General features: G+C 42.2%; 1 protein-coding gene across 4 annotated transcripts; it reads right to left on the bottom strand.

The window, feature by feature from the left end:
- Positions 1–6,676: 6,676 nt before the first annotated feature.
- LOC149315617 (phosphoenolpyruvate carboxykinase, cytosolic [GTP]) lies at positions 6,677–38,318 on the bottom strand. 4 transcript variants are annotated; one of them, XM_089513753.1, is made up of 12 exons: positions 38,248–38,318; positions 37,914–38,128; positions 37,710–37,833; positions 35,885–36,170; positions 33,649–33,830; positions 29,385–29,588; positions 28,304–28,491; positions 22,182–22,344; positions 14,660–14,884; positions 14,445–14,576; positions 10,639–10,734; positions 6,677–9,274 (listed from the first exon to the last, which is right to left on the bottom strand). In XM_089513753.1, exons 4-12 carry the CDS (start codon positions 36,106–36,108, stop codon positions 8,820–8,822), a joined length of 1,869 nt encoding a protein of 622 aa, XP_089369879.1. In that variant the 5' UTR covers positions 36,109–36,170; positions 37,710–37,833; positions 37,914–38,128; positions 38,248–38,318; the 3' UTR covers positions 6,677–8,819. The 4 variants fall into 4 exon arrangements, with proteins under 4 accessions (XP_089369879.1, XP_089369878.1, XP_089369880.1 ...); XM_089513752.1 differs by lacking the exon at positions 38,248–38,318 and having other exon boundaries at positions 37,914–38,204; XM_089513754.1 differs by lacking the exons at positions 37,710–37,833; positions 38,248–38,318 and having other exon boundaries at positions 37,914–38,204.
- Positions 38,319–72,089: the final 33,771 nt, after the last annotated feature.

Here is a 72,089-nt window from a genome sequence, read left to right on the forward strand (position 1 = left end):
CTTGGCATGTTTTGTTCAGGAGGGGCTTGCCTTTGTCTTCCTCTGAGGCTGAGTGTGACTTAACCAAGGTCACGAAGTGGGTTTCTATAAATGATCAGAGATTCAAACCTGGTCTCCAGTCCATTACTGAAACCACTATGCCACCAGATGCAAAATGGTTAAATCATCTACTGGAGGACTTCAGTGGAAGATGCAGTTGTTTTGCATCTGGCTACAGGTTTGCAGATATTGCTCCAATATCTACATTTCCAGATATTGTTCCAATCTTCCATCACTCTCACCCAGCAGGGAATGGCCATGGGGAGGGGGGATTGCAGCAATTTGATGGTAGGTTTTTAGGATTTAGTGAATGGCCAGCTGCAGTTAATTCTGCATGTGGAAGGAACTACTATTTTATGTTGGACCATACAGAATTGTGGCTGTGTTCTGGAAAACCAACTCTCTTTGTAAACATACCCAGGTTTTGTGATCTTCAGGGAAAGGCTCTCTGTGTGCCACCCTTCTGCAAGACAGATTTGATGATGGCAGGGGCTGAGGACCTTTGTTTTTCTGACTTTTGCCAGGCTGTGAAACAGGCGGCTAGCTTGGGCTCTCCTTCCACTGGCAAGTAAAGACATTTGTAGCTAGACAAGCTTTTAAACATTAATAGTTTGTTGCAGAAGGGTCTTTGACTGCACACTTCTCATATATATGAAGAGAAAAAAACATCTAAGATGTTTCAGTACTGTTTTTAATATGATTCTGATTTAATTGTTTGTCTAATTGTTCTGAATCATGATTGATGTTCTGTTTTAATCTATGTTGTAAAAGCCACCATGGGTCCTGCAAGGGAGAAAAGCATGATATAAAATAATAAAATCGAATATCATGCTTACTTTTTAACATCTCCATCAGGCTTGGTCTTTTCTTAAAGTTCTTGCAGAGCTGTCAACAGTAGATATTGCTGGTTTAAACAGAACAATAATCTAATTAAATTTGATGGGTAGAGATGTATGTATAGAATCTCCTAGCCTATAGAGGAGGAGTAAGCAACTATTTATTCTCCAGATTTTAAGATTACAACTCCCATAAGCCTTTGTGATCATGATCAGTGGTCAAGTATTATGGAAGCCATATTACAAGTCATCTTGAGGGCACTAATTCCCTATTGCTGCTATTTAGTATGTATGAAAGAAAGGTGTTGGGTCCAGACTGGATCCCAGCCTCTGTCTCCTCCTGGCCAGTCCTACAGCTGTGCTAAGCGGAGCTGCCTAAAGTTGTCTATCACAGGTTGACTGACAGAGTTGACCAACAGCTGGAGAGGAAAAATGCTGTTCTTTCCTGCACAGATGCAGTAACTTTATAGTCTTACCTCCATCCTAAACATTGCTCCCCATGTCTTACCAAGATTTATGTGGTGGCTGGTTGGCTCCCAAATTAATCCTCTCAAGGTCACAAATATGTCTTGATACTGTGAAGAAGGTGGGCTGTTTGTCTCTGAATCAGGCCAATGGAAGGAGGTGATGGGATCAGTCTCATTCCCAAAGTTCTCAAACAGATTTGGTTTGTTGCGAGAGTGGACTGCTGAACAAGAACTGGGCCATCTGGCCAAAATAGTTGCAGATTGCCTGCTTCCCCCATGAATCTTTTTTGATCATTGAGTTCTTGGCAAATCCAAAAACAAGAGGGAGGAACAATATAACAAAAAGGAGCACTAAAAAAAATTTCATTCATATATAAACTTAAGTTTTGAAAGAAACCTTCTTCACAGGTAGGATGCAAAATAACACAAAAAAGGAGATGGGATAAGAGTGCTACAATAAAGATCTATAATACTTTATTCTTTGTAATTGTATAGTCTTCCTTCATGCCAGTGTAATATTGTAGACTATGAGCTATTTAACTGAAGTGATGAGTCTAAAAGTTTGTAATTTGGGGGGTGGGGGGTGGGAGAGAGAACAAGTATTTGAAGGGATGTCATGTTGAGGAGGGAGCAAGCTTGTTTTCTGATGCTCCAGAGACTAGAACACAGAACAATGGATGCAAGCTCCAGGAGGAGATTCCACCTCAACATTAGGAGGAACTTCCTGACAGTGAGGGCTGTTCAACAGTGGAACAAACTCCCTTGGAGTGTAGTGGGGTTTCCTTCTTTAGAGGTCTTTAAACAGAGCCTGGATGGCCATCTGTCGGGGATGTTTTGATTGTGATTTCCTGCATGGCAGGGGGTTGGACTGGATGGCCCTTGTGGTCTCTTCCAACTCTACGATTCTATGATTCTAAGTAAATTAGGTCTCTGTACAAAGTTAATCAGATAAAAAGAAGGGGGGGGGCATTATGTATATATGGATGTATTTTAACCTGTTGTATGCTGCTTTGATTGCTTGGCAAAAAGCGGGATAGAAATAAAAAATGCATTATTATTGATTTAAATAGTTGTATTATTTTGGGAACTCTTTTCAAGGGTAATACAAAAGGGAAGACTCTAAACTTGATTACAGAAGCCCCTAATGCTGACTTCCATGCTTAAACCTTGTTGGTCTCTTCAAATGCATAAATAAAGTCACTTATGAACAACGTATGAAATATTTCATCTCTTCCACTTCTCCTGAATATTGCACAGATCCACTCCAATCCCAAACTTTTAGTTTCAGTTTTTAACTTGTATGTTTTTCCCCCCTAAATTCTGCATTGGATTTAATACTTTTTTAAGGAGGGGAGGGTATCAGGGATTTTATATGTTCTGTATTTTTAACTTTGTTAGCCGCCCCGATTGTTCTCAGAGGGGTGGGATACAAATAAATTATTATTATTATTATTATTATTATTATTAACCTCCATAAGCAAAATGCCAATATATTTTTCTAAAATGGTCTTGGGTTGGCAGTGGGCCTTAAACATGATTTTGTAATTAATAAAGTGTACCCCATTCTCTAGGAATACCCCCATTCTCTCCAACATGTCAAAGGAATCGGATTGGGGCTCTGTGTGTGCAGACTTCTGGCTGTTTTGCTGCTACTGCATCTGAAATCTAATAGGTTACTTCATTTTCAAGCCAGCATCATTTGTCAACTTGGATGCTCCTGGTCCAGCTGTAAAAACCTTTGTGAGGATCTTGAAGAAGCATCACTGGTTGAATCTACAGCCTCATGTGCTAGTAAAACATTTCAATTATAGAAAGACTATAAATATGGATTCTAATTTTTCACTCAAAAAAAGAGGGTGTCATAATTTTGCTGCAGGTTCATGAATCAGGCTGTTTCTCAGTCCTTTGAGCAGTTTCAAGAACATGATGATGGGAGGGAAAGAGATGTGCTAGAGAGAGACAATTATGCTGAAGCAAACTGAAAAACTAGCATGGTGAGGGGATCATTGCTTTAAAAAAAATAATGGGAACAATAGGAACAATATACTGTGTGAAGATATAGGAGAGGGTCTTCTCAGCTGTAGCACCCTGAATGTGGAATGTTGTTGTCCTTGGAGGCCCAATTGGTTGGCTTCATTCAGGATGAACTTCATTCAAATTAAAATCTGACTTTTTATAAAAGCCTTTGGGGACTAATGACTTCAATGTGTATATATTGTTAATTGCCATCAAGTCATCGTAGACTTATGCAACCCTATGAATGATGCTGACTTTTACAATTGCAAGATCGGCAGGTTGGCACTTTGAGGCCCAGGCATCGCTTGATGGACTAAGCTCCCATACTAGTCTCAGCTTCTGTCAAGCTAGCAGTTTGAAAGCATGTAAAAGTGCAAGTAGATATATGGGTACAGTACCACTTCTGTGGGAAGGTAAAAGTGTTATGTGTAGTCCTGCTGGCCACATGATCACAGATTTGTCTTTTATAAATGAGAGATCTCCAAGTCACCCTGTTATCAACAGCTTTGCTCAAGACTTGCAAATCCAGAACTTTGGCTTCCTTTGGTTTTATATTGCTTTAACTTTTATAATTATTGAAGTGTTTATTATATTTTAGAACATTTTATATTTTACTAGATTGGCTTTTAAATTGTTTAAACTGATTTTACTGTTAACCACACAGAGGACTTAGCAAGATAGAAAAGTTTTAAATAAATAAAATAATTTGTAATAAAACAAATCAGATGAAAGAAAGTATGCACAACATACTTGCTGCCATCTAAGGCTCTTTGTGAGGGTACATATGCAATGGGGCAAGGCAGAAATCTCTCAGACAGCATTGTCAGAGTTAGAACCATATGTAAATATATATTCAGATGATGTGCTGTTTGGCAGCTCTCCTTCCTTTCTACAGGTTGAGTCTCCCTTATCCAAAATGATTGGGACCAGAGGTGTTTGGGATTTTGGAATACCTGTACACTCGTCCTTCCACATTTGCTGTGGTTATAGAATCATAGAATCATAGAAACACAGAGTTGGAAGAGACCGCAAGGCCCATCCAGTCCAACCCCCTGCCATGCAGGAAATCTAAACCAAAGCATTCTCAACAGATGGCTATCCAGCCTCTATTTAAAAACCTCTAAGGAAGGAGACTCACTACACTCTGAGGGAGTATGTTCCACTGTCAAACAGCCCTTACTGTCACAAATTTCCTCCTATATTGAGGTGGAATCTCTTTTCCTGGAGCTTGCATCCATTGCTCCAGGTCCTAGTCTCTGGAGCAGCAGAAAACAAGCTTGCTCCCTCCTCAATATGACATCCCTTCAAGTATTTAAATAGGGCTATCATATCACCTCTTAACCTTCTCTTCTCCAGGATAACATCCCCAGCTCCCTAAGTCGTTCTTCATAGGACATGGTTTCCAGACTCTTCACCATTTTTGTCACCCTCCTTTGGACACACTCCAGTTTGTGAGTATCCTTTTTAAATTGTAGTGCCCAGAACAGGACACAATATTCCAGCTGGGGCGTGACCAGAGCATGATAGAGTGGAACTATTACTTCCCTTGATCTAAACACTATACTTCTATTGATGTAGCCTAAAATCGCATCGGTCTTGTTAGCTGCCGCATCATACTGTTGACTCATTTTCAATTTGTGGTCTACTTGGACTCCCAGATCCTTTTCACATGTAGTTTCACTCAGCCAGGTGTCAGCCATCCTATATCTGTGCATTTCATTTTTCTGCCCTAAGTGCACTACCTTACATTTCTCCATGATGAAATTCATTTTGTTAGCCTTTGCCCAACTTTCCAATCTATCAAGGTCATTTTGAATCTTGATCCTGTCCTCTGGGGTATTAGCTACTCCTCCTAGTTTGGTGTCATCTGCAAATTTGATAAGTATGCCCCCAATTCTGTCATCCAAGTCATTGATAAAGATGTTGAATAGCACTGGGCCCAGGACAGAGCCCTGTGGGACCCCACTGGTCATTTCTCTCCAGGATGAAAAAGAGCCATTGTTGAGTACCCTTTGGTTTCGGCCGGTCAACCAACAGGAACCTCAATGAATGTGGGAAAAGCGCAAATAACAAAAACACTACGTTTTTACCTGAGAGAACACCTCTCTAGGAACCTCTAGGTTCTCCATTACAACTCTGTGATCAACATCTGCCAGACGTTGACCATAGAATTGCTCTGGAGGTCTTACAATTGCCTAGTGGAGTGTTCTCTCTAGAAATCTCTAGGTCCTTCAGTGCAACTTTTGGTTAAAGCTGACCATAGAGTTGCACTGGAGGACCTAAATCCCAAGAGAGAACATATTAATAAAAACCATGAATAGCCAAATCCACAAAAGTCAAAGTCACAAATGTGGAGAGAAGAGTGTATTTGCATATACATAGATAACAAAATATCTTGGTGATGGGATTCAAGTCTAAGCACAAAATTAAGTTATGATTCATATAAACCTTATACCTATAGCCTGGTCAGTTTTAGACATATTTTTATACTCTGATATCAGCAGGAGTGACTTCTTAAGCCAGTGTGGTGTAGCCAGTGGTTTGAGCATTGTACTATGACTCTGGAGAACAAGGTTCAAATCCCCACTTGGCCATGGAAACTCACCTTGGGCAAGGCATACTCTCTTAGCCTCAGAGGCAAGAAACCGTTTAGACAAATCTTGCCAAGAAAACATGGTGACAGACTTACTGTAGGGTCATCACAATAACTTGAAAGTAAACAACAACTGTGCATACAAAGCCATTGCCTTTGTTCTTCCTGTACCTCTTGGCATCCCTCTGATGACATGTTGCATGGGGGAAGATGGGGAGGGAAGGGAAAACTACTCACCTTACCATTCACCATAACTCCAACAGGACCTGAAATCCAAGTATATTTATGACTTCGCTAAATGCAGAGGCAGGAACAATTGCTACAAGGTGTGTCACCCAGGAACATAATATTCTGCCATTTACTAGGATTTGGGGCATCCTTGGTGTTTAGTCTTCTACCTTTGAAACAGCAGATACCATCAAACAGAAAGTCCTTAAAATATACCATTCAGATTACGTGACCTCTCCTAACATGTTCTGAAGGCCAGCTCTTGACTCACACCAGTATCTATTTGTTCTTGTGGAGAAGAAAAGATTGGAATGAGTTCATTCTGGCAATCAAAATGATTCCTTTTTGCTGAACAAATATTTGCAGACTTTTTAGAATGGATGCCACTTTCAAAGCTGGAATAAAAAGCCACGAGATACCCAGCCAGCTGAGGGGAGAGGGGTCTTATCATCAGGAGGCACTGTTATAATAGAAGCATCAGGTTTGTTCAAGGAAAATTTACTTGTAACATGGAATACATAATAATGCTTTTCAAAGTCCAGTTAGAGAGAAAATATCCAAAAGTTTTAGCAAAACAGCAAAAAGAATACCACATTCTCATTGACACACTTCTGCTTCATTTCTCTGTTCTAATAACACCTACATTTGCACAGCTATTCAGAATCGGCTCAAAATACAAGAAGAGCCTTATATCAGGTGAAATTCTTTCTTCGTCTTCTTTAGTATATTTTTCTTCAGTCCTGTGAACCACGTTAAACTTTTTGGACTGTTTCTCCCAGATTTCCCCAGGCTGAGGCCCTCTGAGAGTCACAGTCCAAAAATTAAGTTCTCTAAGCTCTGTGAAATAATACAGATGAAATAGCTGAAGATACTTTTGAGATTACATGGCATTTATAACATATAACATTTATAACATATATGTCACATGCAAATTATAAACATGGCCAATGGTTGAACGGTATGATATTTTTATCTAGTTTTGGGAAGTGCTAAATCAGAATGAAGAAATGGCAGGGTGGGGTGGATAGTTGATTTTATCCAGAACTTGGATAAACTTACATAGACACACAAACTGAAGGGACCACATCACTCTGGTTCTGAGGTCCCTCCAATGGCTGCCTATTGGTTTCCAGGCCCAGTACAAGGTGTTGGTTATTACCTTTAAAGCCCTAAATGGCTTGGGTCCAAGCTATCTCAGAGACTGCCTCTTCCCATACAATCCTTCCCGCTCTCTCCGGTCCTCTGGGAGGAACTTGTGGCAGCCTCAAAAATCGAGGTTTGCGGCGACCTCCCGGAGGGCTTTTTCTGCTGTCGCCCCCAGGCTCTGGAACGACCTGCCGGACTAGATCCGTCAATTAACATCTTTGGACAGCTTCAAAAAGGCTGTCAAGACGGATCTCTTCAGGCAGGCCTTCCCTGACTAAAATATCCGGATCTCAGGATCTCCCCCCTCCTCAGTAATGTCTCCAATGCCCCCTTTTCTTTTCTTTAGAACTGAAGTTGCAGTGGTTTATCGGTTGGTATTATTTTGTTTAATGTATTGTTGTTTTAACTAGTTATTGTGGTTTTAATTTAGATATGCAGTTTAATAACTTTTTAAGGGGGGAGGGAAATATATTGTTTTTATGCTGTATGTTATTTTAATGTTGTAAACCGCCCGGATTGGTTCGCCACAGGGTGGTATATAAATGAAATTTATTATTATTATTAACTGAACTACAACTTCCACAATCTCCCAGACAGTGGCCATGCTGGCTGGAGAACTCTGGGAACAGTAGTCCAAAAATATATATATATACATTTTAAAGCTCTGATTCTTTGCCTTCCTACTAACTGCAGTGAAGATTTTTTTTACTTGCTACAATAAAGTTAATAGAGATGGAAGGAAGGAAAGTACCCACACTGAGGAACACTCATGTATATTACAGGTGAAAATCAGCTATCCTGGGATACCTTTCTTCCCAGCATGAGTACAGTATTTATCTGTGGAGGGAAGCTTACCACGAAAGAAAGCTTCATAACAACTGCTTCAATCGCTCATCAAGTGAAGTCTAAAAAACGGTGAACTATAATTACATACCCTCTAGTTGTCCTGATTTGGCAAGAACAGTCCTGATTTATCTGCTGCTGTCCCACTTTTTCAGCTGCTTTTAAAAAGTGTCCCACTTTCTCTTTCCTCTTTCACCATTTCTCAACTTACTTCAATTTCAGCAAAATTAATTTAAGGTGCAAAAGTAGTATGAAGGCAATTAACACAAGAGGAGAGGAGAGGAGAGGAGAGGAGAGGAGAGGAGGAGTAGACTTGTTATCTTCCTAGTAAGCTCAGGCAAAAGCAAACTGCTCCTGCTGCTTGGCCTAGCTTCACTGTTGTTCTTCATCAATAACTTTTTAAATAATGTTTATCAATAACATCTTGACCACACTCTGATATTTTTTGGCCACATGTGTCCCAGTTTTCATTTGTGAAATGTTGGAAGCTATACAATCAGTCTTTACATGTGACAGTCCTGGTCAAATCTTTCTGCCAATCTTGGCACTTTTGAGCTTCAAGTCCATAGGCAATGCATGGCTGAGATTTATTTATTTTCCCCCTCCCTTTCCAAGTCCAGAGCAATCTAAATACTCTGCTCTAGCTGCTTTTTATATCTGTTTTATTCTTTGCTCCAGTGCAAGAAGCTCTCGTTCCATCTCATAGGGAAGGTCAGCATTTACTTGCTCTTCAAAGTATTTCTTGATCTCTTCTACCTCCTTTTCCCAGAAGTCTTTGGAAACATCACACAGTTCTTGCATGTTGATGCCTTCCAAGCCTTTCAAGTTCAAGCCCGTGTCACTCGGGACATAGCCAATGGCAGTGAGCTGAGTACAGTCCTCTCCTTGGATTCGGTTGAACATCCATTCCAGCACACGAGAATTCTCACCATATCCCGGCCACAGGAATTTTCCTTGCTTATCTTTCCGGAACCAATTGACATGGAAGATCTTTGGCAGTTTTGCACCAGGCCGATGGGCCATGCTGAGCCAGTGGGCGAGATACTGGCCAAAGTTGTAACCAAAGAAGGGTCTCATGGCAAAAGGGTCATGCATGATTACCTTACCTGTATGAAAGACATGAAAATGGTATGAGAGACTAACCCACATTCAGAGAAACATCATTTCTACAATCAACTGATACACATCTCTGTGTTTTGAACAGTATCACAGAAGTCATAGAATCATAGGGAAACCAAAACAACCCCTTGATCAGCTCAAGAAATCCAGCTAGATCATCCCCAGTAGGTAGCTCTCTGGACTTTTTTTTTTTTTTTTTTTTTTTTTTTTTTTTTTTTTTGGAGATATCCAGACAAAGAGACCTCCACACACACACAGCTTTCTAGGTAATTGGTAGAACTGTGAAAAAGTTCATTCTAAAGTTCACTTGAAAACTACTCTCTTGTAACTTCAAACCATTAGAGCTACCCTTTGGAGCAACAGAGCACAGGCCTGTCCCCTTCTCTCTGTGACAGCCCTTGAGATATTTAAACAGTGTAGTCATGTCACCTCTCAGTCTATTTTCCACTTGGCTGAACTTGCCCAAGTCCCTCAAGCTTTCCTCATACTGGAAATCCAATATCCAGTATCCCAACTTTCCTTGTATTGGAAACCCAACAAACAAACAAACAAACAAACAAACAGGCTGTGTTCTCTATACCTCTTATCCTTATTTCTCTTCGCTGAACTCACTCCAACTTAACTATATCCTTCCTAAAATGAGGTGCCCAAAACTAAACATAGGCCTGTTACAGACAGCCAAAATAAAGCTGCTTCGAGTCACAGTGGAGGTATGGTGTTTCAATGATGCATGCGTCCTAAGAGTCCAGAAGTCACACCAAAGCCACGCTCCAGTCTTTAGGGCTAGAGTGTGGCTTTGGTGCAACTTCTGGACTCTTAGGATACATGCATCATTGAAACACCATATCTCCACTGTGACTCGAAGCAGCTTTATTTTGGCTGTCTGTAACAGGCCATAGTATCCAGATGAAGCCTGTCTAGCACAGAATATAATGGATCTATCACTTATCTTGACTTGGAAACCATGGTTCTATTAATGCAAGATAAAATATTATTTGTGTTCTTTGCTGTAGTATCACACTTCTGGATCATGTACCACAATAGTTCCCAGGTCCTTTTCACATGTACTGCTTTTAAGTCAAGTATTCCCCATCCATATCTGTGCATTTTTTGTGCGACCTAAATGCAGACTTTTCCCAGAAGTGTCAAGTCAAAAGTAATAAATTATTTTCTTTCCCACCAGCAAGGGTTTACACTACCTGCCATCCCATTCTTACACTACACAGTTCAGACCACTACCTAAATATATTTATAATAAGAAAGAGAGGGAAAAGAAACTGTTAACAGTTCCATGTGAAAGTTTATAGGTTCTGCTGTTTAAATGGAAAGGCATACTTTTATTTGGACTTACTTTTATGCTCAGCGGCAGCTGTTGCTTCTGATCTCATTGTCGCACCTATGAATACTCCATGCTGCCAGTTGAAGGCTTCATAGACCAGAGGAACACCTGGAGAGAAGGAAGGAGGCACAACATTTAATGGTCAGTGGTCCTACGCACATAACAGAGCTTATTTCATAAACATCACTACAGCAGCAGCCCTGCCACCAACATTTATAGTTTGTAAATTAGAAAATTACAGCATTTCCTTCCTTGTTACTGTGTATTTAGTTTACTAAAATATATCTGTTGTTGTGTGCCTTCTAATTTATGGTGACACTATAATGGGATTTTCTTGGCAGGTTTCTTCAGAGGGTGTTTTCCATTGTCTTCTGAAGCTGAGAGAATGTGACTTGCCAAAGGTCTCCTACTGGGTTTTCATGGCCGAGCTGGGATTTTTCCAGAGCCATAATCCAATGCTCAAACCATCTGCCTACAGGTCAAACAAGAATCAATAAAACAATTCCAGACTGAAACAATAAAATGGTTTAAATAACATGAAAACTTACTAAACATGACAACAGTTTAAAACAATCCAAAAGGCCACATTAAAAACCATTTAGTATTTTGAAATTCCAAGAACTCAAGGAAGATTGAGGAAACTCTATTAAGATAAGAGAACAAAAACATGATTTCATTTGTAATTCTATTATGGAATGATTTTATTATATAAAACTTATAAAGACTATTAAAAAAATAAAAACCATTTAGTGAATCAAGTGGTTTGAGCATTTGACTACGACTGTGGAGACCAGGGTTTGATGCCCTGCTTGGCCATGAAACCCACTGAGTGACCTTGGGCAAGTCACTTGCTCTCAGCCTCAGGGTTAGGCAGTGGCAAAACTCCTCTGAACAAATCATGGCAAGAAAATCCCACAACAGGGTCATCTTAGGGTCGCCATAAGTAAGAAATTACTTGAAGGCACACAACATAAACAATAATGCGCACATTTAAAGCACAAGGTTTATAAAATCACTAAAGGTTTTTAATTTTAATAAATAATAAATAATAAATGGTTTATTTATATACCGCCCTTCCAAAGATCAGGGCGGTTCACAACAATAAGAAATTACATAAAGGTTTCCATATACAAGGTTAAAATACAAACTACATAAAAAACAACAATAAATGCCCCCGGTTAGATACCCATTGCCTGTGCGGTCATATGGCGGGGGGGGCTTATAAGGACTAATCGGGGAATGCGATGCCAAACAGGTGGGTCTTCAGCTCCCGCTTGAATTGGGCCAGGGAGGTGACTGAGCGGAGCTCTATGGGCAGCGTGTTCCAAAGGGCCGGGGCGGCGATGGAGAAAGACCTCCTGGAAGTGGAGGATAACCTCGCCCCGGGAACCCTAAGGAGTTGCTGCCCAGATGTTCTGAGGGTGCGAGGCGGAATGTATGGGGAGAGGCGGTCCTTCAGGTAACCTGGGCCCAAGCCATTTAGGACTTTATAGGTCATTACCAGCACCTTGTATTGCGCCCGGAAGCAAATGGGCAGCCAATGGAGGTCCTTTAGAGCCGGTGTTATATGGCTGGCCCTGGATATGCCAGTGACCAGCCTGGCAGCCATGTTCTGCACCAGTTGAAGCTTCCGGGTTAGGTACAAGGGCTGTCCCATGTAGAGCCCATTGCAGAAATCCAATCTCGAGGTTACCAGGGCATGTACCACAGTTTCAAGGTCCCTCTGGGTCAGGTATGGGCGCAGCTGGCGAAGAAGCCGAAGCTGATAACAGGTGCTCTTGACCGTCGCATTCACCTGAGCAGTCAGGTGAAGGGACGAGTCAAGAAGCACCCCCAGACTGCGCACGGAGTCCTTCACAGGGAGCGTGACCCCGTTCAGGACAGGTGGAACCACCGCCATTCCTGGACCAGGGGAACCTATCACGAGTACCTCCGTTTTCTCTGGATTTAGCTTTAGTCGGTTTTCCCTCATCCAGCCCATTACTTAAAAAGGGCATGGCTTAACTTGGAACCAGAAAGATAGCAATGCTGGTCCAAGGGGAGGGAATTCCATAGTTGTGATGCAACAGAGGAGAGGACCATCTCCTATGTCCTACCACAGCATATTGCCCCCATGGTTGAAAAACAGAGAAGAGCATTTTCTTCAGACTTCAGTTCCAAGAAAGGTATATATAGTGGGAAGCATGCCTTCAAGTATTTAGAGGGTTTTAAATATCATCACCAGTACCTTGAATTTTTCTCTGGCTTTTCTTTGCAAGCGAAGATTTAGGAAGGACTCATGCCACGCTTTCTACAAGCGCGGTGATGACCTTGAATTTAATCCAGTAACAAAGCAGCGGCCAATACAGATGTTATCTATATAGTATGCCTGTCATCTGTCTTGTTTCTTTATTTTGAACTAGCTGGAGCTTATAAGTCTTCTCCAAGGGCAGCCCCATATAGAGCCCATTGCAGTATTCTAATCAGAACATTACCTGTGTGTGGACTAATGTGGCTAGGTTATCCCTGTGTAGGAAATGCTGTAGGTGGTGCACCAGTAAAAGCTTTATCTCTGAAGGTTTATCTAATCTTATCAGGCCATGTAAACACCTCAATAAGGAGGCTACCATCCCTGCCTTAAGGAGTCCTGGAAGAAGATTTACATTAGCAACAGCCTCTCTCTCTAAAGCTACTGATGAGCAGTAGGAAAGTGGGAGAAAGAATCTATATCTAGAAGGTTCTGTGGAGTGCTCACTGGTGGCCTTTGGAAGCAGTGTGTGTGCACACAATTTCATGCGTTGCAACAGGGGAAGAGCATGTGTCCTTCTATGTAGTAGAAAATGGCAGCCGTATGGTTCATTTCAGCTGCATGTTGCCAACATCTAATACAACTGGCTTACCTCCTGACTAGCTCATTATTGCAACAATCATGGATTTGCTTTCCCCCACCTTCTTAAACAACTTTTTTTTAAAAAAAAATATTTTTGAAGATTGACTTCTAAAAAAGACAACAAACAAGTGCAACACAATAAGAGCCAACATAGTGTAGTGGCTGAGTGTTGGACTATGACTCTGGAGACCAGAGTTTGATTCCCAGCTTGGTCATGAAACCCATTAGGTGACCTTGGGCAAGTCACACTCTCTCAGCCTCAGGGGAAGGCAATGGCAAACCTCCTCTGAACAAATCTTGTGAAGAAAACCCTATGATAGGTTTGCCTTAGAGGTCACCATAAACCAGAAATGACTTGATGGCACATAACAACAACAAAGTGTTCATAACAGTAATGAAATACAATGCAACCTTAATGAAGGTTGTATTTGAAGCTCTCTAGATGTTGTTGGACTACAACTTCCATTATCCCTCACAATGAACTATGATGGCTAGGGCTGATGAGGGTTGCAGTTCGCTCCAATATATGGAAGCCCAAATGTGCTACATCTCTGAGACAGAGCATGCTTTATACCTAAATATTTTTTTTCAAATCTTGTAGAAAGAAGGCAAGAGGGGAGGAGTGAGAATCTGTATCATATTCATAGCTAAGCAAGTGCAGAACTATGTGAGATAGATGGGAAAGCAAGGGAGGGAAAGACACCATCACTTGTAGCTAGGTACAAGTCTCTAATGCCCCCTTAGGTTTCAATTTAATTTATAATGTTATGTGTCCATATGATACAGTGAAATTCAAGGCAGAAATAGGCTACATGTAGCCCTGGGCATACATGCAACCCAGAAAGCTGGTTTACAGTCTTTGGTCCCTCCAGTGCAATTCCCTACATGTTTACATTACAGAATAGTGCAGTGGTTTGCTTGCTAGGTAGATCTCTCTGGAAATTCTTACCTTCAGGTCTCCGTCCTCCAAATATGATCCCCTCAATTGGTACTCCTTCAGGAGCCTCCCAGGCAGGATCAATAATTGGGCACTGGCTGGCAGGAGTGCAGAATCGGGAATTTGGGTGTGCACAAGGTTCCTCTGGACAAATACAGCATTAAATACAGATTTTACCATTGCCTCATTGAACTAAAAGACCAGGTTTCCCCCACAATTATTCGTACCATTCTTGACAGTCCATTCTTTGTTTTTCCATGACATGAGTGTCACTCCTGGTTCAAGCTGTTTATCAATGCCTTCCCAATAGACATCTCCATCACTGGTTACCCCTACATTGGTGAAGATGGTGTTCTTCTGAATCGTCTTCATAGCATTGGGGTTGGTTTTCAGTGATGTACCAGGAGCAACTCCAAAAAAGCCATTCTCTGGATTGATTGCTCTCAAATTACCTATGTGGATTGTAAAAATGTCAGGAGCTTCAGATACCATGTTATGCAAACACACACACACACAGTTACCATTCAGTGATTGCTGGTGTGTTCCATGACAGCAAGATGGTGAACTTGTTCTGAATTTCAGTCCAAGTTCTAAAGGAGTTATTCAAGGTGACCAACCCTGGGTGCTGCTACACTTCAGAATTAATGCAGTCTGACACCACTTTAACTGTCATGGCTCCATCCTAGGGAATCTTGGGATTTGTAGTTTGTTGTGGCAGCAACCTCTCTGATAGATAAGGCTAAATATCTCACCAGAATACAAATCCTAGAATCCCATAGCATTCAGCCATGGCAGTTCTGCTGTGAAGATCCATCCCTAGTCTCCCAAACAGGTTCAGCACCTTGGGATTCACATTTAAAATTGGATTCAAACCCTGTGTAGCTTCACCATCCCTATATCCAGTTCTGGGAGCCCCCCACCCCCCCCCCCGGTTTGTTTCAGGCTCCTCATTCTGTACACTCATACAGCATCCAAGTAGACCCACACAGCAACCCTCCATGCTACAAAGAGCTATACCTGATGGATTCAGTTCATGCAAAGTCTGGGACAATATCATTTTAATTCATTTTTGAAGAATTTACCAAAATTGACAAATTGCTATAAAAGAAAGAAAGTACCTAAGGTTTAAACTATTTTAATATGGGGGGAAAACTGACAGATTTTCACATCTCTCTTCCCCAATATCAGTTTTTCTGTAATGCCAAAATTATACACCCATTTAAGGTTATTTAATTATCACTCAGGAGCTTTTCCTTGCTCCCGTTAATGCACATTACATACATTCACAAGATGTGCTACTCCCACTTTAAATGTCACCACACTTCCTCCAGGGAGAGCAGGCGATGTTCCCACACCTTAAGTATGACTAAGATTTGGATGCAATCTCATAGGTATCCCAGCCCCGTTGTCATTTCCTTTCCTGCTGAGAAACATTCACAAAAGTGGGAGAAAGTCTTATGTGATACCTTGACAGTTTCTTTTTTCTAAAATGAAAGTATAACTCTGTTAGAGTATTTACATGCCTTTGAGATGGGAAGGGGATCAATTATTCCCTTTCCTCCATCTTGATGCAGCAGTGGAAATGGTGGCAGGGAAAAAGGTGGATGGGTAATGTTTTTTACAGCCATGAAACTGATAAGGTTTTCTCCTGGTCATGTTAGGTCCTGTGGAGTCTGGTGAAAAGAAATTTCTGAAACTGACATGACTTTCCACTCATACACAGTTCAGTATGATGGATTTTAAAAGGCTAAAAAATAAGCCATTCCCAAATATGTACAGTTTTGCAGGGAATTTTTTCAGTAGAATTATGAATTAACATACACTTCAGGCAAAGCATTTCTTCACACCAAACACTAAAAAAATGCAAAGCAATTAAATACAAGTTTAAATGCATCTTTGCAGTACAGACCTAGTTGTAAGCGCTGCTTGGCTATCAATGGATGTAAATCTGATATAAGCAATATTCACTTAAAATCGTATTACTGTCCGACAGACATGAAGAAAAAAATGGAAAAGGGAATAACTTTAAACTAAAGGAATTTATGTCTCATATATAAAATCTGCTTTGAGGAACAGCAGTAGGGACAGACCTCAGGGACAGAGCAGGGGACCCAGAGAGCTCCACCAAAGGGAACAGCTGCTGCTAAGCCTTGGAGGAGGGATGTGGGCCTGACAAGATGTCTCGGGAAGGGTGCTTGTCAAGCCTACTGACCATTATCCCTTTCTTTTGGTTCAGGTAGGAACCAATGATACTGCAAGGCACAACCTTCAGAATATCATAAGGGATTATGAGGCTTTGGGTAGGAAGTTGAAAGAGATGGATGCACAGGTTGTCATCTCATCTCTTCTCCAAGGTGAAGGGCATGGTCCAGGAAGGGAGAAGAAAATAGCGGATGTAAATAACTGGCTCTGTAGATGGTGCCACCAAGAACAGTTTGGATTCTTGGACCATGGGCTGCAGTTCCATGAGGATGGACTTCTGGCAAGGGATGGGTTGCATCTCACACCAGTTGGCAAAACATTTTTGCCAATAGTCTCAAGAATTTGATCAGGAGGGCTTTAAACTGAGTTATGTGGGGGAGGGAAACAATATTCTGGAAGGGAAAAGGGCTGGAGAAAATAGTCAAACTGTCATAGAGGGAATAAGACAAACAGTGCAAAGACCCAAAAGTGGGAGGCAAAAAAAAAAAAAAAACCCTGCTCAGGCAGCAAGTAAAGGGGACCCATGGTCTGTGATGTCTCTATACTAATGCACAGAGCATGGGAAATAAGCAAGATGAACTCCTAGCACAACAAAGCAAATATGATATAATAGGCCTCACTGAAACCTGGTGGGATGAGTCTCATGATTGGAATGTAGAAATAGAGGGGTATAACCTTTATAAGAGAAATAGGCCAAACAGGAAAGGAGGAGGAATAGCATTATATGTCAGGAAATTTTACACTAGTGAAGAGATCCAGGACATAAAAACTGGAAGCCAGGTGGAGAGCATCTGGATAAAAATTAAAGGGGAGGGAAACAACAGGGATGTTATTGTGGGAGTCTACTATAGACCCCCAAGTCAGACTGAGGAATTGGATGATGTCTTTCTAGAACAGATGACCACACATTCAGAAAGGAGAGATGTAGTAGTGATGGGTGACTTCAACTATCCTAATATTTACTGGAAGGCAAACTCAGCCAAAGCCTCAAGGTCTAGCAAATTCCTCACTTGCCTTGGAGACAACTTCATTGTCCAAAAGGTGGAAGAGGCAACAAGGGGATCAGCTATTTTGGATCTGATCCTAACCAACAGGGATGACATAGTTAAAGGGGTGCAAGTGGTGGGATCCTTAGGTGGAAGTGACCATGTTCTCCTGGAGTTTGTTATACAATGGAAAGGAGAAGCCAGGCATAGTCAGACACGCATTCTAGACTTCAGGAGAGCCAATTTTAGTAAACTTAAAGAAATACTGGGTGTGATCCCATGGTCAGCAATACTAAAAGAGAAGGGAGTTCAAGATGGATGGGAGTTTCTTAAATTGGAGATACTGAAGGCACAATTTCAAACAATTCCAATGAGGAAGAAAAATAGGAGATGTCTCAAGAAACCAGGATGGATGACTAAAGAACTTTCAACTGAGCTAAGTTCTAAATGGGACATGTATAAGAAATGGAAACATGGGGAAATCACCAAAGAGGAATTCAAAGAAATAGCGAGCCTGTGTAGGGGTAAAGTCAGAAAAGCCAAAGCACAGAATGAACTTAGGCTTGCTAGAGAGGTTAAGAACAACAAAAAAGATTTTTTTGGATATGTCCACAGCAAAAGCAAGAAGAAGGAAATGGTAGGTCCACTGTGTGCAGAAGATGGCAAAATGCTAACAGGGGATAGAGAAAAGACAGAATTACTCAACACCTTTTTGCTACAGTCTTCTCAGAAAAGGCAAAGGGTGCTCAACCTCAGGAAAATGGAGCAGAGGACAGAAAAGAGGAATTTCAATATAGAATAAGTAAAAAGATAGTACAGGAATACCTGTTTAATCTAAACGAATATAAGTCGCCAGGACCAGATGAACTACATCCAAGGGTATTAAAAGAACTGGCAAATGTAATATCAGAGCCATCGGCAATAATCTTTGAAACTCCTGGAGAACAGAAGTCCCAGCAGACTGGAGGAGGGCAAACGTTTCCCCATCTTCAAAAAGGGGGGAAATGATCCAAACAATTATCGTCCAGTTAGTCTGTCATCTATACCAGGAAAGATTCTAGAGCAGATCATTAAAAAGAGATTCTGTGAACATCTAGAAAGCAATGCCATAATCACAAAAAGTCAACACAGGTTTCAGAGAAAGAAGTCATGCCAGACAAATCTGATCTCTTTTTTTGATAAAATTACCAGCTTGTTAGATGAAGGGAATGCTGTGGATATAGTATACCTTGATTTCAGTAAGGCCTTTGACAAAGTTCCCCATGATATTCTTGCAAACAAGCTTGTAAAATGTGGGCTAGACAAGGCAACCATTACATTGATTTATAATTGGTTGACCGGCCAAACCTAAAGGGTGCTCAACAATGGCTCCTTTTCATTCTGGAGAGAAGTGACCAGTGGGGTGCCACAGGGCTCTGTCCTGGGGCCAGTGGTATTGAACATCTTTATCAATGACTTGGAGGACAAAATTGGGGCCATACTTATCAAATTTGCAGATGACGCCAAATTAGGAGGAATAGCTAATACTCCAGAGGACAGGATCAAGATTCAAAATGACCTGAACAGACTAGAAAACTGGGCCAAAGCTAACAAAATGAAATTCAACACAGAGAAATGTAAGGTACTGCACTTAGGGCGGAAAAATGAAATGCACAGATATAGGATGGGGGACACCTGGCTGAATGAAACTACATGTGAAAGGGATCTAGGAGTCCAAGTAGACCATAAGTTGAACATGAGTCAACAGTGCAATGCGGCAGCTAACAAGGCCAATGCAATTTTAGGCTGCATCAATAGAAGTATAGTGTCTAGATCAGGGGTCGACAACCCCCAGCCCGCGGGCCGGATCCAGCCCGGCAAGGCCTTTGGATTGTCCCCAGCCCGGTCCTGCCGAAGATTGCCACCCCCGCTTCCGCGCTGCTCTGTGGGGCAGGACGGGAAAGGTCGCGCGAAACTTTGCCACCATTTTTGAAGAAAAATTGGCAACGGGCCTGTAGGAGGCCTGCTGCGGTCGCCGGAGCCCAGGGGCTGCAGCGGGCCTGTAGGAGACCGCCGCCACCGGCCTCCTCCCTCCTTCTTGGCTTCTGTGGAGGCCGCAGCCTCCGCAGAGGCCGAGAAAGAGCCTGCGGGGCTGCCGCCGCTGGCCTCCTCTCTCCTTCTCTGCCTCTGTGGAGGCTGCAGCCTCCACAGAGGCCGAGAAGGAGCCCGCGGAGGCGGCCTGCCGCTCCGGGGCTCCGTCGCGGCCCATGCAGCCCCAGGCCTCCCTCCGGAGAGAGAGGCCTGGGGCTGCAAGGGCCGTGAAGGAGCCCAGGAGGCAGCCTGCCCAAGCCCTAGGAGCCCTTTCGGCCGAAGGGAAGAGCCGAAGGGAAGGGCCTGGGACGGGTGCCCAAGCCCTCCCCTTCGGCCGAAAGGGCCCCTTGGAGCCCATTCGATGGAAGGAAAGGACCAAGGAGGAGAGGGCAGGTACACGCCTCCTCCTCCTCCCCATGGGGCTTTGGCAGACCTGAGGTGTCCTCCGGAGGACACCTCAGGCCTGGCAAAGCCCCGAGGAAAGGAGCAGGGGCCGCCGGCCTCGTTCTCCTCCTCCTCCCCACGGGGCTTTGGCAGACCTGAGGTGTCCTTCGGAGGACACCTCAGGCCTGGCAAAGCCCCGAGGAAAGGAGCAGGGGCCGCGCAACTATTGCTCCTGCCCCTCACGGGCTCTTACTGGTCCCCAGCTGTCTCTGAGGGGCATCTGGGGGCCAAGGAAGGGCAGGAGGAGCAGGCACACGCCTGTCACCCCCTCTCCCAATCCGCCCTCACTTCTAGCTGTGTCTCAGACAACTGGAGGTCGGGAAAGGGAGCAGAGAAAGCCCCGCCCCAGAGGCCGGAGGCTCTGCCGGCGGCATGTGGCTCCGCCCCTGGAGGGTGGAAGATCCACCCCCGGCACGCAGCCCCCCAGTATTTTGACTTTGCCCCCCCCCCCAGTTGTCTGAGGGACAGCAACCCGGCCCCCGGGTCAAAAAGGTTGCCTGCCCCTGGTCTAGATCAAGGGAAGTAATAGTGCCACTCTATTCTGCCTTCGTCAGGCCCCACCTGGAATACTGTGTCCAGTTCTGGGCACCACAATTAAAAAAGGACATTGAGAAACTGGAGCGTGTCCAAAGGAGGGCGACCAAAATGGTGAAAGGTCTGGAAACCATGCCTTATGAAGAACGACTTAGGGAGCTGGGGATGTTTGGCCTGGAGAAGAGAAGGTTAAGAGGTGATATGATAGCCCTGTTTAAATCTTTGAAAGGATGTCATATTGATGAGGGAGCAAGCTTGTTTTCTGCTGCTCCAGAGACTAGGACCGGGAGCAATGGATGCAAGCTCCAGGAAAAGAGATTCCACCTCAACATTAGGAGGAATTTCCTGACAGTAAGGGCTGTTCGACAGTGGAACACACTCCCTCGGAGTGTAGTGGAGTCTCCTTCCTTAGAGGTCTTTAAACAGAGGCTAGATGGCCATCTGTTGGGGATGCTTTGATTTAGATTTCCTGCATGGCAGGGGGTTGGACTGGATGGCCCTTGCGGTTTCTTCTAACTCTATGATTCTATGATTCTATGAGTCTGAGAACAAGAAAAATATTTTCTACCATCTGATAATTTCCTGAAAACCATACCCTCCAAGATTTGACAGATGAAAACTGGGACACATGTAGCCAAACAATACTGAAGTGCGGTTAAGATGGTAAAAGTTACTAAAGAGTAGACAGAAGAGACTGCAACAGTTCGTTCTTGCCTGAATATAAGGGAAGGGCAAGATTCTGTCCCTCCTCTCTTCTCCTCTCTCCCCAGTGAGTTAACCGAGTGCAAATGACTTTTTTAATTTTAAACTCATTTTGCAGCATTTGAAGTAAACTGAGAAAGAAGAGGGAAATGGGAGGAAGAACTGAGACATCTTAAAAACAGCTTAAAAAGTGGGATGACAGAGGATTAATTGGGAATGTCTCTGTTTAATTCGACATTCTGGGTTCATGGAAAACAATGGGTCCCCCAGACTTTAGTCACACAAACATTTTCAGTTTCTTTTTGATCCAGAGAAATTATCCTGAATTATCTTTGCTACCATGTCAGCGATGCAACATATGATTCTTCCAGCATGTTTTCAGATTTTACTCAATGCATTTAGTTTGGTTTGGGCCATTTTACAAGGTTATACTTGCTATTGCATGATATGGAAACCCTTTTTAAAAATTATAAGTAGAGTCCAATATGGTGAAATCAAAAATTGACTTTAACAGCGAGAAACAGAGGAACCAGGAAATTATACCCAAACCTTTGGTACAGAGCATCATTAGGGGAAGCAGGGGGTGCAGATGCCACTGAGTGACACATCGGAAGAAAAGGATGCCTTCTGGATCTGGTGGCTCTGCTGGAGAGGTGGGAAAGTGAGACTGTTCCCTTTCCCACCCACCAGCAGTTCTACCAGATCCAGAAAAAACTGTTGAGGAGAGGCTGCTTTGGTTTTCTATAAAATTTTGACTGGATCCCACAACCATTTCAATTTCCATATGAATGCTATAAAATGTAATCGGTACCTTGGTCATCAAATTTCATCCAAGCAATATCATCCCCAACGCATTCAATTTTCCATCCTGGCAGAGTTGGATTCATCATGGCCAAGTTGGTTTTTCCACATGCACTAGGGAAAGCTGCAGCAAAGTATTTCTTTTCACCCTCTCGGTTTGTGATGCCTAAGATCTGTTTTTAAAAAAAGCACAAACACCATAAGCATATCACGCAATATGTAATAACAACATTAAGGAATTTGAAGTATTGCCTGCTAACCAATTACCCTTGATCGTTGACCTTTTTCAAACAGAAGAGTGAACCCATTATTTAATTTTCTTTTTATACAAAGTAGCATGGAAGAAATACAAGTTTAGATTTTAGAATATAAAATTGTATATGAAATGTTAATATCTTCAGATAATGAATTTCTTAACTAAAATGTATGCTCTGGTTTAATTATACTTTATTGATAATTTATTTATTATCTTTTCCTCCTGTCCTTTCTGAAATTACATTGCTCTAGGCAGTCTACATTTACATGTATGATTAGGCTGAGACAGAAAGACTGAGATTCATGACTCAATGAGGTTTTGAATCAGGATCCTCTCAGCCAGTCAAATATTCTGGACACTGCCAAGGAGCTTTCAAAAATTTAAATATATTACTTTCAAACATTTAAATATACAGTTAGAGAAGCCCTAGCCTAGTCCCAGTGGGAGCACAACAACTTTATATACTGCCAAATGTCCCAATAGGATTCACTAAATCCATTTCCCCCTCTTGCCCTTCCCACCACATTTTTTGCGCTGGTACACGGTGAACTGGAAAAACCAGAGCAGTTCAAATCTTCTGTGTTATGAACACTGCACTTAACCGGGGATACAGTGGTGCCTTGGGGATTATGGATCTGTACAGAGCTAAAAAATCCCATTATTTCAGAAGTTCTTACAAATCAGCTTCACCAGTACAGTTGCACTCATAAAACAACTGGAGGGTGTGAGGCTCAATGAGAGAGGCTTGCCAAAGGTTCCCAGGTGGGCAATACCTCACATGGCTGAGCTGTGATTTTTCATCTGGGAATAGCCAAATTCAGTGCCTTAGGCTCCCGCTTGCAATATTATACTAAAAGAGCATCCTCCTTTCCAATTTTGATTTGTAGAAATTTTCAAAGGGATAACTGTTTTAGGATATAATGGAAAGGGAAGGGTGAAAGAACCAGGCATCGCTTTTGAAATTATAGTGCTTATCATACTAATTAGTTGTTTCAGGCTGTTCTGCTTGAAAAGAGCTTCTCCCATCCTCAGAAAGGTAGCGGAAAGGTAATGCACTCTTTTGCATCATTACTGTGTTTACACTTCAGTGGCATTAGTTCTTGTGTTTGCTTTCTTGCACGGCAATACCATTTACATCATCCTGTTTGCTCTGCTCTATCTATTCTGCTCCAGCAGTGAGGGGGTTTTATATATAAAAAAACCAAACAGACAGGAAGGCATAACTGCACAAGTGCACAATAATATAGCTATGCTATTCTGGACCCCGATTTCCCCCCTAAATTGGGAAGCTGAACACACAGCACACCACTGCCAGCATTTTTTTCTAAGCTTTTTCTATACCCCCATCACAAACCAACACTTGTCCAGTTCTGCTTTTGTATATTATTCTTCAATTTTTTTGTATATTTACTCTTTAAATTATCCATGAACCCCTCTAGACATTATTCCTCAATAGCATCACAGCAGAATTGTGCTATTTCACCACTCCCTTTATATTAAAATAAATAAAAACTACACAATTTAATATGCCATATATACGCCTATATAAGTCAACATATTTTGTCCAAAAAACTGAGCCAAAAAACCTGGGTCAATTTATACATAGGTCAATACAATAATACTCTCTTCCCCAGTCTGGCTGTCTCCCAAAGGGACAGCTGGGCAGTGGAGGAGGAGGGAAGGCAAGCCCTCATCCCCCCCAAGCCTCGTCCAGGCTGCCCCATGGGAGACACCCAGGGTGCGGAGGAGGAGGGAAGACAAGCACTTGCCTCTGAAGCCCCAAGCTGCAGAGGGGGAAGAAGGACAGGCCCTCACCCCTCAAGCTTCCTCTCCATCCCAGCTGTCTCCAGAGGGAACATCTGGGCTGTGAAGGAGGAGGAAGGGTACTGACACCCTGAGTTTTACCCTCGACATATCCACGAGTCATATCAAAATCCCTAAATTTATCCCCAAAACCTTCTTTCAACTTATACATGAGGTCAACATAGTAGAGCATATACAGTAGGTTTAATATAAGTTTAAAATAATGTCTTTAACAAGTACTCCAGAGAATGGAGGACAGTATACAGCTGTTCTTTTGGGGGACTCTTGGGAGCCCTGGTGTCCTCCCAACCAAACCATCAGAAGTAGTCTGAGGTTCACCTGCAGGTGAACCTTGAGGAATCCCCCAAGGGATGACCAATGAAACCATATTCACACCACTATGCCTACTATGCTCCCAGTATCACAGTGAAGCAGAACAAGACATTTGCATCAAAGTGGTTACTTAAAGTTGTTTAGTACTCATTAATGGATTATTTCAAGTCGGAAAAGAATCAGTTTTCAAATGATGCAACAGCAGTATAGCACCAAGAAATCCACAGTGTAATGCAATGAAGTCCAAGCAAAGACGGAACTAATGCAGTATAGTTGTAGTATATAAACTCCTTATTAATTTATATTAGTATGAGCTTTTATGAGTATCTAAAGTGCATCTGAAGAAGTTGATTATTATCTGCAAAAGCTGATGCAAAAATAAAACACTTTCAAAGGTGCTGTTTGGTTTCTTCACACACACACTACTCTATTTTATGATTCCTAAATGTAACAGTGCTTCCACTATTGATTGTTTTCCCCCCAGATCCTCTTGTCCTTATTAGCAGTTGCATATATTGCCTTGTTTCCAACCAGTTGTAAGCCTCTTACCGCTAACATAAACCTTTTCTGATGCTGTAATTTTTTAAGAATAATTTTCATTATTTTTAACACAGTCTAACTTACAATGCAAACAAAGATTTTACAAAATGGAGTGGTGGGGAGAAGGAAAAGAGAAGTAAAAATGAAAAAAAAGAGAGAGAAGAGGGAGGATGGAGAGAGAGAAGGGACATACAACTAATACATAGTAGGGTTCTGACCTCCCAAGCCTCACTGTAATGAAAATTAAAATCAAAGAGAGAAAAATATTACTCTACCTTTACAGATCCAAGTAAATTATTGTGCTAAAATTACTAATAACCAGATTCACAGATTATTACATAGTTAGTTTTTTTATTGCTCAAAAAGTCTATAAAGAGTTTCCAATTTTCAAAAAGTTTTCAGTTTCTTATCCTTTAGAACCCACATTATCTTCAACATTTGGGCTAACTCAGCAACCTTAACAAGCCATTCTTTCATCATCAGTGCTTCTCTCCAAGTTTGAGCAAAAATATTCCTGCTGCTGTCATATACTGAAGAAGTAATTCCTGTTATTTTTATTTCTTCCACTTGTTTGCCTTATGCTTGTAAAATTATAAACCATCCCATTCCTATTTACAATTTCTTAAAATTAGAATAAAAGCAGCAGCAATAGCAATTGCTGTAATTTTTAATGTTTATGGGCAGGACCCAAAGAAATGTGCAGATATTTCAAAGACCCAGATATTTCAAAGACTCAACCTTATTAACTAAGGTTGAAATCATACAAACAGTTATATGTAAGTATACCCCATTGAACACAGGGGTACTTACTATTCAACATACAGTGTGGGAGAAAAGGATTCAAATGGTGTTCAGAATATGGATGATATTCAATATTTCAAAGGTGGGGAGAAGAATTAAAAGAATTAACATACACATAAATCCCCAAATTATTCAGGTGCATTAAAACTGGATTACAACCTAGCTATATATACTTGCATTCACAAAGTGGAGGCTGAGTATCTGGGTACTTCACAAAGTAATAAAATATACTGTATATACTCATGTATAAGTCTAAAAATTTAGGTTAAAAATTTGACCCCCAAAACCTGAGTCAACTTATACATGTAAATGTAAATGTAAATACTGTACTTTTACTCATATGTATGTGTATGTACATATGCATATATGTATATGTAACTATCCCCTGGTAAACGAAAAAAGTTTAATCTGCCCTGGAAGCACTGACCCTCTTCTACACTTTCATCCATCCAGCCTTTACTATAAGCACAAATAGTTATGCCTGTAGGTTTTTTGGTATTGTTTTCCTTTGCTTTGTCCTTTACATCCTTCATTACATGGCCCTCAACTTATCCTTGGGTCATATCAAAATCCATAATTTTGGCCCCAAAATCTGCCCTCAACTTATACATGAGGTTGACTTATAGTCAAGTATATATGGTAAATGAGATCTACAAATCAGCATCTACAAGATCAAACTAACAACTTCTCTTGTTTAGATACTCTCAGAACCATACTATTTAGCATTTTTAGTTGTCAGGAGTAGTCAAACATGGTAGCATTTTTCTACCACTGGAAAATATACTATTTTTAACTATAACTCCCTTAATTCCCCTGCCAGCATGACTTTAAGGACTGTAGCTATTGTTTGTTGTTGTTAACTGCCCTTGAGTCTGCAACCCTGTGGATGAGACATCTCCAAGACTTTCTGGCCGCCACTGCTTTGCTTAGATCCTATAGATTCAAGCCCATGGCCTCCCTGATTGAGTCCATTCATCTGGTGTGCAGTCTTCCACTCTTTCTACTGCCTTCTAACTTCCCTAGCATTATCGTCATTTCTAGTGAGCCATGCCTTCTCATGATGTGGCCAAAGTACGACAGCCTCCGTTTGGTCATCTTGGCTTTCAGGGAGAGTTCCAGATTAATCTGTTAAAGGACCCACTTGTTTCTCTACTTGGCCATCCATGATAACCTCAGCGCTCTTTGCCAGCACCACATCTCAAATAAGTGGATTTTCTTTCAGTCAGCTTTCTTCACTGTCCAGCTCTCACATGGTGATGGGGAATATAATAGCTTGGATGATTCTGACTTTAGTGCTTAGTTGTATATCTTTACAATTTAGGATATTAGCTGATTCTTTTATGGCTGTCCTTCACATTCCTACTCTTCTTCTTACTTCTTGACTGCAGTCTCCATTTTGATCAATGTTTGGTCCAAGGTATGGGAAATCTTTTAACTATTTCGATTTCCTCCTTATCTAAGTTAAATTTATTAATATCTTCCATGGTTATTATTTTTGTTTTATGTTCAACAGTAAGCCTGCCTTTGCACTTTCTTCCTTGACCTTCTTTAGTAACTGATGTTTGTGATGTTTTCCACAAGTAGTGTGGTGTCATCTGCATATCTTAGATTGGTGATGTTGCTTCCTGCTATCTTTACTCCACCATCTTCTGAGTCTAATCATGCTCTTCCTATATTTTTTTGCATACATGTTGAACAAATAGGGTGATAGAATGCAGCCTTGCCTAACCTTTTTGCCAATTGGGAACCATTCTATTTCTCCATGTTCTGTTCTAACTGTAGCCTCTTGCCCTAAGTACAGATTTCTCATCAGGTAGTGAGTGGCACTCCCATGTCTTTGAGTGCCATACATTACTTTTCATGACCTATGCAGTCAAAGGTTTTGCCACTCTTTGTATGTACATTTTTTGTGTCATTGATACAAATGCAGGAGTAACCTTGTCCAAAAATCTTGGCACTCTTGAGTTATGCAAAGCTGCAAATGTGAAACAGAAACTAGAAGAAATAGAATGATTGTTGGCTGAACTTCAGCCAAAACCCTGATCATCAGAGTTTACACTATGTCATTTTGATTTGCAAACACATATAGGGAACTTTGATGGTGTGAAGAGGGCACTGAAGCCAGGAACTCGAAGGCAGGAAAGGGTAAAGCATCTTCACTAGTTTTTCTATTTCATGTTGTCCATCTTCAAAGCTTTTCTTTATGGGGTCATGGGGAAAGTAAAGTATTTGCTATACTCATTTCTGTGTGCAGATCTTGCTTGGCTCTAAGGTGAAGTGCTTTAAAACATTTCATAGCACTTGCCAATTAAATGTTTTTTAAAAAATGTAGTGTGAGCACCCCCTAGCTGCTGAATTGACAGGGTCTTAAATAATGTATTTATTAAAATATTTCCTACCAGCATGTGTTCAGCAAGCCAGCCCTCTTCCTTGGCAATCCTACTGGCAATCCTGAGAGCAAAGCACTTTTTTCCAAGCAGGGAATTTCCTCCATAACCACTTCCAAAAGAAATGATTTCTCTGTGATCGGGGATGTGAGCAATCAGAGTCAAATCTGGGTTACATGGCCAGTTATTTACCTGAGCCCCTAAAAATACAAAGGACAGTTTGTTACATCTTGTTACTAGTTACCTAGAGAAAAATGTAACTTTTCTATTTTATCATGCATCATTTCTAAACTGGAATATATGTTTACCCCCCTCTCCCTGCTTTAGTGCAATAACTAAAGCAGAGTTGCAATACTTGTTTTCTGTCACTAGGTGTCCCTGCAATGCTCTTTGCACAGCTAGTACTTGACCACTACAGTAGTGGCCAACTGCCTTCAAAAATGGCCAATACATCATTTACAGCTGGCCCTCCACGTTTGCAGTTTTGACTTTTGCGGATTTCATTATTAATGGATTTGATTAATATGTTCTCTCTAAGAATCTCTAGGTCCTCCAGCATGGCTATTGTCAACTTCTGCCAAAAGTCACACTAGAGGACCTAGAGATTCCTAGAGAGAACACTTCTCTAGGCATTTGAAGGTCCTCCAGCACAATTTCATGGTCAACTTTTGGCAGATCTTGACCACAGAATTGCCCCAGTGGACCAGGAGATTCCTAGACAATAGTTCTTGCAGGTTAAAAAAAAACCCAACATTTTTTTTATTTGCGGTTTTTCCATCTTCACAGGGGTCCAGTGCCCCAAACCCCAGTGGCTGTGGAGGGTCCACTGTATTTTCTCCAACAGAGATGTAAGGAATCCATTTCTGTGGATCCAAAGCCATACAGTACTTAACTTGCACAACCAAACTAGGGCAAATGACAGGCCTGAAATGACACTGTTGGTGGCATTTTTAATGAGCAATCTCTGATCTACTACTGTTCAATGTCTTAATAAAATTAATACCTGAAAAATCTGAAAAATAAATCTGCCAGAATAGTGTGCTAGATCAATACAATAATAAGGATTGTACATCTTGGCTTGAAATATGCTTACTTTTTAAAGGTAAAGGACACCCAACGGAATGGAGGCATTTTACAAATTCACCATTGCCAAGAGCTTCTAGGACCGATGTTCCCATCCGTGTCATGATTCTCATGCTGGCCACCACATAAGGAGAATCCGTCAGTTGAATCCCAAACTTTGACAAAGGAGAACCAATTGGCCCCATGCTGAATGGAATGACATACATGGTGCGTCCTCCAAAAAGAAACAGAATAGAGATTTAGAAACAGCAACTATGGAAATGTATGGCCAAGATCATTCACTATGCTTATACAGTGTAAATTTACACACAGTGATTGCACGACACCATTCTGCTGAATTCTAATGTACAATCAACTGTGTCTGATCATTGTTCCCTTATGTAACAGGGAATTCACAGTGGCTGTTTCTGCAACCCTAGTGAAGAAAATACAGTTGGCCTTTCACATTTGCAGCTTTGACTTTTACAGATTTGATTATTCACAGATTTGAATAACATGCTCTCTCTAGGAATATCTAGGTCCTCCAGTGCAACTCTGTTGTCAACTTCTGCCAGAAGTCACACCTGAGGACCTAGAGATTCCTGGAGAGAACACTTCTCTAGGCACTTGTAGATCCTCCAGCACAAGTTTATGGTCAACGTCTGACAGATCTTGACCACAGAATTGTCCTGGAAGACCTCAGGATTCCTAGAGAGATGCTCTCCCAGGTAAAGATATTGGGTTTTTTAATTTGCAGTTTTCCCACTTTCACGGGGTCCTGTGTCCCTAACTCCAGCAAATGTGGAGGGTCCACTGTAGTACATCGCAACTGCATGGCTGGAATCCTGGAATCCAGCTAGAGTAAACCTATTGAATCAATAGATGGATGGTGAGTTAACCCACAGGTAAATGCAACTGATTAAATGGCTTTACTCTAGTGAGATTAACAATAAAATTTAGACCAGAGTGGTCAAAGTGTGACTGCTGTGCCAAATGGAGCTCCAAGACCTGTTTTCATGGACTTCAGCACCCCTGAAGGTCAACTTTTGATTTTAGAAATTTGTTCTAAAATGTCTTAAAATGATCTCTGGGTAGTGTGGAGGGCAATTCTACCACTACCAGTCCTAGCCTTCTACAGCTGCTCAACTCTGAAATGGTTACACATGTGAAATTCCACTTACACAAGCATGAACTAAATATATGCATTGCACAATGGCCAAGTAAAGTACAACCACTTGTAGAAGGGACCTTACATATGTGTATGGCACCAGCAGGATTCCAGCCGGTGTCAGCTCCTTATTCCACACATTTTTAAACATTCTCTCCAGACTCTTTTCTTTTCCTTTTTCCTTTTTGGTTTGTTAGAAGTATTTTATAAAATAGAAGCTGAATACTAATACATTTAAAGTTGATTGGCAGCTGTCAAAAGCAGGTATATAGCAGCACGTTTGTAAATTCCAATTTGTATGAGCTAACGATGGGGGTTTACTGCAAGTCTCAGCTATAATTTCCCTATCTTGTTGGCTACACTGAGCCTAAAGGATGTTGTTGTTGTTGTTGTGTGCCTTCAAGGCATTTCTGAGTTAGGGCAACCCTAAGGTGACCCTGTCACCATGTTTTCTTGACATAATGCTTTCAGAGGAAGTTTGCCCTTGCTGCCTTTCTCTGAAGTTAAGAGAATGAAGTTTATCGCATCAGTGCCTGAAACGTTTCTATTCTGTTCCCAAAACGTTTCAAGAGATAACGTTATGGGAACGGATATTATCGCATTCAAAAATGTAAAATGTTCCGAGAACATTACGGGAATACAATTTACTGCATTTGTCCTTATAGGAAGCGTGATAAGTATGAGAACGTTTCAATATTTGCGCATGTGTATTTGTAACAGTGTATTCTTGTTCATGAGTACCACATACACAGAACAAAAGGGTTTTACAGGGAGATATTTGTGCAAACACAACCTAAATTTTTTATATACACACATACATATAGACACACACACACACGCACACACACACACACACATGTCAGCAATCTATGCTGCTTGAAATCGCGGCGATCGCCGTGGTTCCAAGCAGCATCCTCCTCCCCCCGGCTTGGGAGGAAGCCTAGGCTTGCTCCCAGGCCGGGAAGAGGCGTGGGGGCTGCTTGGAATTGCGGCGATCGCTGCAGTTCCAAGCATCCTCCTCCTCCTCCCGGCTTGGGAGGAAGCCTAGGCTTGCTCCCAGGCCGGGAAGAGGCGCGGGGGCTGCTTGGAATTGCGGCGATCGCTGCGGTTCCAAGCATCCTCCTCCTCCTCCCGGCTTGGGAGGAAGCCTAGGCTTGCTCCCAGGCTGGGAAGAGGCGCGGGGGCTGCTTGGAATCGCGGCGATCACTGCGGTTCCAAGCAGCATCCTCCTCCCCCCCGGCTTAGGAGGAAGCCTAGGCTTGTTCCCAGGCCGGGAAGAGGCGCGGGGGCTGCTTGGAATCACAACAAGGCAGAACATGGGAACGGAAGTAAGAACCGATTACTTTACCGCTCTGACATTTCTTGGACCGTTTTAAAAACGTTTCCACAAGCTTGGATCACTTTCTCATCCGTTCCCTCCAAAGAACACATATGGAACACTTTGAGGGGTATGTAGAACGCGATGGGAACCCGATGGGGACAGAAACGTGCGGTAAAGCTGAAAGTGTTCCGTTCCAATCGGGTTCCAAAAATGTTCTCGGAACGCGATGCGATAAACTCCAATATGACTTGCTGAAGATGACTGAGTCAGTTTCCATGGCATATCAGGGATTCAGACACTTAAAGATAGACAGGAACAACAACAAGAAGCCAACAATCCTATGCTGGGAGAAAGGTGGGATATAAAATAGGTAGGTAGGTAGGTAGGTAGGTAGGAAGACACACAGACAGATGATAGACAGGGTTTTTTTTTTTTTTTTGCAAGAAATCCAGCTGTGTACAGGAAACAAGGCTGTAGTTTCATTTCTCTTTTTGCAGAGAGTTGGAGTTAATACGATAGAGCACGGGGCAATTCTTGAGGGAAGCAGATGCCACACATATGTATCATTTTCCACCCTAGACTCTCACACCCACCCATTTATCCAGAAATGAAAAAGAGAGAAGCCTTCTTTATTTTGACAGGTGGGGGGGACATGGGGGCAGCAATCAAATGGAGAACTGTAACCCCTAGAGCTGTGCTCCCTGAAGACAAGTTTATCTGGCTTGGGCTCAATTCTTTTGGCAACGGAATGGGGCTCAGGAGGTTTTCAGGAACCACACAAAAAACCCTCTGTGCAACAGATGAGTCATGGGATACAATTCACTTTTCACATGATTTTAAAGTTTCTGTTGTGCTTCAAAAACCAGCAGGACCTATTTGGCCAGAGTCAGCTATGTCGAAAAAATTAATCAATACATTTGTTGCTGCATGTCATGAAGCTGTTTCCCACTTAAGCAACACTAGGTGACTCTACTGTGGGGTTTTCTTGGCAACATTTATTTCTAGGTTTGTCATTCCACTGATGCTGAGAGAGTGTGACTTGCCTAAGGACACTCAGAGGGTTTTACAGCCATGCTGGGAATTTAACGCTGATCTCCAAAGTCATAGCCCAGCTCTCAAAACACTATACCATACTGGTTGTCTATCAGCCTATGGCCATCCCATGAATTTCATCATGTTTTCTTAGGCAAGGTAAATTCAGGTGATTTTACAAGTTCTTTCTTCTGAAATATCACCTACAGCATGGTTGAGCAGGGGATTCAAAATCTGGTCTCCCAGTTTTCTCATCCAACACTCAAACCACCAGATGATACTGGCTTCGAATGTGTCCATTATTTGAATTTTTGTCCTTCTGTCACATACTGTCCTAATTTAACAGAGAGAGTCCCAATTAATCCTCTACAGTCCCACTTTTTCATCTGCTTTTAAAATGTCCTAGTTTCTCTTCCTTCCTCCAATTTTCTTCATTTTTCCTTAACTTACTTCAATTGCTGCAAATTGAGTTCAAAGTGCAAAAATAGTTTGTATTCAGTTAACCCAGCAGGAGGGAGTAGAGAGAGGAGAGAAGGGGCAGAATATTGTCCTTCCTTGTAGGTTTGAGTGAAAGCAAACTGCAACAATCATTCCTATCTTGTGTATTTTTTGTCACTAATAATTACTTTTGCTATCTTGATCACACTGATATTACCTGGCTATAAGTGTCACGGTTTTTATCTGTGAAACACTGGAGGATATGCTATCATACCCATGAATGGGAAGAAGATATTGTTTTATTCTAATCATGAATAATCTTTCTCATGCCATTACCTGCCATGCAGCCAGGGAATCTGACACTAAAGGCTTTCTCAAAATCTTCTTCTGACATCCAGCGTCCCAACTCGCTTACTCCACTTTTGGGGAGTGGGATGGTGTCTCGCTGCTCCTGAGTGACAATGACAGTTTTGCTTTCAATTCTTGCTACATCTCTTGGATCTGTGCAAGCCAACCAGCTGCAGGGAAAAGAAGCAAGACATTTACACTTTAGTCACGTGGGTAGAGGTTTGTGCATTGGACCAGAACTCTGGGAGACCAGGGTTCAAATCCCTGCTCAGCCACAGAAACCCACTAGGTGACCTTGAGGAAATCACACTTTTTCAGCCTCAAAGGAAAGCAAATGGCAAACCTCCTTTCAACAAATCTTCCCAAGAAAACCCTGTGATAGGGTTGCTTTAAGTCAGAAACAACTTGGGTCTAATCTGCACTGCTTTAGCTGCTATGACTCCATCATATGGAATCCTGGGATTTGTAGTGTTGTGGCACCAGAGCTTGCTAAAATCTCTCAGAAAACTACAAACCCCAGAATTTCATAGCATTGAGCCATGGCAGTTAAAGCAGCACCAAAGTGCATTGTTTCTGCAGTGCAGATATGACCTTAAAGGAACACAACAACACATAGATCATAAAACTTGACAGAAATGCAATATCTTGTCTTCTTATTTCAAGACTATCTACAACAATGGAGTGTTTGTTTGTGAAAGGAATATTATTTATACTAGACACAATGCACTGACTCCTGTTGAAGTTTTGCTGATTTAACTGGATTTATTCCTGATGAACACGTTTGAAGAGTAGAGATCCTGTTAAGTTCTGCTAAACGCACAGGAGTTTTTAAACACATTGTTGTCAAAATAAGCTATCTTGCTCAACATATCCCAAACTGGTATCCTCTAGGCTTGCTGAACTGCAATTCCAAAAATTCCCCAGCTAGCTGTGGGGTTCTAGAAGTGGTAATCCAACAGATCTGGAGAGTACGAGATTTGGGAAGGCTGATTCAATGCATGACCTAAGCCAGGTGTGGGGAAGTATAGCCTATAAGCCATGTGTGGCCTCTGGACTCCATGTTTGTTGCCTTTGACAACCCTCTAGGAGATCTTCAAAGCTCCATGAAAGCCCAAACTTAATTTTAGGGAGGTGATTTTGGGGACAATTGTCACTTCAAAATGGCTCCATAAATGCATCATTTTAACTTGCTCCTCTTCCCACTCAACCTTCTGTCTGCCTAAAATACTGAAAAACATCCTGGCCAAAAAGAACAGCAACCAGAAGTGGTATGATATCATAGAATCGTAGAGTGGGAAGAGTCCACAAGGGCCTCGGCTTAAAGACCTCCAAGGAGGGAGACTCCAGTACACTCCGAGGGAGTGTGTTCCACTGTCGAACAGCCCATACTGTCAGGAAGTTCCTCCTAATGATGTAATGGAATCTCTGCTCCTGGAGCTTGCATGTCACTTTTGGTGCACCAAGATGACCCAGTGTGGTCCATCAAGGCAAAAAATGATCCTCACCCCTGGCCTCAGTGCACTTCTAACATCCCCAATGGGGAAGAATTTGTAGGAGATTTTCAAATGGAGCATGGTGGAGACTGATGACACCTTTATGATTTGAAATTTTTGCAGACCTACAGGCATTGGATAAGAGGAAGCAAACAGCAGGCACTCCTACAAGGTTGCAGATGCTAACACTAGATCCTTAGAGAGAGATGTTAGAAGGAGAGACAGAGAAAAAGACTATATCCTAAGGTGTCTTCATCTCTCTTTCTCTCATTTCTTCCCCCTTCTAGGTATTCTGACTAAATATTTTCCCTTGCATCTACTTCCCCTCTTCAAGTAGAGGAGGTAGACCCCGAAGTTTGGAAAAGTCTGTTTCATTTTAGACTATGGCCCAGCAGATCCTTAGGTGACCAACACTGAGTCTCATGAAATCTGTAAAGTAAATTTGAGAATTTTTAGAAAGTTCTTATTGAAGAAAAAAGAAACACACACACACACAAACCCAGCAAAAATGTCACTCCTCCCTACATTAAAGCTACAGCTCCTCCATTTACAAAGTGGGTGCTCTATATAGGGATGAAATGCTACAAAGAAAAGGAAGGGCATTTTAAATCATACTTTCTCATAATAAAATAGCCAATGGGACCAAACAGCAGCTGATCAGTGGATTTTTCTACCAAGCTCCATCCATTCGCACTCCATTAGCAACCATACAACATTAGTTATGTTATTACCAGTTCTCATATTTCCCAAGCTTTTTAATCATGCCGTGTTCTTCCATGAGCTCGAGGATCTTCTTGTTCTCATCCTCCGAGCCATCACAGATGTGGATGGCCTCTGGCTGGCATAGCCTGGCATTGCTTTCAATGAAATTCCTTGCATCTAGTGCCAGAGTCTTCAGGTCCCCCTGGACAACCTTTGGGGGGATGCTCCTCTGTTTCTGCAGCTGGGATGGCATTGCTGCTTCTTGCCAGATGGTGAGGGGAATCTGGCTATATGCCAGGTGATAAAAATAGCCAGCTGGGAAACAAACAAACAAACAAACAAAAACAAAAAACCCAGTGTGTTGCATCCTTCAGTGACAGAGATATAGGAAGGTATCTTATGATTTCCTTTTCTCTCTCCATGCCCTTTTTCTTTTGTGTCATGTCTTTTTTTAGATTTTAGACCTGAGGGCTGAGACTTTGTCTCCCAGCTCCCTACAAACTGAACTGAAAGCCACCCATACAAAGTAGGATATTAATTCAACTAGTCAATCAATCAGTTCCGAATTGCAGACCATTCATCTCCCTGGCTCAATATTATCAATATTATCTGCAGCAGGGGTCAGTAACTCCAAAGGCAGTTTTCTCACTCATGCCCCCTAGTGGGGCACACCAGCATGCCAAAGCCCCCAGGGCCCCTAATTTTTTTTAAAGCTGGATGATCTTTTGCCTAACCCCTCTGCTCAAACCTGCAGCAAAATACAGAAGTTTTGCTCCTGTTACTCCCCTTCCTGCATAGAAGCCAAAATAATTGGCCAAATATTGGCTGAAATCTAAACACAAAGTGAACAACATCACTTCTGGCTCATGTGGGGCCAGTTTTTTTATTATTATTATTTCAGGGGGGTTGAAGTGCAAAACCACTGCATTTTGCCTTTTTTTTTCTTTTTCTTTTTTTTTTTTTTTTTTTTTTTTTTGGAATTGTTTGGGAATTTTCTGAGTCAAAACAAATATTAGAATCATAGAATCATATAATCATAGAGTTGGAAGAGACCGCAAGGGCCATCCAGTCCAACCCCTTGCCATGCAGGAACTCCAGATCAAAGCATCCCCGACAGATGGCCATCCAGCCTCCGTTTGAAGACCTCCAAGGAGGGAGACTCCACTACACTCCTAGGAAGTGTGTTCCACTGTTGAAAATTTCCTAAATTTTGGTGGGTGGAGTTTGCAGGCCCATAGCTATATTTTTAGGGGCCCTGGGGCAGAAAGTACATTTGGGGGCCCTCCTTTTTCTGAGCGCATCGTTGCCATGATGTGCGATCACCGAGGCAATGATCCGGGGGAGAAAGTGACAACCTCTGGCCGCCCCTTTCTCCTCATCTGTGCAGCCCCTTATATATCACAAAAACTTCAGATATTCTGAGAGAGTACAAGATTTTCTTGTATTCTCTTCGGGGGCTCCTTTGGCTGGGGGCCCCGGGGCGATGCTCCAGTTGCCCCAGCCTAGCTACAAGCCTGGGAGTTTGGGGGCTGCTGGAGCCACACTTTGAGCCCCAAGGATTGCACCTGGCCCATGGTCCGTATTTCTCCCACTCCTGGTCTATAGTGATAAACAGCAGTTCTCCAGTGTTCTAGACAGGAATCTTTTTCCAACTCACCTGAAGACAATGAGGATTGAAACTGTGCCCTTGCACTTGCAAAGCTGTTCTCAGTCATTAAGCTCTTCCCCATGTATTTTTCCCCAAATTACAGTTGGCTCTCCATATCTATGGATTTTTTTATCCACAGCTTCAACCATCCACAGCTTGAAAATATTGAAACACACACACACACATAAATAATCCAAAAAACAAACCTTGTTTTTGCCATTTTGGATAAGGGACACCATTTTATTATCCATCGTATTTGATGGGACTTGAGCATCCACAGATTTTGGTATCCATGGGGGGTCCTAGAACCAAACCCCAGCAGAGGGCCCACTGTACATTAAAAAAAGCACATAAGATCACATTTTTAATGATTAAAAAACCATGCAGCTAATATACTGTACAGTACTTACTTTTCTGGGTAAGACTCTGTATTTATCTTTGAACAGGATTTGGCTGGTTTTCTTGGGTAGTTAAGTGCTGTTCACTACAAGATCTCTGTGAGATCTCTAATTTTCCAGAATGCATCTTCTCTTCTTAAATACTCTTCTTCTGTTCTGGTCCATCCCACTGACCGGAGCAAAAGAGGCCTGTCTGTTACGTCATTCTCTGAAAACGTGGCTCCTGGCTGTCAGCCAAGGATGGACCATGTCACCAGAAACAACTCACAACCACAGTCCCCCAAGAGTTTATCATTTAACCAGTTTGATTAATAAGTGCTTGAAATTGAGACTTGTCAGCTTTTACCATCTCACTGTTTTCTTCCAAGCCAGTTTTACGAAACATCTTGGCCACGCCAACCTTTGGCCTAATTCTGTCCCAAACTAGGGAACTTGTCGTCACTTTTTCATACAAGTGAAATGCTGGGAGCTCACAGAGAAAGGGAGACCGGATGGTTGCAACAGCTGGGCAGTTATGTGTGCAATGGGTAGAAAAGCTGGTTGCGTTGTCACAGCAACTGGCCTTTGGCTGTAAACTGGAGGCTCGCCCCAGGCCTGTTTACTCTCGCCTTAGATATATCCTTTGGCATGGGGGAATAAGAGCAGAACTGAATAGCAGTGGGAAGGAAAGCAAGGGAATAAACAACATTTGCATGCAATGCACACAGTCCAGTTCCCATATTCCAAATAAACTGAGGTAAGGGAGCTTTAGTTTGGTAATGTTTTGAAGTTCATTGGTAAGATGTTTTCTGTCCTTTGTATCCTTGCATCACTCAGAAAGACTTCTCCTTCCCTTCCCCCTTCTTTCCTTCTCTTTCTCTCTTTTAAAAGAAAGTAGCCTTAGTCCAAGCCAAACTCAAACTTTTGACACAAATCAGGGTCAATCCATGAAAGTTTGCCACTCGAAGGAAAGGACAAGATGGTATTCCTCTCCATTTCACATATAGAATCATAGAATATACAATCATAGAGTTGGAAGAGACCACAAGGGCCATCCAGTCCAACTCCCTGCCATGCAGGAAACCACAATAAAAGCATCCCCGACAGATGGCCATCCAGCCTCTGTTTAAAGACCTCCAAGGAAGGAGACTCCACCACACTCTGTCGAACAGCCTTTACTGTCAGGATGTTCCTCCTAATGTTGAGGTGGAATCTCTTTTTCTATAGCTTACATACATTGTTCTGGGTCCTGTTCTCTGGAGCAGCAGAAAACAAACTTGCTCCATCTTCACTATGACCCCCCTTCAAATATTTAAACAGGGCTATCATATCACCTCTTAACGTTCTTTTCTCCAGGCTAAACATCCCCAGCTCCCTAAGTCATTCCTCATAGGGCACAGTTTCCATACCCTTCACCATCTTAGTTGCTCTCCTTTGGACATGCTCCAGTTTATCTGCATCCTTTTTGAATTGTAGTGCCCAGAACTGGACACAATATTCCAGGTGGGGCCTGGCCAAAGCAGAATAGAGTGGCACTATTACTTCCTTTGATCTAGACACTATACTTTTATTGATGCAGCCTAAAATTGCATTGGCCTTTTTAGCTGCCGCATCACACTGTTGACTCATGTTCAACTTGTGGTCTACTTGGACTCCTAGATCCCTTTTGCACGTAGTCTTGTTCAGCCAGGTGTCGGCCAGATCCTATATCTGTGCATTTCATTTTCCCACCCTAAGTACAGTACAGCACGCCCACGTCATACGCGGGTGTGCTATACACGGATTTGGGCATATGCTCAAACCTGTATAGAGCCACGTGGGAGTGTGCGGGGTGCAAGGGGCGGCATGTCCCATTGGAATCAATGGGGGGCGCGACTGTGGTGCGTGCGCGCCACCACATGCACAAGCCCCATTCATTCCAATGGGGCTTGAGCATGCACGGAATTCGGCTTACGCAGTGGGGTCCAAAATGGATCCCCCACATAGGCTGAGGGCACATTATACCTTACATTTCTCCATGTTGAATTTCATTTTAATAGTTTTGGCCCAGCTTTCTAATCTATTTGAGTCATCTTGAACTTTTATCCTCTCCTCTGGGGTATTAGCTACTCCTCCTAATTTGGTGTCATCTGCAAATTTAATAAACATGCCCTCCGTTCCTTCATCCAAGTCATACATAAAGATGCTGAACAGGATTGGAAATTACCTGAAGGCACACAACACAAACACATATGTCTTTAAATGACAGGCTGTGAACAACTATTGTTGGTATGTAATGTATCCCTGTGTCTCAAACTCATAGTCTCAAACTGGGACAATCCTGAACTGACAAACTTAATTGCAAGTGTGCATCTGAGGTAACATTTAAGGCTGTAACTTGATTTGCCAGTCAACATTAGTTTTTAATTTATTTTGATGGTGATGTTTATTTATGGGTCAGTGAAAGAACTGCTGTGACAGCCAGTATGGGGTAGTGGTTTGAGCTTTGGGACTATGACTCTGGAGACTAGTGCTAGAATTCTTGCTCAGCCATGGAAACCCACTGGTTGACCTTGGGCAAGTCATACTGTCTCAGCCTCAGAGGAAGGCAATAGCAACCCCCACCACCACCAACAAATCTTGCCAAGAAAACTCAGCAATATGTTTGCCTGAAGGTTTGCAGAAGTCAGACTTGGAGGCATACTACAAAAGAGCTGCTGTAATATTTGTTAGTGGCATAAAAAAGTATTTGAGAAAGACACTGGAAATGTAGCATAGGCGCGTTACAGACCGCCTGTTTGGGGAGGCCTGTAACTGGCCCTTTCCCCGCTGGATCGGGGTCTCAGCTGCCACAGCAGCAGCCTCTGACGCCCCAATCCACCGCTTTCCAGGCTGCGGGGAAGTGGCAAAAGGCCGCTTCCCCGCGGCCTGGAAAGGGGTGTCCTTGGGGCTTGAAGCCCCAAGGACACCCGGCGACGGCGAGGAGGAGGAGAAAGGGGCCGCTTGTCCCCTTTCTGCTCTGTGTTGCTGGCGCAGCCATGTAAAGTCTGCGCCCAGCGACGCAAAGTGGAAGGAGCTCCGAAATGGAGCTCCTTCTGGGGTTGCAGAAAGGCGCCCCAGGCACCCTCATGCAGCCTCACTTCGTCACTTCCGTGCCGCCCCGTTTGGAGGCAGCGCGGTTGTGACGTAGTCATGGCGGCGCCCATGTGTATAGGGCACTGCCATTTTCTACACGCTCCACGCATATTAGGTTTGGGGGCGTCAGGAAATGACGCCCCTTCCTAACCCTAGTACACACAGAGCGCGTACTTAATGCCCATCTGTAACGGGCCAGAGTTCATGTCTTGTATAGTAAGATATTATTCAGTGGCACAGTGGCAAATACTGAAGTGAAGACATTCAAAATGATAGTCCCTAGAACCTTGCCGGCAAAGATAACTAAGGCCCTGTACAGACGGGCCGTGAAGAACGAACTGAGTACGTGCTAGGGTTGCCCGGGAGCGTCCTTCTCAGACACTCTCTAACCCTAGGACGTACTCAGTACGTCAAAATGGCGGTGCCCTGCCTACATGGGTGCCACCATTCTGATGCCACATCACGTCCAAACGGCGCGGCACAGCCGTTATGTCCTGGTGCCATGATAGGCCGCTTGTGGTGGCCTAACCGCGCCACAGGAAGGAGCTCCGAAATGGAGCGCCTTCCTGAAGGGTGCCTCATTTCCAAGGCAACTAGATTGCCACGGGAACGGCGCTGGGGGAAAGGGGCCAAGCAGCCCCTTTCTACCCTGGCTGCAGCTCCCGGGGTGTCCTGGGGCATGAAGCCCCAAGGACACCCCTTTTCGAGACCAGGGAGGAGCGGCATTTTGCCGCTCCTCCCTGGTCCCAAAGAGCACCGTATTGGGGTGTTTGGGCTGCCGCTGTGGCTGCCCTGGCCCCAATACGTTGCGCAAAGGGGCGGTTGCAGCCCGCCCCAAATTGGCAGTCTGTATCCCGCCAATGATAATAAAGTAATCAGATAGCTTTGTCAATGTCTATGTGTATGTGTTTGCATTTTCAAAGAGGATCTCTTCTAGGCATCAGAGAGAAAGCCTTTATCTCAAAGTCAACTAAACAGTCCTAATAGTTTTGATCCTCTACCAGAGGCTGGTCACGCAAGACCTATTTGCTACCCGAAAATACTTCATGTTACTCTGTATCACAACATTATATTGTTGCTGGGAAAATCTGTCCCTTTCCCTCCCACCATAAGCAACTATAAGAATTATATCATAGCTCAAAGGGAACAAGAAAATCTGAGAGTTGGTGGCAGACAACTGAATTGTTTCTGCTAATCAAAATATCTCAGGTTTTTAAACTCTGAAAACCCTGGCTTCATCACTGGAGCTAATGAAAAATGTTAGCATTGCCAGCACTGACAAATTAAGAAAAAAAGGGTGTCGGAGTCCTCTTGGGGTGCGTTCCCATTACGATTTAAAGCAATTTGCTGATTGGTTTATATGACTGTCATTCCCATTTGAAACCGGTTCCGATCCTACTTTGGTTGAGTTCAGTCATGATAAAGTGAAGCAAATGCAAAAACCTGTTTTTTCCTGACACTAGCTCTTTGGTGCTTCTTTTGAAATGTATTGATTCCAAAGGGTGTCCAACAAATGGGAATGACAGATCTGAATCGCATCATTCTGGAGGGGAGGGACTAATGGCAGAGGGGTGTTTAACATCCCTCCTCAGTTTTGGTAGATCCACCATCCCCCCCCCCCCCTCAGCTCTGCCTTTGTGATTGTGGTGTGAACTATGGGTGCAAGATTTATTTTTAAAACAACAACAACAAAATCAATAAAAGATTTGATTAATTGATTTTGCAACTACTTGCCTCACTGATTGCAAGTAGTTGCAAAACCAATTAATCAATTCTTCTATCAATTTAGTTTAAAAATATAGATGATGATTGACATGCATTTTACAGAAGTGCAAACTAGTGGGGATGATAATCGTGCCAAAAAAGAAGTGATTACAAGGGGATAATGAAAAGATCCACTTTCATAGTGGGAATGATGGACCTTTTGGAATCGATTTACCAACACGGAGTGAAGGTGAATCACACACTGATTTAAATGTAAGTGGGAATGAGCCCTTGGTGTACTATTTTGCTATAACTATGTAGGGGCTGCATTGCCAGTTGAGGATCAGTTGAGATTTAGGTTGCATCCACATTACAGAAATAATGTGGTTTGACACCCCTGTAACTGCCATGGCTCAGTGCTACGGAATTCTAGAAACTGTAGTTTGTTGTGGCACCAGAACAAAGCTACAATTCCCAGAATTTCACAGAATTGAGCTATGGCAGTTAAAATGGTGTCAAACTGCATTATTTCTGATGTGTGGGTGCAGCCTCTGAGATGGCTGCTGCTGATGTCATTAAACATTATGCATCAAGTACCAAGCACAGTTACGGTTTGTCATTCAAATATACACAGAACCTATTTTCCTGATTGGAAATTAAGAGAGAACTCTTAGCTGAAAGGGCTGTTCTCAGATTAAAGTGAAATGAGAGGATTACTCCTCCTAATTTATTTAGGGAGGCAGGATAAGGAACATTTAATCTAACCTACTTTCTTCCAGCCAGAAGGTGTATACAGAACAGTGTGGAGGATGAGCCCTGGCAATACTATTAAAATGTATCTGCACTGCAGAAATAATGCAGTTTGACACTGCTTTGACTGCCATAGTTCAATGCTATAGCATTCTGGGATTTGTAGTTATGTGAGATATTTAGCCTTTGCTGTCAGAAAGCTCTGTGCCTCATCAAACTACAAATCCCAGGATTCCATAGCATTGAGCCATATCAGTTTGCATGTTGTCAAACTGCATTATTTCTGCAGTGCAAATGCAGCCTGAGGGGTTATTCAGATTTTTTTAGTGTAACTATGCAAATAAACTCACTCACGCATTCCAGTTTTGTTGTTCACACTATTTTTTTTATTGGAACCGCATCTACATGCATCTTTCACATGTCAGCACTGTGAATAAAGATGGAGTCGATGATGCTGATATACTTGAAACACATTCAAGGCATGCAGAGTTTTATCCCAGTTTATCCCAGGTCTATTCACATCAGTTATTTACACAGCCAACAATGCAAATCTTTTAGGAAAACTTGGAAAAACCCTGATATCAATTATCCTGGGATAAGTGGGCTTTTTGGCAGCCCCCACCCCCTCCCAAAAAAACCTTAGGTGCATTTGAAATCCATGTGAACAACAAGATTCAACCCACATTATATTGGGATTATTTTCACCTTCTGAATAACCCCTGAGAGAGGAGGAGGAAGCTGTTCAAATACAGAGACCTTCTGTATTGAAAATTGTAGCAAGCTACTGGACTGCAGAAAAGACAAATAAATGGGTCCTATAGCAAATGAAGTCTGAACTTTCCCTAGAAGCCAAAATGACCAGACTTGAGACTATTGTACTTTAGACATGCCATGCAATGACATGATTCATTAGCAAACACAATAATGCTTGGTAAAACAGGAGGCAGTAGAAAAAGAGGAAGACCACATTGTAAGCAGATAAGACTCAGTGAAGGAAGCCGCTGCCCTGGGTTTGCAGGACTTAAGAAGTTGCTGATGACAGGTATCTTGGAGGTCTCTCATTCATACAGTCACATTAAGTTCAGGCTGGCTTGATGGCAATTAACAACAACAACAGTGTGATATTGTCTACCCTGATTATAAGTGACTCACCTAGATTTTAAATTTGAGTTTTCCAGTACAGCTTGAAACTGCCAGAGAGTGGATTTGGGTTTTTTTGCATGTACTTTACCATCTAGCTATGACTAGTGGCTCCATTAGTTATCATTAATTTTCATTGCAGAATGAGCTGGATAAATCTGCTTCATACCCAATTCTGTTGAAAATAAAAAAAGCATAAAAAGAATTTTAGCCTCTATACAACTGCACATGTTGAAAAGGCCATGCTGTTTGTGTCCAGAAAACAGTGAAACATATACCTAAGAGGTGTGTTTTCATCTTCCTTCCAGGGTCTTTTATTATATTTTCTAAAGTTAAAACATGAAAACACTGAAACAAACTGGTCTGTCCTTGACGACACCAAGGCCAAACACCCTTCATAAAACGCAAGCCATGTTAAGCTGGAAGGGCAGAGAGAAATTGCAGGTTGCTTTAACAAGTTGTTTGGATGGAAAAAGAGGTCAAAACAAAGGCAACTGAAGATAGAATACCAGCTTTCCTACACTTCAGGATTATATGCATAATCAACAAAGGATTAGAATGCAAAATCAAAACCACTCTTTGCCTTGTGAAGGAGAATGGATATAGATAGATGGAGAGTGCTTTTCCCCTTCCTTTAGATTCAAAGACTGAGCTATATTTCTCTGGGAGGTCAGTTATTTTATCCCCCAAACCAATAAAAAAGCCTTGTGGCACTTTAAAGGGGTATGTGGCCTGACAACTGACCGTGTTGGATACCCAGAGACATCACTAGTGAAAGTAGCAAAAACAGAACCCAGCAGTGGATTTCAGAGTGTCCCATATAATTCTGTGAGCTTCAGGTATTGTCCACTCCAATCTTTAACATGGATTACTTTGATGTATGAATTGTTTTGCTCTAATGTACAGGCAGAGATATACACAGAGTATATTTGATAGCGTGTGTGAATTATAAACAGTGAAGTCAGAGATAAATTGAAATGCATAAAATACCAGCAGTGATAAAGACCTTTATTGTATGTCATAATACCTTTGTAAGTCTAAATTGCCAGAAGATTGTTTTACAGCAAATTAACATGGTTATTACTCTGGAATCCCCGTCTCCCATGTCCTACAGATCTTTATTTGAAGGAAAAAAACTGAATAAAATAAAACAACAACCTTTTCCCCTTTCTAAGACAATTTTTACAATATCTCAAACTTGTCTTCCTTTGTTAGAGATTTCTTTGACCTTCATTTTTGATAGCAGAAAAATTGAAGCAGATGGTTCTCTTATTCTTCAAACCTGAATGTATTTGTGAAGATGCACATCTGATCCTGGACTATTAAATTTATCCTCAGCTACTGAGAGGATATGGGATGATGTACAAATATACGAAGAGCCCTGCTGGGCTAGACCACCACTTAAATCCAATTGATACTGTCAACTAGAGTAGGCACACTGGAACAATGGAACACATATTACTGATGATTTATTTGAACTGTGCTCCCATTGATTCAGTAGATCTGCTTTATGGGGACTAACAACTGGTTTTAGATCCTTGGATCTACATTGTCTGGCATCTTCTTTCTGACAGAAAATGTATGAAGGTTAATTTGCAAGCTCTGTGGTTAATGGTTTTTGATAGCCCTGTCTTCCATACATATGTCTAACTATTCTTTAAAACTTTCTAAGGAATGGGTAATTCCAGATGTTGTGGACTACATTTCCCACCATTCCTAACCATTGCCTCTTTTGGCTGAAAGGATTTGTAGTCTGTAACATCTGCAGGAAAAAGGCTAAGACGAGCATAATTGCTACACGCCAACCTTTCCATCAGTTATGATAATGATGTCCTGTCCTGAATTTGTGTTCAAAAAAATTTCATTGGGTGATCCTGAATTCTATTACTGTGAGAAAAGGTAGGGATCTCTATTTTCTTCATATGATTCATGATTCATGCATTTAGAAAAATGTAATATTTCCACCACTATTGCAACTTAGCTATCTTGTTATTCAAAAGCCTCCAACATTAAAAATATTGCATACAACTGCTGGTTGGGGCTGCTGTTCTGCACTGTTTCTATCCCTATGACATTGGTGAATGTCTGGCCATTTATATGTTATTGAACTCTACTCCCATCATCCCTAACCATTGTCCATAGCAGTAGGAGCTGATGAGAAGCCCAACAACATCTGGAAAGCCCAATGTTCCCATCTTGGTTCCAGTACATTATTTTACTATCTTTCTTGACAGTTTATTTGTACAATTCTTCTAACCAGGCTTTTCACTCTGCCCCTGAGTGACATTCTGTGCCTTCTCTGTGTTCGAGGTATGTTCCAATATGGATGGGGACTACTGGAGAAGAAAATATACAGCTGGCCTGGGAAATATGTGGTCCTCCATATGTTATACAACTGCAACTTCTACCAGATCTAATCAGCACGGGCAATAGTGAAGGTTCACTGCAGCTACAGCAAATCAATAAAACGTGAGGAGACACACACTCCTGATCTCTCATGCACAGGAAGGTTAGAGCAAGCAATGGAATTGTGGATTATTAATACCCAGTGGGAATAGTTGCTTAGTCCAGGGTCAGACTTTATAACCATTCAGGCATATTCTAGTTCTGTGATTCTGGCTTGATTACTACTATCTAAAGCTTGGATAATGCTAAAGCTCTGCATGCTTAACAAGCAGTAGCAATCAAGTTTGTTATTTGGCACGTCGTATCATTTGGTGTAAACAGCTCTTACCCATTATATGACCTTAGTTATCCTCATGTCCATGTTATCCTTAGGGACTCATGTCCCTAAGGCTCCTTTCTTATAAATTGGATTGCACAGTAATCTCTCAAAGGAACGATGGAGCCAAGAGGCTGAAAGCAGACCCTTAAAGGAACTGACATGACCTCCTAGATGGCATCATGTACTGTTTACAAGTTGGGGAGTACAAAACAGATCAGAAGGGAGAGCTGATCCTTTGGCCAACAAGGAAAGAACCCTGTTTGCTTAGTGCAAAGAAACAGAATTCCAAAAAAGTTTATGAAACAGCACCTAATTTCCTTATGGGGCAAAGAGCATCTTGGAGGTGTTTACTCAGGTAAGGATGCGCTTTGCTTGAATTAAACTTGGGCTCTTTCCCAAACCTAACAGCACATATTGATTCTACACATATACAAATTCCTAAATTCATACCCTTCAAATGTCCTAATTTGACAGTCTTGATTAATGCTCTGCCATCCTACTTTTTTTCTGTTGCCTTTAAAATGTCCCTGTTTCATACTCTTCTTTCAACTATACCCATTTGTCCTCAGCTTGCTTCAGCTGCTGCAAACCAAAATCAAAGTGCAGAACTGACATAACAAATGGAAGAGGTAGGATGACTAAAATCTTGTTCTTCCCAGTAGGCTCAGGCAAAAGCAAACTGCTGCAGCCTCTCTTAGCTTGCTTGCAGTTCTTACTCATTAATATCATTTGCCATCTTATACAACACTGATATTTCTTGGCCATGTGTCCTAGCTTTCACATTTTGAAACATTGGTGGGAAAGCAAAAGTTTTATGCATGTATCGCTACTTATTTTATATCCCATCTTTTCCCCTATACATATTAACATATAATATTGGTCCACTCCACTCTGTATTTTCTTCTTTCAAAGGCTTGAAATGAAATATTTTCTAGCTGGGCTTCTTGATGTCTTTTTAGTGCAGATAACTGGAGTTGGTTTAACCATAATCAGGGTGGTGTGGACATGTAGTAGGGGTATAGCAAGGAGATTTCTGCAAATTATTCTGTATTTCTGTAGCAGGCAAGAGAAAGTAGGGACATTATTTATTTGCTTATTTATTCAAAGACTTGCACAAACTGAAGGATTGGACAACAAGAACAACAAACTTGCAATCCTACAGATCTCAGTGTGACTTACAAAATAAACCTATGGTGATATGCAAAAACATATTTATACAAAATACAAACATACAATATGCAAATATAAATATACAAAATAAACATGATAATATGCATAAATAACACAAAAAATAATCAAGTAAAAAGGTAGGCCATAATTTTAGTCCAGCAACTAAGTAACTGATTTATATTTACGATCTTTACATATTCAATAGTGAAAGGAATAAGTAGGGATTGCAAAAGTGCCACAACCCTGACTTACAGCAGCCTCTGCAAGCAATGACGTTCTGGTCTCCTGTTAAATTGTAATGTAGCAGACTGATGTTTCCAGTGTCTTCCTACAAACAATCACTGATCATACAACAGTTAGAAACAGGAGCCTTGTCATAAATTCTCCTCGCATTGGAGATTGTTTATGGGATGGGAGTGGAAACAACAGTCAACGATGTCAATAGGAGAACAGGCACTACTCATCATTTGCAGTGGCTGATGCCTAGTGAGTGATGACTGGGAGATTTTTATGATCCCTACATATTCCTTATACCAACGATTCTTAACATGTGGTCCACAGACCCCAAGAGGCTGCAATGTCCTCACAGGGGGGTCAATAAGGCTTGAAGAAACATTATGAGCTTTTACAGTTGAGAAGGGAGTCTGTGGTAAAGAAAAGGTTATGAACCACTGGCCTACACTATTGAATACACAGGGATTAAGAATATGAATCAGTTATGCATAACTAGATTACACATTCATAATTGTGAACTCTAGCTACGGTGTTTAGTGATTGGGAAGTGACAAGTGGCACACTTTTAGTGGGTGCATATAAGTATCAATACCTTACAGATAAGATAACTATTCCCCCTCAACTACTCAATCAACAGCACATAGAGGATTCTGAAAAGCAGCACCTATCTACTCAGGATTGTAATTAAATATGCCTGGTGAATTCAGTCTTTTTAAATTCTAAAATGAACTGACTCAATCTGCATCCTCCTACATCCACAGTGTCACCATAGTGTGACAATAGATGAATCTCTCTGAATGTTTAATATAGCGGATCTGTTTCTACATAGAAAGAAAGACATGTGTTTAGTTTTGCATTTTTATTGCCTGATAAAGTGATAAACAATAACAATAATAGTAAGCAACAACAATAACAACAGCAACAGTGAGATAAGGTATCAGTTAGGGACAGATTGTAAATACAAGAACATTGCAAGAATAAATATTGCAAAGCTGTGCTGGCCAAATGGCCGTAATAAAGTTATTATTATTATTATTGCAAAGCAATCCTTAATGGTCCACACCTTTGCATGTCCAGATAATCGAAATGTGCTGTACCATCTGCGTAAATATCTCACTTGGGTTCCATAAAATGCTCCCAATTTACCTATTTTTTCTTTATATGTATGTTTAAAAGAATGTTTACCCGGCTTGTCAGCCTTAAAGGCGGCTTCCAAAACCCAGTTCAAAAGATATATAAAACACAAGGGAAGTATTTGGGAGGAAGGCAGAAGAAAGCATGGTTGTGAAGGTTGATTAATTCCTGTAGTTTGCATCCATTGCTCCATGTTCTAGGCTCTGGAGCAGCAGAAAACAAGTTTGCGCCATCCTCAATGTGACACCCTTTCAAATACGTAAACAAGGCTATCATAACACTTCTTAACCATCTCTTCTCCAGGCTAAACATACCAAGCTCCCCAAGTCTCTCCTCATAAGGCATGGTTTCCAGACCCTTCACCATTTTGGTCCTCTCCTCTGGACACTCCAACTTGTTAACATCCTTTTTGAATTGTGGTGCCCAGAACTGGACATAATGTTCTAGGTGAGGCCTGACCGAAGCAGAATAGAGTTGCACTATTATTTCCTTTGATCTAACTACTGTATATCTATTGATGCAGTCTAGAATTGTATTGGGTTTTTTAGCTGCCGCATCACATTGCTGACTCATATTCAACATGTGTGTGTGTGTATAGACAGATCGATAGATAGATATAGATACAGATCTAGATATACATATGTATGGATATAGAAATGGGAATAGATATGTGCGTCTATATACATACTTATATATATATGAATATATAGAGAGGGATGTAGATATAGAGATACACATATTACAAAATGGGATTTGAATTATACACCGCACTATATGTAGCTCTACATTAAAGTCTTAAAGTATATTCACACACCCAAAACACACTCATGCTCATATATATGTGTGTATATTCAAGGCACATATACACAATATGCAACATGTACCACCTGAGACATATCTAGTAGTATATGAACACACAGAAAACAAATCCATGCGCATAACTATATATACATATATGTATTTATGTATATATAGAAAGATTAGATAGATAGATAGATAGATAGATAGATAGATAGATAGATAGATAGATATCTGTAGGAACACTCTGCAGCAAGTACCTTTTCACACATATTTAAAAGTATACACACACACAGAGAACACACACATCCACATAATATGTGTGTGTGTGCGTGCGCGTGTATAGATATTGGTCTAGATACACACACATATATAATGATGACATTTTATATATACACTGCGCAATATGTTGCTCTTGATGAAAGATATTTTTTAAAGTACAAGATATAAGTTAGGAATGTGACCCAAACAAACACACACACATGCACACACTCAGCTCTAAGGGAAATACATTAGTGTCTCTATGTCGCAATTATACAAATGTGTCTATATGTATCATAGGATGTGATCAATATCAGATTTTCTTTTATGTGCTTGTCCGTGTACATATGCAGGTTTGCACTTTTCTTTTTCCAATGATTCAGCACAAACACTGGCACATGCACACATCAATATACCTATATCTTTACCCACCAGCACAAATGGGAGTACATGGTCATTGCGTCGTATGCGCGCACGTACTTATAGATGGATTGCTTGATAGATACATGTAATCAAATGTATATATCTACAGTAATGCTTCTACACTCTCGCAGTAATAAAACATCTATTTCGATACTCCTAGACATAGAGCTTTGCTATATGTGTGCGTATGTATTCCGTGCTTTATGTAAATGTATATGCGTGTGTATGTCTTTGAATGTAGACATGAGCCCATGGATATATGCACCTGGACATGGCAATATATCTTTTTGTGAACAAGAATGTTATTACATACGCCTAATGGCTACTTTTTCAACAGCTTTGCTTTCACCGTTCATCTTCCACATCTACAAACAAAGCAACATGGAACAGTTGGGAAACGGCTCCCAAAGCGACCCCCAACGGAAGCATGGCAGAGGAATATATTGGGAGCATCCGCAAATACTGGATTTGATCAGTATTTGGGGTGAAGAAGAGATTCAGAGGCAGCTATCCACTAACCATCGTAATCTGGCAATTTACAAAATTATATTGGACTGATTGGCAGACAGGGGCCATTCCAGGACACCACAGGAATGCCGGAACAAATGCAAGAGCCTGAAACAAAATTATAAGCAGGGGTGCAAGAAGAATTCCTTAAGTGGAAATGGACGGGAAACCTGCCCTTATTTTTTTGAAATGGACCAGATATTCCACGGGAAAATCAGTGAAAAGCAACAGAAAGTCCACACGAGCTATGCCTGCTCAAGGGCAAATCCTGAACAGCCGGGCACATCCCAGAGTTCTGCAGCAGCCACGGAGGGCACCGCCCGGGAAGAAGCACAAGAAGTTCCGGGAAATGTGATCTTTACAGGTATGTCTGTGTAGCAAATGCTTGTTTGCAGGGAACTCCCCCCCCCCCCCCCCACGGCTTCAATAATGCCCCTGATCCACTCTTCCCATTCTAATATGGACAGCTACATTTAGAAAACCTTCCTTGAGCCATGCCATATCCCCGAGAATAATTCTTAATCAAGGCTTCACCAAGATATGGCCATCCAGCTTGTGTTTAAAGACTTCCATAGTAGTTTTTCATAACCGTCTTTTGTTTCCCTGTATACAAGGAGAGGAACCAGCGGTGGTCTTGGACCTCCAATGTGTACTGCCAGACGAATGGCCGCCTGTAGACATGCCGGCCCCTCAGGAGCCAGAGGAAGAGGATCAACAAAGCAGTGGTGGAGGTATTTTGAAAGGTTCCAGTATCATGAAATCAATCCCACCCTCTTCCTGTACCAACTGTGCATAGGGGATGCACCGTGGGATGATACTATCCCCAATTATACCAATGACGGAAATCCACACTTTAAGTAAGAGTATAACTCTGAGGAAGTGGTTTCTGCAAATCAACTACTGTGTATTAAATAACAGAGGTGGGTGAGTGAGGAAGAACACCTGGCGCAGCAGGTAGTGTGGGTAGGGATTCCAACCATCATCCTGTGCCATATCAAAATGCATGCCATAATAGGGATGGCTCCATAGGTTCACATGAAAAGCCTATGCATGGGAGAAAATGGTTCCTCCCAGAGCTCAGTGTTTATATGTCTCCACTTGTGATGGCTAATGACTTGCCATGTTGTTCCTATTTTCCCTTCAAGAAACATTCGTGGATGGCCTCAACGTCATACCTGAAGAACGAGAGGGATCAATAGAAGGGGAAGGAGCAGCGGTCATTCCCGAAGCCCCTCCCGCCCTGCCCGGTGGGTAGTGTTATCTACACCCAATCTATTCCTGAGTGAATGGGCTACAGCCTTGTAGCTTGTAGCTATAGAGATAAATAACAGATGTATATAGTAGTAGGCCCAAGGCCAATGTATAATGTATTTTAAAAGGCAGAGAAGCAGCATTCAGTGGGTTCTGTAGTGGCCTCCTAAAAGTCGTATCACTGGTGGGATTGTAGGAAATGTAAATGCGCGGCCTCCACCAGCATTTTCACTAACATTGAAATGGATCTTTCTTTTGCAGTACCAGATCACAGAAGGGACAGGCCAAGAGAGGACCCTCCCCAAATGGAGGCACAGGGAGTTACAGAAGGGAGAGCAAGGAGGGGGGAACACATTGTAAATGCCATCATTCAGCATGGTAAGAATGAGTGGCGACTGTTCCGCCAACATAACAGGATTATCGCAAACAGGAACCAATGCCAGATGCAGCAGTTTGTGAATGGTTGCACAGCCGAGGTGCAAACATGGCATGAAGAACGGCAGTTCCTCACAGGACAAATTGAAAAGGCAGTAGAAATCTGTTCCCAGCTTTTAGAAGTGCAAAGGGAGGACTTGGCTCTGCGGCGAACTCAGGTCACACAGACCGCGGAATATCAAAGGGCCAAATTGGATCTTCTTCGTGGTGGAAGCCAACAGGCCGAACCAGGTGGCAGTCGCCTTCGCAGGCCATTTCGTAGGCCAAACCCTTGCCCGGCACGCCCCCCCCCCCCCAGGGTATTTTGGCTGAGGACACAGACAGCAACGAGGAAGATCTTGTCGAAGGGTCACAATTGACACTTCCGGTCCATTCCGAAATTGTCTCTGAGGACAGCGCAGCGGTCAAGAGAAGGAATAGGGTCATAAAAAAAAGGAAAATATATTCACTGTCGTGATACTGACTCTCTGTTGCACCCCATTCACTCGCCATACACGTTTCCCCTCTGGCACTGGATAGTTTGGTGGCAATTCGATAGTTGTGCCTTGTCTTGAGTTATTACAGCACTTCCAAAGGTATCTATAGTTATAATTGTTTTTACATGTGCAGTTTGAAAGTTATGTTACGCTTGCAATACAAAACTTTTTTAAAATCAACACTTGGATGGTCTGCTTTTGACATTCCATGCTAGTGTGGAATCCTGTGAATCGTGTGTTAGTGCTAATGGGCAGGATATAAAGAAACAACAAGGGATGGATAGACAGTTAGATAGATTGCTTCTGTGTTAACTTCATGTCTCCCCAACCTCCTGACCACTACTTTTGAAAAATATTCTCCATGTTGGTCATGGGGCTGCTATAGGGACATGTCCTCCCTTTATATGGAAGATCTGCCTTTTGTGGTGCCTTCTTTGGTGGGGATGACATCTGGGCACCCTGAGAAGAACACCAATCTTAACAGTGGATTGTTGGAGCCACTGTAGAGTAGTTCTTTGTGTGTCGGGTGAGTCCGTGGGAGAGGAGGCAAAAAGGGACTGAAAAGGGAACAAATGGTGCCAAGGTGGCATAGGTCCATGGAAACCCAAATGAATGTCTGGCTTTGGTTAATTCGCACTCTCACATCCTCAGAGGAAAGCCATGGCGAGTCTCCCCTGAACAAACCTGGCCAAGGATAACCCATAGAGAGGATCATCAGGAGGCAGGAAGGAATATAGAACACACAACAAGAAAAAAGAGTGGGAGTAGGAATCCTAGAAAAGGGTGGGAGCATGTAAGGGGAACCCAGAAGCGAAAGGGTAGAGAAATAATGGTGCCAAGGTCCGGGAAGGAAAAGGGAATATGGTGGGGGATGGGGCCACGGGAACCGATTGGTTGCCTTAGGGGGACTCACACTGTCTCAGCCTCTGAGGGAGGCCATGGCAAACACACAACGAGAACACAAAGCGGGCCTAGGATTCAGAGAAAGTGGGAAGAGAAGTTAAAAAGGGATCAGATAGGGAAGAAATGGTGCCAAAGAGTGGGAGAGAGAAGGAGTTAGGGGGGTGGGAGAATTGGGCCACGGAAACCCATTGTTTGGTTTTGGGAGAGTCACACTATGAAAGCCTCAGAGGAAGGCCATGGCGAGTCTCCCCTGAACAACCCTTGCCAAGGGAACTCAAGGAGAGGGTCTGCTACATGGAGTTGGGGTGATTTTTGAAGCCTCTAGACAAGTTCATCCTCAGATGAAATCAGACTTAATTCTGACCACAGGCCCTGTTAATAGAGTGCATCCACGCTTCTGCATGGACTCACCAATGTCTGTGAGATAAAGGTTAATCCAGTGTCTTCTTTGCCTAACCATGGGAGTAGTCTTATTTTACACAGGTTCACAGATGTTCCAGTAAAGAACTGCACCTTGTTTTGAAATTTTAATTGGAGATCAGACATTAACATTCCTCTTTCAGAGTGGTAAGTCTTAATTACTACAAGTAAAATCACCTTAATCTCACCTTCATTGCTATAACCAGTTGACAAGGTGATCAGTGATAGGCTGGAAGCTGCCATAGGTCCAGATTAGATCAGGTTCTATTCTGATTGATCACATAATCCACCGCTTAGACAAGTTCTCATCAACTGCTTCAGGTTTTCAGTGGCTGACCTGCAATAGTCCATCCATGATGCCATTAAGAAGGGACTTGAGCCAACAGGGTGGTCAGGAGGCAGAAAGGAATACAGAACACACAACAAGAACAAATAATGGGAGTAGGAAGCAGAGAAAAGGGAGTGTGTGTGAGTGGTAGCAGAAGCAATAATGGGTGTGGATAGGGAGGGAATGGAATGGGGCCAATATGGGTGAAGGACACAGGGTTTAGGTGGGGATATGGGGCCATGGCAACCGATTGGTTGGCTTTGGGGGGAATCACGCTCTCTCAGCCTCGGAGTAAGGCCATATCAAGCCTTTTCTGAAAGGAAGGAAGGAAGGAAGATAAGAAGTAGGGAGTAAATGCTGGAAGAAAGGAAGAGGGTAGAACTGGGGAAAACTGGGTGGAAGGCTAGAAGGAAGGGGAGGGATGCTCAAGAGGGAAGAAAGAAGGAAGGAAGGAAGGAAGGAAGGAAGGAGGAAGGTAGGACAAAAGGTAGGATGGCCAGAAGGAAGGGTGAGGGAGGTAGGGACCGGGAGGGAGGGACAGGAGGATAGAAAATGCATGGAAAGAAAGGAAGGTAGGGAAGGAAAGCAAAGTAGGTAGGAATAAAGAGGGCTCGCACCCCCACCCCCCGCCTTCGTAATTAAACCATCTTCAGCAATTGCTTGGTGTTAATAGCAAGGGAACACTCAGACAGAGATTGTTGTATGTTGGAGGGGCCAGGAACCGGCAACAAGCAGAGTGATAACAGACCGGTGGTGCCCCTGCCAAGCCTACACTATTAAACCCTCCAAGGTACTAACAGTGATATAGGACACACCTGTACTATAAAAACAAAAGAACCTGAAGACATGAACGTAGCAGAAACATTTATTACGGTAGCAGAAATGCAGTAAACTGCGTGCACACATGCTGGGAAATGTAGTGTAGAAAGAAAATTAGGCTAAGAACATGGATGGGATGGATCGCCACCCCCTCAACGTTGCTGCTGAAACCACCTGGTTAAAGCTGCTCTTACGGTTTCCCCTTCTTTCTGGCAGCGCGAATTATAACGTCTTTGGTCAACAATCTGGAGCGGAGGGAGACCAACCTCCCCAATGTCCCTGACGGCATTGATGTCATTCAAGCAGGCCCCCCTAGTCTCACATATGTTGTGAAGCACTGCGCAGGCACTCACAACAGTTGCAAAGTGGCGCTCCCCCACAGTGAGGCGCCCGAGCAGACACCCCCATCGATTTTTCAGCCTTCTAAAAGCTCTCTTGACCACACAGCATGAGCGGGATAAAGCAGCGTTGAATTTCCGTTCGGCAGGAGTTATGCGCCCCCCGGTAAGGTTTCATGAGCCACTTACAGATGGGGTATGCCCCATCAGCTACTAGCAATGGTGGCACCTGAACTCCAAGAACCGTAATGCATGGATTTCCAGGTACAAACATCTCCGCTTCCATAGCTTGGAAGATACCCGTTTGCCGAAATATGTAGGCGTCATGATGCTTGCCAGAATATCCCGCCTCAATGTTTATGAATTTCCCCGTGTGGTCAGTGGTTCCCTGCATCACTATGGAGAATCCATATCTTCTATTGTAGTATTCTCCTGCCTTTCCTTGAGGTGGGCGTATAAAGATATGTGTCCCATCCACTGCCCCCACATAGTTTGGAAATCCTAACTGCTCGAATCCTTCCATGATCTGTAAGGGGAAAATAACAATGCTGTTACCTAATGTTAATCATGCCGTCATGATTCATACATGTATAAATGTGTGCGTGGATATGCTGCATTGGGGTGCCAGGTAGTCCGAAAGCCAAAAATTGCATGTCCTGAGAAAGGATAATCCCTGATGGAAAGGAGAGGCCGAGTGCTCAAGCTGTACTCTCAAGAGTGCCATAGTTTGGGGCAGCCAAACACAATTGCGGGTGAAGGGAACTCTCCACCCATGATATCCACTAGTGGTTTCCTCCTTTCTGTTGTTGTAATGTTTGTGGAGGGAACACAGGGGGATTTGTATCCATGTGCTCTCTCATAGCAGCCTTGGGTTGGAAGAGACCCCAAGGGCCATCCAGTCCAACCAAATTCTGCCATGCAAGAAAAGCATACCCAATAGATGGCCCTCTGGCCTCTGAGTGTGGGTGGCTGGGGACCATGCTCTTTCGGGGAGGGCATGAAGCCATTTTGTGCTTTTTTGTGGGATGCTCCGTGGCAGCCAAAAAAGACCGTTTTAGAGTTGGAATCTTCAGCTCCTGCTGGGCCAAGTCCAGCTTCCTTTACAGCCAGTTGGCTGTACCACATAGAGGAGGAGTCCTCTGCCTCCTTAGACACCATCTCATTAGAAGAATACAAAAGGAAAGGGCACCACCATGTGTTTCCCAGTCTTCAAAAGGATCCCCCACACCTGTCAGGGTCCTGGGTGCCATAGGGGCAAGAGATGGGAAGGAAGGCAAGGAGCAAGGGTGTATGCCACCATCTGCCCGCCTGGCAGAGTCCGAAACCTTATGCTAGTGGCTGCAATGGCCATGGCGCCATTAGATATACGGACTGGATGTAATTTCTACAGGTAACAAACACTTTCGAGTGGCATGGTGCCATCTCACAAGGGTACATACACAGAGGAATGCACATATGACGAAGGGACTATGTGGGGTGCGTCACCAGCAGAGGAAGTGTATGCCAGAATTTATGTATATATGTACACACACACACACAGAGTATATGTGAATACACACACACACACAAACACACACCCCTGGAGCAAATGCAATGTAATCTATAGTCTCCCCCTACAAATATATGTATGTATGTATGTGTGTGTATGTGTGTATATATATATATATATATATATATATATATATATATATATATTCAATAATAACCATGTGTACATAGGCAGGCACACACACCCCCACACCAACGACACACACAGACTCACAAATACACATAGACCCCCGCAGAACCGGGGGATATGTAGTGGGGTGTGTGTGTGTGTGTGTGTGTGTGTGTGTGTGTATATATATATATGTGTGTGTGTGTGATTATATATATGTGTGTATGTCTATATATATACATATATATATATACATATTTACACACACACACACACACAGAGCAAGAGTTACAAATTATGAATGTGTATCTGTAGGAATATGCTAACCTACACACCGAGCACATGCAACTATATATGTGTGCACATATATATATATACATATATATATATACACACACACACACTCCCCCGCACATATACACATACAGAAACACGCTCAAACATCAAGATCAAGAGCACATGAAATTATAAATATGTCCATATATATATATATATATATATATATATGTTATGCTTAGCAACCCTTACTTATAAAGCACTGATAAAATACACAGCGCTATATATATATTTGTGAACATCCACAGCCATATATAAACACATTCAGAACATATGGTATTCTATAGGTGTATCCACCCATCCATCTATCTATCTATTCATCCATCCATCTACCCATCTATCTATATACACGCACATTGCAAATACAGTTATTGGTGTGTGTATAGACCCACCCACGCACCCACCCACAGATCATATCATAAGTAATTACATATGTTTATATATTTAAATATCTACATACACAGACACAGACACACAAAAACACATACATACAAACACATACTCATACACACACCCGCACACACGCAGAAAGAGCCACACATATCCAGGGGATATCTTGCTGTTGGTGTGTGTGTGTCTATATATATATATAAAAACAAACACACACGTAGAAACTGAAGCTACGTAATTCTATACATATATATATATATATATATATATATATATATATACAAACAGACAGACACAGAGGCACACATAGAGAATATGAAACTATACGTGTGGATATATATAGAGACACATATACGCACAAAGCGTATGCTATTGTGTAGGTAAACCTATCTATCAATCTATCTTTCTGTCTATTTATCTATCTATCTATCTATCTATCTATCTATCTACACACACATTGCAAATGCAATTATTTTTGAGCATACATGCCCGAACCCCAACACACAGGGCAGAGACATACACACATGCACACACATCTATATATGTATGTATATATATGTATACACATACATATATATGTATATGTATACACACATACCCACATGCACTCACATCTAGAGCAAATATAACAACATATATGTCGCCATTTACATAGACACACATATATATTCATACCTATGTACATAATCATACCTACACACACTCACACTCATGCAGAGACCCACACCGATCCAGGGAATATGTAGCTCTGTGTGTGTGTGTGTGTGTGTGTAGGTATGATTATGTACATAGGTATGAATATATATGTGTGTCTATGTAAATAGAAGCACACTCAGAGAAAAGCTAATATCAAATCTCTAAACATACATATTGATACATATACATGCAGAGGTACACACAGAGCATGTGAAAGTATATGTGTGGATACATAGAGATATATACACACAGACAGTGCATACGCTGTTCAATGGGTCTCTCTTTCTTTCTTTCTTTCTTTCTTTCTTTCTTTCTTTCTAAGCACACACACAAACAGTGCAAATGCAATTGTTTGTGTGCATATATAAACCCACACAACCACACACAGAGCATAGACTCCTATATGTGTGCATATATATATATATATATATACACACACACACACACACACACATCTATACACAAACACACATGCACATACATCTAGAGAAAATGTAACCATATGTGTCTCCATAGTTATATATATATGTATATATACATACACACACACACACACAAACACATATTTGCATGCCTATGTGCATAAACAGAAAAACACCTACCCACACCCACGCACAAAGGCCCACACTGAGGCAGGGAATATGTAGCCGTATGCGTGTTAGCGTTTATACACACACAGAAAAAATGCAAGTACAGAACTCTAAAAGTGCCTATACTTTCATCTACATGCAAAGCAACACAAAGAGCATGCGAAAGCATGTGTGGATATGTATGCTATCCTATTGGTGTATATATATGTGTATATATAAAACACACACACACACACGCAGTGTAGGCATTGATACATACCCGATGATGATTTCCCAGCCGTACGACTTTCCGAAGATGCACCTCCACAATGGCCTCGCACACCTGGATACATATCACAGCCACTGTGGAGACCCCAATCTGGAACCGGCGGGCCACCTTCTGATACATCAGCTGGCCGGTAAGCCACCAAATTGTGATGGCGACCCTCTCCTCCACAGTCATGGCCCTCCTCATCACGGTGTCCGTCGCAGTGATATGGGGCCGTAGGATATCAGCCAGGTGGAAGAGGGTGCTTCTGGGCATCCTGAAGTGCCGCATTCACATTTCATCATCCCACATGTGGAGCAACTCCTCGTTCCACCAGCTACCTTTCATCTGCGGACAGATCCAGTAAAACCGAGGTGCCGGTGTTGTTGCAACAAAAGCCAGGACCCGATCCGCATCCCCCTGCATTAACAGTCTAAAAACCTGTCTTGTAGTGAGATCACCGACCCCCCTGGCTCGCATCCACATTTGCAGGAATCTAAACATTTTCCTGCGCCTTGCCCTCCTTCTATCCCGCAACTGATGGTACCTAGAAAGCAACATGGAGATTACCGAAAGCATGAGCTGGAGAGCCTCCATGGCGGGAGTCCCAGGCATCACTCTTTTGTTACAAGAAAGAAAGGTAATTGATAGAGGAAAATCAAGCAGGAAGGTAGAGAAAGCAGTAACTGGCACGTTGTATCGTGGTGTTTCCCGCTGTGTAACGGAAATTCACGCAAGGCAGGGGAAACAGGAAAAGGAAGTGACTTCCTTTCTCACCCCGGAAGAGTATAAGCTCGCGACCCGTGCAGAGCACCACTGGGCATGCGCGAGGCTGCCTATACGAATCGGCCAATCTGCATGTTAAGGTCCGATCTGGTAGTACATTCTGCACTCAATGCACTTTGCGCGAATTCGCATCGCCCGATTCGAACTGACTCCGCAGCCCGCCAATGTGGAAGGTTGCCCAGGTATGAAAGTACATTCGCGTTAGCACGCGAATTCGAATCGCCCAGTGCGCAAGAGCCCCAGTTCCAAGCAGCAGAGACCCCGTCTGATAAACGCCTAAGTCTCCTTGGTTCCTTTCACGTGTAGTCTTTGTTAAGCCAAGTGTCCCTCATCTTATATCTGTGCATTTCATTTTTTTGCCCTCAATGTAGTATCTTATATTTCTCCCTGTTCAAACTCATTTTGTTATTTTTGGCTCATATTTCTAATTTATTAAGGTATTTTGAATGTTTATCCTCTCCTCTGGGGTATTAGCTACTCCTTCTAATTTGGTATCTTCTGCAAATTTGAGAAGCATGCTCTCTATGCCTTCATCCAAATCATTGATAAATATGTTGAACAGCACTGGGTCCAGGACAGAACCCTGTGGCACCCCACTGGTCACTCCTCTCCAGGATGAAGAGGAGCCATTGCTGAGCACGCTTTGGGTTCAGCCGGTCAACCCACCTAACAGTTGCATTGTCTAGCCCACATTTTATGAGCTTGTTTGTAAGAATAGTGCTAAACATTGTTGTACTTCCAACAAAGTATACCTCGGGCCCTGAAATTTCTAGACCTAAAAATCAATCAAATGAGGATAACACATATACACACACACACACACACACATCAAGATAGAGCTCTTGTACTGAAATTCCTACCCCTCACCCTGAGGACTAGTCTGGGATCTAAACCCTAGAGTGTCTGGGCGAAACCCAGCGATATAGGAATCATATTTGTTACTTTCACTATAAGTCGACCTCATGTATTCGTCGAGAGCAGGATTTGGGTCCAGAATTAGGGATTTTAATGTGACCCATGGATAGGTTGAGGGTAAAACTTAGGGGTATGTGACAAAGGATCTAAAGCAAACTATGGGCCTCCAAATGTTTTGGACTTGAGCTCCCAGAATTCCTGACTCTTGGCCAAGCTGGCTGGGGGGTTCTGGGAGTTGAGGACCAAAGTTTGGGTGTCACTGATGAAAAGGATGAAGCAAAGGAAAACAATGCCAGAGAAACTGAGATGATTCCAGGCATAACTTTTTCTGCTCACACTAATGGCTGGATAGATGGGAGAATAGATGTGGGGGTGGGGTATCAGTGCTTCCAGGACAGATTACACTCTTGCCTTTCACCAGGGAATGGTTCGTTTTACCTTTTTCATATATATATATATATATATATATATATATATATATATATATATATGAAAATACAGTACTTACTTTGACTCATGGATAAATCTACTCAGGGTTTTGGGGTCAAGTTTTTGACTAAAATTTCTAGACTTATACATGAGTATATACAGTAGTTATCATATGAAAGGTCAACTCTGACTTATAATTACTGGGAAACTCACTTGGGGGCAAGGGCTTGTTGAGAATATTAAACAGAGGAAGTTAAGGGTTCATCACCCCGAGATAATATAGTTGCTTCTATCATGTTTTAAAATTTGGCCCTTTGGTCTGCAGTAAAATTCCATTTCCCATTTCCATTCCTTTCCTATGAACATAGGCTAATGAGTAGACTGAATTCCTAAGATTTAAATCTGGCAGGTGCCATCAGACATATCTTCAATAGAAGAGGAAAAAGAAAAGAAAAATCCAAGAGAGTTCTCAAATTCAAAAGTATTTTCACTGCAAATTTATTCCCAGTGTTCTAAACTTTCAGAGTAGTAATGGGATTATACTGCATTACATTTAACAGCTGAATACAAATCCTGATTATTTAAATTTTATTTTATTTTTTGGTGCTCATCTTCTCTGCCTTTTTTTTTTTTTTTTGACACATGAATGTGATGTTCATCAGTTTTTTTTCTCCTTCGGAGCTGTCAAATTATTTAAATGAGTATGAATCTGACATTTTCCCCCCAGATAAGAGTGTTCGGTAAGTGCCTTTAAAGGAAGATTTTCAGGGTTCCTGCTTTGATGGACATCATTCAAGCTTTTCAAAATAAAGATTTTGAGTGCTTCAATTTAGGAGTTGATTTGCTGCAGCTCCATACAGGAGGGAGAGAAATGCAGATGTGCTTCATTACAGGAAGAGGGGGAAGCAAAAGAACTGTCAAAAAAAACCTTTTCGACTTCATTACCACAGGAATGAGCACAACAAAGCATCATATGACATTTTCAAGTATCTGATGGTGGATAGAGACTTACTAACAGACTTTTCTCTATTGTTCTTTGAAGTTAGGATATTGTCGATAAATTATAGTGTGAAAAAATAAAAACAGAAAGCTGTGTGACATCACTTGTTTTTTTCATTAAAATGTCTTTTAAAAACACTTACACCCCCACCCACCCACCCACCCACTACCACCACCACCACCATCACACCAAGAGCAATTAAGTGTACTATGTTTTTCTCTACATCCTTTAGTTGTTATTTGTTATGGCAGTGCATGGCCCATTAAATTAACCAGCTCCTGAGAAATCTGGTTTCTTTGTGCAAGTCTAATGGAAATATCCAGTAATGACTGGTGCTGAGGCCTCCTCTCCCAAGGTCAAGTGGTACCAACAACATCAACAGATGGCTGGGTATCTGTGATTTTAAAGTGCCAATGAAGTCTAGGTATTCTGTTAGTGCTCTGTACTTAGATCAAATGGCAGATGTTTTGGCTCTGGTGCTAGTAAGCATACAAACCCCTCCACCACTGCAGCCTTTCCTCCACCTGTGGCTTATCGGGCTCTTGAGCTAGTTCCTCCTTGACCTGCAGAGTCCTGTCACGTAGACATATGAAGTTGGCTTATACCAAATAAAACCACTGTTTCCTCTTGCTCAGAGTTTCTCAGCTAGGGTTCCCTGGAACCTAGTTGTTCCTTGAGAGGTCATTAGGGGTTACCCTAGAGATTGTGATTTAAAAAATACACACATATTTTTTCCGGCAGTAGACATAGTAATTTTTGCACAGGGAAAATGATCTCAGCAGATTACTGTTTTTTCAAGTTTAAGGAAAACCCTGCACACAGGATTTTATCACATGAAGCTAAAAAGTGTAATTTTAACAGATTAAAAGTGTTTTTGGCCAGTATTTATCACACAATGTCATGTCTGTCTTGTGGCTGCCTTGCATTCAGTTTGTTGCTCTTGTGCACTTTTTCATTGATAGACAAAATCTGTCAGTGGCCCCTCAATCTCACTGGTACTCTATTACTATCTCAGTGTGGTAGGTACCACCTACGCCACTAAAACTTCTTAGGCAGTCATGTGATGCAAGCTATTACCCAAAGAAAGGGGGGTTACTGGGAAGTGTCAGCTTCTCTTTAAAAGGTTGGGAGATTTTAGTTATGAGAGGTTGGGTAACCTGAGGATTGTTTCCACTTGGGTATACCAGTACTAACTGAGGAGAACAATTTGGGTGAATTAAGGTTTATATTCAGAAGTATGCAAGAGACCAATCAAACACATGATAATAATTCAGACAGACATAGCATTCCGAGCTAACTGAAATGGAGGTATGGAAATTGGATAACGAAGTTTGAGGGGTGTAGAAAGGGCAATATTCACCTGTCCAAAGGTAGACCACAGAAAGTGGGAAGTGGCTCAGACTAGGGTCTTAGGTTAACACATTTAATACATGGGTTGTGTGCAATTGTGTGCACGCTAGATTTTAGACCCAATATTTATATCGGAGATCATAGCCTCAAGGGGTGTTCTATCTTGCAAGGTAACAAAGATCCAATGTTCTTCCCAGGAATTGACAATGGATTCTGGACTGGCTGATGGCATTAACTTTAGAGTTACAAAACCAGCAATTGGATTAGGACAATCCCAGAGTGGAGTGATAGGGAAGTTGGTTGGGACCAGTCCAGGCTTAGGTAGGAAGCACTGGCTTACTACTTCAGTGCAATGAGACCTCCTCTGTCTCTTGCTGGAAAAGGAAATGCAGTGGACTTATGGGAAGGAAGGAGTGCTTAATACAGGCTCCCCATCATATCTGTGGGGATCTGTTCCAGACCCACCCCACCCTGAATAAGAAAAAAAATGCAGGACCTCCAGTCCTGTTGTCCCTATGGTGGCACGGCGGGCGCGCTGCCATTGAGAACAATGGGGCTTGCTGTCTGCAGATGCTGAGATCTATGGATGGCAAGCCCGTGGATGGTGAGAGACCACTACACACCCATTTAGCCTTGATTGCAATATTGCCTGTGTTGTGCACATGCTCTCAGGTCTTCACTCCTTTTCTCCTGGGAACTTCACCTAGAATTCCAAAAGGTGATTGGGACCTCTTAAGAACATGCTGGCTCCAGATATGAAATATGGAAACCCCAAATGCAGCACGTGGTATGCAGGCTGTACTAACAAAACAGGCAGTGATTCTGCTCCTCTCCAACCTCCCCCTTCCAGCAATTGTGGCCACCAGCACCTTCCCAAAGCTGCCTGCTGTGTGAATGTGCTGCAAGAGATGGGGAGGAGTAGTGGCCCCAGCTGGCTTTGGGAGATGATTTGCTTCTGTGATTGCTTGTTCTCCTCCCAAAGCACATTCACAGAGGTGCTGGCTTCAGGGACGTTTTGGCAGCTGGGATCATTTGTCCCTTCACTTCCTTCTGAAGCATTGGGCTGCTGTGGCAGAGCCAAATGCATGATCCCAAGGTAGCAAGTGGTTGGGCTGCTGGCCCCGAGTCAACCTTGCCAGCTGCTTGTGCTTCCACCATCGCTCCTCCAGCTGCCCCAAAGGAAAAATGGGCCCAAGCTTGCTCACCTCCAGCCATGCCCATTCACAACCATTGAGCTATTGCTCCTACCACTTCTGACCACCTGGAGCCTCTACTGCATCTCATGTTCCTCTTTCTCCTATCCCACTGTGCCGCAAGCCTGGCCAGACCGTGAGTATGGGGCAACCCTATACCCAAGTTTGGTAATGAGGAAAACAGATCACACAACCATAGATTGCCAAAGTTGGGGAGAGTATGATAAGAAATTATGCCAAGCTGGTATGCTTCCATACTTAAACTAGCAAGATTGTAGGAGGACTGCAGTGATAAATTCCAGAGTCTTCAATTTACTGCTTGTCCCAAATACAAACCTTGGCATCGCTAAATATGGCTGGGACAAATTTCATTCTGAAACCCTGGAAAGTTACTGTCAGCAAAAACAATATTGACCAAGATGGACCAATGGCTTGACCAATGACTAGTTTTTCTATAATTGAAGGCTTGACTCTTTATCACACAAACCAACCGAAGGGTTCTAGCAAAAAATAACAGCACCCTGGAGCAAAAAAACAATATAGTATTTTAAAGGGTATAAATACCCCACTGAAAAATCTATAAATGCTAAGGGTGAATATATATAGATAATAAAATATCCAAAATTCAAAACCAGAGAAATTAAACTCGGGAGAAAAGCCAATAAAACAACTGAAAGGGTAGAGAAAAAACCTCTTTTTCTTTGGCAATTATAAAAATTATATCAACTCTAATAACAAAAATCAAAGGCGAGATGCGTTTCAACTAACATCTTCTTCAGTGGCCTGCCAATGTTAAAAATATAAAATATATAGCAACTCCTTAGTACACAATGTGACTGTATTGAATTCAAAAGCTGCAATGAGCTTAACCTGCTCTCAGAGTGTCTTATATAACCAGCTGTGCTGGTAATGAGCATAATCCTGCTAAAACTCAAGGATAGATCCTAGGGAAAAACTCTTTATCACTGCAGTTTCATTTTCCCCTCATCTATACATGCCAACCTTCAACAGATTGGACAACTGTTAGAAATTATTACAAGCCTTGGAAGAATTCTTTTCTGGAAGGCAGCTCTCAGAATCCACAAAACTCTGTAGCCACTAGCCATACTGGTGCAGGGATTCTGGTCATAGTATTAAAAAGGAACATTTCCCCGTTCTTGATTATATTGTTATTATTGCCTTTGTTTTGTTATCACCATATTTTTTATTTATTATTTTACTCCTTTATATCCCATCTTTTCCTAGCAATGGGATTTGAAGCAGTTTACAAAACTCAAAACAGATTGCTGATATGCTACAACCTATTTGGGTCTAATCTGCATTGCAGAAATACTGCAGTTTAGCTGCCCTGGCTCAATGCTTTAAAATTCTGGGATTTGTAGCACCAGAGCTCTCTCTGACAGAGAAGCCTAAATATCTCACAAAACTGCAAATCCCAGATTTACATAGCACTGGGCCATAGCAGTTAAAGTGATGCCGAACTGCATTATTTCTGCAGTGTACATTAGACATTAGTTACATCTCCATAACTAAGTAACATCTGCTGACCTGATTCCCTCCAGCCCACCTTAAGAGCCAATCACCAGATTAGGCAAAGGAGATCCATTCAGCTTCTCACCAGAAAGCTGATGAGTCCACCATCTCCTTCCATCATGTGTGGCTGTGGCAAGGACTTGTAACTCTGTGATAGAATCCCGTAACTGCAATAGTGAATGCTAGTCAATACAAATAAAAATTCACATAATTAAAAACATGCAAAAGTTAAAATATAATTGAACTATCTTGTTTATTTGGATAAACGTCTCCTTGCAGGGGGAATGTGAACATGTGTTTATGAGTTAAATGGGAAGGTAATGGTTATAAAAAATTAAGCAGATAAATGTTTGAGACGGGAAAAGAAAAGAGGAAAATTAAATATAGGGAGAAGTGAAAGTGAAGGAAAGAAAAACAATGACATTCTAAAAGGAGAATCTGCCTCCTTCATTTTTGTGTCAGCATTAAGACTCTAGAGACAGAGCTGAACAGGTTTTTGCAAACCTTTCCAAAAGTTACGTTTAAGCTTTAGATTTTACTTAGTTGGTTCTGAACTCCAAGGTCCACACAAATGCATGACATCAGCTTCAGCCAGCCCAGCAACATGCTGTCAGTGATGCAGAACAAACAGTACTGGTAGTTTACTGATTTGGGGGCACTGGATGTACTTGTTTCTAACACAGAATTTTGACTGTTTTCCATTTTGTTCCATTATGTGCTAATATAAGGAAAATAATTGTTTAATTTTTTTATTTATTTATTTCATTTATATTCTGCCTTTCTCCCAGAGTGAGACCCAAGGCAGCTTCTTTAAAAAAATTTTTTTAATTAATAACCTCCACATTATACAATATAAAATCATTTCAAAACTGTACAAAAGTTAATAGATAAAATACGCATTTTATTAAGAGCCTTCACTGCTTACCCATTAAAAGCATGCTTGAACACAAATGTCTTTGCCTGATGGTGGAAGGAAAGTAGGAACAGTTATTAAGAGTTCTTGCAGTTTCTTATGGGGAGATATGGTCTTTCACAAAGTCTGGACCTAAGCTATATAGGGTTTGATAGGCAGTGGCATCATTAAGAGGGCGCGGAGCTCACTAAGTGACACCATAAGGGGGGGGGGGTGACACCACTGCTCCTTAGACATCTGCATTTTGGCAGAAATGGGCTCTTGCATTTTCCTGTAACTCTTTAAAATGCTGCAAAGATCATGTGAGTGGGTGAGGCTCAGTGGAAGGAGAAAGGAGAGGCCCCATGTTTTTTTATAAATACAATTTCAAATTTATTTTTTAAAAATAATTTTTAATGTTTTTGTTTGAAAGCATCACATTTTACCAAATTTCTACTTTAAATCACTACTAAGGATTCTGTATGGCGTGGTATGGGAGGAGGTCAATGGTGGGGTGTGTGACACCATGAGTTACCGCACCAGGTGACACCATTCCTAGTGACTCCACTGTTTATGGATCATAACCAGCACTTTGAATTGTGTCCAGAAATGAACCAGTAGCCACTGAAGCTGTTTCAACTAGGGAATTATGTGCCTTATTATATTTCCCGATCAGCATTTTAGCAGCAGCATTTTGGACCCTTTGAAGTTTCAGAATAGTTTCCAAAGCAGCCCCACATACAGTGCATTGCAGTAATCCAAACAGGATGTAATTAAAGCATGTGTCACCATAGCTAGATCTCAAAGATATAGCCCGGTTAGTCTGTAGAATCAGTACATAGAGAGATCTTGTAGCCCCTTTAAGTCTAACAGAAAGAAGGAAGTTAAATCTGGCTCTCTGGAGAACATGTGAACTCATTGTACACACAGACTTAGAATAGCTCTCTTCTAACCTAAAGTCCAAACACATTTATAAAAGTAAGGGAACATAGTAGCCTTGACATCACTTTCTTGATTTAAACTTTAAACCATCATATATTCTTTCCTTGTTGTTCCATGTCTGGGAGTGACGTGGTTCTTACCCTTCAACTATCCAAAATTGACAGGGACAGTCCTGGTTAATCCTCTGTCATTCAATTTTTTAAAAATGTTGCAATGGAGAAAGAGAAGGGAGCAGAATCTTGCCCTCCTCAATAAGCCCAGTCAAAAGCAAACTGCTTCATTTTGCCATCTATACATAGTTGGCCACATGTCCTAATTTTCATCTGTGAAATGTTGGAGGGTAAGCATGGTTCTTATCTCAGACGTTCCATTGACCAATGTTGAATGGATGAATATAAGCTTGCTTGTAGGTTGTTGTTGTTGTTATTGTGTGCCTTCAAGTTGTTTCCAACTTATAGTGTTCCTAAGGCAAACCTAACATGGGGTTTTCTTGCCAAGATTTGTTCACAGGAGGTTTGCTATTGCTTTCCTCTGAGGCTAAGAGCATGTGACTTGACCAAGGTCATCCAGTGGGTTCCATGGCCAAGATGGGAATCGAACTCTGGCCTCCAAAGTTGTAGTCCAGTACTCAAACCACTACACCACGCTGGCTCATGCTTGGAAGTACTGGAGATTAATTCTCACCTGTAGGCCAAACTGGAAGAGATAACATAATATAGTGGTTTGAGTGTTGGACTAGGACCTGGGTACAAATCCCCACTTGACCATGGAAACCTACTGGATGACCCTAGACAACTCACACTCTCTCAGCCTCAGAGGAAGTCAAGGGCAATCCCTCTCTGAATAAATCCTGCCAAGAAAACACCATCACAGGTCTTAGGGTTGCCATAAGTCAGAAATTATTTGGAGCCACACAACAACAAACAGGTCAAACTAAATGAGTGGGGCATGCAGTTATTGTCAGGCATACAATTATTGGTTTTGTGCTTTGTATTTTCTTAATACCAGCTTTGCCATGGAGGCCACTCTTTGGGCATTCCATAATGTGGGCAAAAATTGGATTGAACCCTTTCTCTCTTCAGTGGCACCTTAATTCCCAAAACAAATTGCAGACATGGTATGCAGGGCTGCCCAGATGAGAATTGCAGCAAGGCAATTGGTTAAGTCTTCCCTCTTCCCAAATTTTGGTTCCAGTGTGAATCAGGTTATGTGTGTGTGTGAGGCACAGACTAACTGTATTAGTCTGTTTCAGCAAAAACAACATAGAGTTTGTCTACACATATGAAAAAAATTCATACTCACTTCATTTCCTGTTATGTAGGAATGCACGCCGTATGCCTAGTTTCACAATGAAAGCACTTCTTTTAGGCATTAATGCAACTTTTAAAAACTGATAGTGACATCCTTTCTCTGTTCCCCTGTGGGAGGACAAAGCTGTGTATATCACACAACCTGCCCTGAGCTCCACAAACTAGTCACTTACCTAGGAGGCAGCAGAAATTATCTTATCACCAGTGTTGAAATAATATTCAAGCAAAGCATGGAAAGATTAGCTTTTTGGACTTCAGCTCCCAGGTTTCTTCAGCCAGGATTCCATGATAGCCATGGGCCTGTCCCAACTGGTCACGGGTCCTACACATTGTGTAGGTAACACACTCGATGTAGTATTCAGTACGGACCGAGAACATCCGTGGGTGGATATAAAAGACATCTTCCCCCTGTCATGGATGGATCATTTTCTGGTCAAGGTAGGACTAAAAGTCACGACCCAAAAGCCCCTCGGGGGTGGTGGGCCTATTAGAATGGTCCGCCCTTGAAAGCTGGTGGAACCCAAAAGGTTCCAAGAAGCTCTAGAGGGTATTATATTTGGGAATGATGGCGATTCTGCCGAAACCCTGATTGACAACTGGAATAGGAATCTCACCAGGGCAATAGACAGTATCGCTCCCAAGCGTCCTTGCCAGCTTGCTCCAAATAGAAGACCCTGGTACACAAAAGATCTTCGCCAGATGAAGCGGGCTGTGCAACGACTAGAGCGCTACTGGCGGAAACATGGGAACTTATCTGACAAGACTCTCCATGAGAAGATGTTGCGTTCCTACGGAGAGGCAATCGATGCAGCAAAGAATTTGTTCTGTGCTGCACGGATTGCATCAGCAGAGTCTCATCCAGCAGAGCTGTTCAGGGTGGTTAGGGAACTAACACAACCCCCGGCCACCCTGAACCCTTTATTAAAGCCAACTATAGCCTGCTGTGACACTTTTAATGACTTCTTCTCTGATAAAATCTCTCAGATAAGGGCTGATCTTGACGCCAGTCTTTT

This window comes from Sceloporus occidentalis, unplaced genomic scaffold, assembly GCF_023333645.1.
Source record: "Sceloporus occidentalis isolate IW3139 unplaced genomic scaffold, rSceOcc1.0.p SCAF_3, whole genome shotgun sequence".
Classification (NCBI taxonomy): domain Eukaryota; kingdom Metazoa; phylum Chordata; class Lepidosauria; order Squamata; family Phrynosomatidae; genus Sceloporus; species Sceloporus occidentalis.

Coding starts and splice junctions, on each gene's coding strand:
- LOC149315617 (XM_089513753.1), bottom strand. CDS start 36,108: ATGCCATCCCAGCTGCAGAAACAGAGGAGCATCCCCCCAAAGGTTGTC. Junction 22,345..28,303: donor GGCTTGCTGAACACATGCTG/GTAGGAAATATT, acceptor TTTTAAAAACAG/ATCTTAGGCATCACAAACCG. Junction 9,275..10,638: donor AGCTGCCGCTGAGCATAAAA/GTAAGTCCAAAT, acceptor TCTTTCATACAG/GTAAGGTAATCATGCATGAC.